Source organism: Alligator mississippiensis, chromosome 8 (assembly GCF_030867095.1).
Source record: "Alligator mississippiensis isolate rAllMis1 chromosome 8, rAllMis1, whole genome shotgun sequence".
NCBI classification, from domain to species: Eukaryota; Metazoa; Chordata; order Crocodylia; family Alligatoridae; genus Alligator; species Alligator mississippiensis.
Window position 1 is genome coordinate 79,761,014 of NC_081831.1, and position 70,757 is coordinate 79,831,770.

A 70,757-nucleotide genomic window follows, 5' to 3' on the forward strand; every position below is an offset into this window, starting at 1 on the left:
CAGCAGAGGACATTCAGGTTGGAGATTAGGAAGAACCTGGTGACCCTGCATTGAAACAGGCCAGCCAGAGAGGCCGTGACATCTTCATCCCTGAACATTTTCAAAAGCAGGTTAGACAAACGCTTGACTGGGATGGTTTCGCCAAGGATGACCCTGTCCTGAGCAGGGGGCTGGACTAGATGACCCGTCTAGCCTTACTTTCCTATGATCATAACAGGCCTGTTGCAGATGGGGGACGTGTTGGGGGAAACCTCGGCCCTTCCTGAAAAATGTAAAAGCGGGCGCAGCTTTGTCACTGCAGGATGGGAACCTTGAGTTTCTTAGTGGTGCTTCCTAGTCCTGGCTTTGGGCAGCACCTAAATAGCAGGGGGAAGTTGAGAACACTTTAGCTAATGACAGAGAAGGGAAATAGCCCAGTGCATCTGCTTGATGTCATCTGTATGTAAATGCCTGTTTAAACCCTTGAGCTGTAAGCATCCCCGTCTGACGATCAGCTTCTGCGTTCTCGCGGCCAACCCAGGAGGTACAGTACAACTTCCACGCATAAAACTGCTCATGTAACTGCCTCCACATTTTTGTGTAGGGTCCTCCGTTATTTTTCAGCCATGTCTGAATAGTTCCCCAGAGGTGATGATGTGAAAATACCCGTCTCCAGCTATAGGCCTACAGCTCCTAATCTGTAACCTAAAGCTATTTTTACAGAGGCCTGCTTCCTGAAGAGCAGGGTTACATACAACGTGGAGGGTCGAGTTACTGATTGGAAGGAGCCGAGTTCCCGGGCCCAACTATCTTGTGCAACTTTGCTGGCTCCTAGCCCCACTGCCCCAGATGTCTTATCAATCATCCGGAAGTCTGAGCTTGCTGCTGCAAGTAATTTAGGGTTTCAGCTCTGCCAAGATGGGTCAGTTTTGAACAGATTAGAAGAAAGGCCAGCTGCCTGCTTCTAAATTAGTGTCTTGGGTGATAACAGCTGCAGTTACACTGTTGGGCTCTTTGTACAGGCTAGGACAGAAATGACACACAAACCAGTATACGTGATTGGAAACCAATTCAGATGTGCAACAAACAGAAATTCAGTGCGTGTAAACCACTTTCAAAACGGCCAAAACCGGTTTAAGATGAACCCGGATGGGTGTAGCATCCGACTGAACTGATTTTGGTTAAACCGGTTCATTTAAATTCTGTCCCAGAACCAAATTAATTTACAGTCCCCCAGCATCCCAGGATGCTTTGCATCTCCCCCTCAACCCCCCACCTTGCAGGGTAGGCAGACTAGCCTTGGCCTGGCATCTGCTCCAGCCAAGCAGGAAGGCGTGCTCTAGCACCCCCCAGCTTCTGGCCTGGGCCAGTGCAGGCATGTGGGTGCAGTTCAGGAATCAAAAGTGCATGTCTGTTCACTTACTTATCAGTCCAGTCTATGCAGCTTAGACTAACCTGCAGCGGCTGCATCGATTCAGCCTCGGGCTTTCTAACTGTCTGCACTTGGCTTATAAGTGAGTGATTACACCGTACATCGTCATCCAGAACTGAGTGCAGTATCTCACACCCGTATGTCTTTATGGTTCATATAGCGGTGTCCTGAAGAGCTAGGTGAAACCTCTTGAACACCTGTCATGAGGCAGTTTTGTCTTATTAACTGTTGTACAATTTTTCCACAAAACATTTTTTTCCCCTTTATTCATGGTCAAATTTGAAAAAAATGATACAGGATCTGGAAAGGAAAAATCTTACAATGCGACTAAACTGATATCTATATAGCGAGAGATTATTTTGAAAATGAAAGTTTTAGTATTAAACTATATTAGAAATCTTTTTGTTACATTTTCAAAGTTGAAAAAGTAAAACAGTTTCAAGGATTTTTCCTTTTTCTGGTTTTTCTCCCTCTCAAGTGCCAGCAATAGCTCTGGTTGGTCGCAGACCTAAGCACGTGTCTAATTCTGTTCTGCTGCATTGGTATCAACTTGTGAGACTAGTCCCAGGGGTCGTTACATGCATCAGAGCTGCTCGCTTGCACGCTTTAGTAGGGTTGTGCTTCTCGAGCAGGGTGCTGCAGCACCTGGCGTGCCATGCGATCCTTTGGAGGGTGCCAGGGGATGCTGGACAATATTAGCACAGTTCGACACATCAAACATCCCTGCGTGATATACAAGATAAGCTCAGAGACTTCAAATAAGAATCCAGAGGGTCAAAAACCTGTCCTGTCACGGTCTTTCTGAGTTCTTTGCAGTGGCAGAATTGCCGTATTATTTTTCAATTAGTTAAAAAACAAGTGAAATTAGTTTCTGACATGGGGTGTTGCTAAATTCAGAGAAGGATATTGGAGAAATTAAGAACCACTGACTTAGATAATACATTGATGGGTGTGGTTGAAATACGTAAATAGAGCAAGATCGAACCTTTAGGCCTTGCCATGCTGCAAATGTGTAACGCAGAGATCTACTTTCGGTATATTTAAGCAAACTCACCAAGTACAAGAAACTATAAGACGCAGCATGTTTCTTTAACTGGGGTTAATCTGGTATGGAAGCCATGAAGTCAGTGGGTTTCCATGCAAAATAAAAAAAAAGTGTCAAGCCTTAGCTCTGCAAGCCCCAGAAGAGGCAGGAAGAGGCAATCACGGATGTGGGTTAGATTAGACCTCACTGCTGCACAAAAGATCGGCACTGGAGGCAGAATTGTCAGCAATGAACCCAGAAGAGCAAGCGGTGACATGGCTTATTTCCTTAGGAGTTTTGAATTCCCCCAAAAAGATCATCAGTGATCCAGAGGGATTCCTGAAAACTTCCCTGAAAGACGGGGTCGTGCTGTGCAAGTTGAGTAATCGGCTTCTTCCGGGATCTGTGGAAAAGGTAACCGACCTCGCTCATATAACCCCTTGCTCACTTCCTACTACAGCAGCGGCGCAGCGCAGCTGCAGGACCCGTCTTGGTGGACCCGGAGTGGTCTACTTTAGCAGGAGGTGCCGTGCATTTTGGCTTTTACTTTTCTGGGGTTGAAGGCCTGTTTCAGAGGGACTCGGGTATTTTATCTTGTGACCCAATGATCGTCTTTGATTGGCTGATAAGTTATTCTGTTGGGCAAAATCAGGCAACAATATTGTGCGTGTGACTTGCAGTTACGCTCGAGTCGGTTGCCTTATGTGGGCTCTTCCATTTTTAAAGTGGAAACGTTTAATCTACCAGAAGTCCATTTTAGCTTGATCGATCTTCCTAAAAAACTCCATTTATTACATCTGACGGTGCTAATATTGTCCAGCATCCCTTGGCACCCTCCAAAGGATCTTATGGCAGTCCGGGGTGCTGCAGCACCCTGCTCGAGAAGCACAATGTAAATAATGCAGACGATGAATACTTGAGCTTTAAATACAACTAGGTAAATACAGCTGTGCAACTACGTAAAGAAGCACAGTGGTGTTGTTTTCCTGTACCCCACCAGGTAAAAAACCAGACTCGAACAGAAATAAAAGCACTTGTCATCCCCGCCATTTTCAGCCAATTCAGTACATTGAGTTAATCCGTCTCAAATGTCTTGTTAATCAGTACATCCATTTCCTGGGTACATAAACAGGCAGTCTAAATCGGCAACAAATAATTGCAAGGGGGAAAAGAGGAAGGATCCCGATCAGAGCTAAAGAAATGGCCACGCAGAAAAAAGGCTGTTTAGTAAAAGGCTCAAAAACAATATGTTCCTTCCTCCTTACAAAACGGGAACTTTTTATTTCGAAAGCGGCCCTTGTGTTGGCTGATGTGCCCCTCTGATGGCATGCGTGGTGCTTTGGGGCAGCGTGCTCTGAAAGGTCATGAGCTTCTCGCTGTCACTTAGGGCACTGTCATATGTTGACATTCAAAAACAAGATGCCGACCATTTAGATTTATGCATCACTTCCTCCAGTGGCTCTTTCTTCCTGGTTCGACAGCTTGCCTGCCACCCCCATCCTCCCCCTAAATAAGCTTCCCTAATTCGGCGTAGATCACACACATGTCAAACATCCAGCATGCAGACCGCGCTGAAGGTACTACAGTAACCGTGGGGGGTTTTGCTTCTTTAGTATTGTCTGGAGCCCAAAAATGAAGAGGATTGCATCGGAAACATTCAGGAGTTCTTGAAAAGCTGTGCAGTCCTGCAAGTAGAGGTAAGTCATTCTATTAGTCTCCATTATATTTTTTTTTTCCCCACTCTACTAATTGTGTGATTTGTAATTATTCCTAAATGAGGCCAGGTGCCAGGAAACTGAAGTTACTGTCAATCTCTTACGTTAGCAACGTGCATAAAAGCCTGGATCATTTAATATTCTGGACAGGGACTCTGCACAAGGTTTTAGCGATGGGATATATAATGCCTCGGAGTTGAACATACTGCCCTTCAAGCCTCTGACACGAAGCAAAACGCTGAAGTAGGAACGTATAATAATATAACGACAGTCTTCCTAATGCATGCTAGTAAGCTGGTTGGACCGACCGGTGAATCATTTTTTTCAGTGTTGGGAGAGAGGTCACCCCGTTTTCAGCCCCGTGTTAACTAGTTGCATCGGATGATAACAGTCGGAGTGTTGTAGGTTGATACCGTGTCTTCCCTTGCAAAGGATCGTTTCACAAAGGGTGAGCCCAGTAGGGCAACTTTCTACATTTGCGTCTCTCACACATACTCTTACACAGAGCCCGAGTCCTGCCAAAGGACATAAGGAAGGGAGGAGGGACAGAAGAAAGAGGTCTTTGTATACCCCCAAGCCTTCCTGTCACCGAGCGAGGCCAGTCCCTGTGCCCAAACGCAGGCACACTGTGTGTTAGCGTGTGCTCTTACACAACAAGCTGCCGCAGGGTATGAAAATGAGTCAGGAGCTGTTCTGCGTGTGCTCGCTCCTGCTGCGCGGCCTCCCTCAAGTTAGTGTAAAATGCCATTAATGAAGAAAAGCCCTGTTGTGTTTCACATCGGCAACGTCCCACGGAAAGCAGCCGTCGTTTTTCAAAATCGTCACTGACTTCCTAATGGTTTGGTGGGGGGAAAAAATGCAATGCTCAATTCCTGTGCAGGCAATAACCGTCCACAGTTGTTACCGGGAACGAATCGTGGACTCCAGGGGGAAAGGAGAAGACCCAGCCGGTGCTGCTGCTTTTCACCTGAAGCTTTACATTGTGTAAGGAGAGTTGTTTGCTTGTCAAAGCCCTTACTCAGCTGACGAGCAGGCAGCTCTGTTATTTCCAAAACTGTCTCCTCAACCTGTTGTTTCCCAGCAATCTGGTGCCGGAAACCTGCTGCCGGCTGCAACAGCTTAGTTTTCAGAGCAAATATATTTGCTCGTTGAAGCCAAAAGAAACCTGATCGGGGCATGGAGGCAGCGTTTGCCAGTTCTGATTTTTTTTTTTATCCTGATTCTTGGTGACGGTCGATATTTTCTTTGAAATCCCCAGCTGCTGGAGTCGTGTGATGACCGGGGTGTTTCAGCTCTCATTTAAAAAAAATACAAATCAGAGTTTTAGCATGTGGGAGAAAAAAGCTCGAATAACATATGAATGCTGCAGGCTCAAAAGCATCCATCAAGCAAGGGGAAAGAACCCAGAAGGTGTTGTTTGGCTGAAAAATCATGAGGTTTTTGAAAGCAACTCGTGATCTTGAGAGGGTTTGGTAACACTGAAATCCAACCTCACACCGTGCCTTTTGCTCTGTCCCCAGCTGCTCTTTTTCCCTTTCTCCTCGTTACAGAATCCTTCATGTTCTGCACCTTACAGGTATCATTTATCCAGCCTTTGATCCTCAAAAGATGAAACTTTCCATTCCTTTCATAGAGCCAGTATGAAAGCCCCTCGCATGGCGGTCACACCAGAAAACGGAGGGCTCTCCGGGGCTAAAAGCCAGAGTCTCCATGGTATGTCCACTAGATATAGAGGGGCCCAAGGTATGCTGCCCCCAGGTTGCTCCAGCGCCCTGCCTTGTGCTTCATTCAGCAAACATTGCGCTAATAGAAATGCAAAAGATGCTTCCTGGTTTTCGTGCAGCACCAGAAGCAGTCGTACTGTCACAATATCCGAAAACAGGAACTTGGCTTCTTGAGTGTCCTCTGCAGGCTTTCACCCGTGGGGAGGCACTGGCCGATGCAGCTCATTTGGTGGGGTTACTTGTGCACCCCTGGCAAGTCCGCGCAATGCAGCGTGCAGAGGGCACAGGGCCGCGGCACCCTCTCGGTTTTCTTCCCGTCGCAGCAGCACGCTTTTTATCCCTGTCATCCATAGCAGTGGCTCAAGAAACACAGGGCCATACGCGACTGGGACAGTTAGCAGCGTCAGGATAGGAAGGATCATGGCAGACCGCATGCAGAAACCCCGTTTTAAGCAGCACGCATTGTGCTGGGGGTCTTCCCAGTGTCTTGGATGCTTGCATTCTCGTTTGGAGGTCATTGTCTTTTTGAGGCGGTCTGTTTGCACCGCGTTGTTCCCAAGGGTATGTGAGCCCAAAGAGCAGACTGCAAGCAGCCCGGGCAGCGAAGCTTCTCGGGTCTGGTGTCTCAAAGAACCAGAGCCCAAGATAAAGGGTGCTGTCTGCTCCGGGATGGCTAGCTTAAAGGAAGAGTACCCTGCAGGAACCTCCGATCCTGGCTTTGGGCCTGAGCTCCACACCTGCCTCACGTTTGCCTCCACAGACTTCGAATTTGACAGCAAAAAGAAGCCCAAAGCTGGATTTTGCAGCAGGCCTGAGAACATCAAACATCCACTGGATGCCTATGGGCACGGATGGAGTACCGGTCAGGGTCAATCCCTGATCTCCTAACAGACCTGCGGATTGTATCAGACCTGGCAAGGGTTTCTTCATCACGGATTAGCTCAGCTACAAGTTGCTGCTGCAGGTGAAATAGTATCTCGCAGATCCACAGTTGGATCGCAGCCCAGCTGTGCAAGCTTCAGTATCTAAAGAGAGCGTGCTCCCTCTCATTATCCTTCTCGGAGCTCTGCTCCTGAAACATAAGAGATCAGATGGACTGTCTCCGTTTTCTCTAGAGGCTTTTCTCCCTTGGAAACACTCTTTGGCACACCAAGTGAAGTTGTTGCACCTTTTGCTATGTTATACTTGCCAAGTCCTCTGGTTTTGATATTAGCTTCCAAATTGCATCCACAGTCCAAAGAGGAACAGGACCTGGAGGATAGGCTTCCTTCTTTAGATCTCACTTCTAGCATGCAGACCTCCTTGCTGGACACTGCACAGAACAGGACGGGAATATAGAGTGACTGCATATCCCACTCCTAGCCACCTGGTCATCTCAGCCACCGGCCAAGCAGCGTCGCAAGGATAAAGCATCTTCTCCCCAAGACGGGAGAAAGCTTGCTCAGTGAGCGTGTGCTGGGATCCAGGTTTTCAGGTCATGAGACTTCAGGGCAAGTGTCTCTTAATACACTTAAGGAAGATGGGGAGTGTGTGCCTCAGGGGGAAGACGGCACTTGGAGCCAGAAGAAGAAACAGGCTTGTCACCAAATGACAATCTTGAAGTAGGTGCTGCTGCTCCAGAGGATGCTTTACAATTCTGTATGCAAGTCAGCCACAAACTGATGGTAAAACTCCCACCTCTGACAACAGGGAAAACTCCCATTCCTACCCAACATGGCATGTGCCATCAAAGACAAAGTGAACTCTCTCACGCGGTCGGCACGTGGCCATAACATCAACTACGAAACGTAGCGCATTCTGGAGACGCTGGCAGCAAAATGTAGTCTGGGCGCCTTCCTCTCCCAGCCCCCTTGTCCTTCCCTAGTCAGGTCCATGTCTCACGATCAGAAATGTAGTTCCCGTTGCGAGCGGCAGCAACAGAGGAAGTTCCAAAGGAAACCAGAGGTGAGGATTGCTACTGGCGATGTTTCCCCATAGCAAAGAGAGGCCGCGCTGGGTGTGCATCTAAGGAAGTGCATCGTCTTTATCAAGAAATGTCGATTTTGGACATGAACACTAGAAACTGGCACTGCAGGAGACTCTCGAGGACATTCATTATGTGTTCCCTCTTTGAGAGGTCTGGAGCATCCATAAATACAAAAAAAAGTCCATTATGCTTTTTCGCAGTAACAGTTCTCAGCGCTCGGGAAGGCCAGGCGTTTCTGCTGTGTGAGGCTTCAGTTGGCTGTAAAGGCACTTCATCAATAATGCACCCAAAAGCAAGGATTTCCCTAGTGCTTCACCCAGCTGGAAAGGAAAACTCGGTCAGCCGACTAAATAGAGACTTGACAGGCAGCAGAAACGGGCAGTCGAGAAAGCAGGGATGGACGCTGACCTCTTCCACCTACGTGAGTTTGCAGACATAGACCTATTTGCCCCCTGTTACCATCCAAAGTGTCTTGGATTCGGCAGGAAAGCAGACAAGGACGATCTGCTCCCTCCTCCTCGAGACCTGCCACAGCCCATGCCCAGGCATCTTCCAGAAGTGCTGCAAGAGCTTCGTCCTACTTGGGCAGGTATTTAACAGGCCAGGCTGAGCTCGGGTATTGTTTAGAGGGGTTTAGCTCTATAGCTTATTTCACTACTCTATTGGCTTTTCTAAGTTATTTTATTTTTCCTGGTTTTTTTTCTCGTTTCCTGATTTTTCACAAGTTACTTTGCTGTCTTGTGTAAGCCACCCTGAGTCTTTGTAAAAAGAGGGTGGCATATAAATCCAATAGAAACAGAAGCATGTTTCAGTCGGAGACCTGCAGAGCTGCAACTCGGGAGCTCAGCACATATCTATACCAACCACTGCTTGCTTGGCTGGGCAACGCCGTCGGTCCCAGCTCTATTGCAATCCTGAATCCCACCTGCCGGTGCTAAGGCACTGCTTGCCAGTCTTCCCAGGAGTGCGAATACGTAGAGGACACGAGAAGGATTGAAGGTTATTTCCCATGTAGATGAGCTCTGCACTGTCACAGGACACGTGTCTCTCAGGAGATGGGAAAAGGAGCTGAAATGGCCAAGGTTGCCCTTTCACATCCCCTTTCACTGCCTCCCCCTCAAAAGCATGGAGGGAAAGAAGGAAAAGCTGTGAGCCCGCTGCTGGGACAAGCTGAGCAGCACCAGCCCACCCCAGCCTCTGTGTGCGACTGTGCAGAGCCCACCTCGGAGAGGAAAGGGTCCCAGTAACCGGCCCACGAGCCTTGACTTCCTTTTCCTTAACTTCTGCACAACTTCAGATCCTGTAACGCCTTGCTCAAGCGAACTCGAAGCATGGCAGGACAGGAGAATCAACCTGGCTTCTAAACAGGCTGGGTCTAGACATGGTCCAAAAAGTGCATTGCAACGTTCCTCAGCTTTTTTCCAGCTTTCAAAATGTCATCTAAATGCGAAGCATTTCCCCCAGCTCTGCTCTGCAGGATAGCACCTGAACCTGCCGCTGCCGGAGCTGTCTGCGAGCTTGGAGGGAGGTGCAGGAGCAGAACGGGCTGCACCGGGGCTAAAGCAGGAGGAATCCGGCCTTGGAGATACCTCGCGGTTTGTAAAATGTGCCACCTGGATGTTGCAGTTCTGGGCAAACTTTACAAACCTGGGCTAGGGTGTCTGAGGCCCCGATTCTGCAAATGCTTATGCACGTGTTGTAGAGTTAGTCCCATTGACTTGAATGCAACGATCCACGTACTTAAAACACGTACATCAGTGTGTGCAGGTTTGAGGCCCAAATTCCGGCTTAATATTTGATCTCTGTCCAATACTTCTATCATCCGTTTCCTTTCCAAAATGCAGCCAACTGCTTCGCTGAAGTGTACCGGGAATTTCACACTTCGAGGAAGGAGTGTTTTAACTGAACAGATGGACACAAAAAGCAGAGAGGCTTGGAGTTTGCTACGTGGCAAGGACATTTTATTTTTTTTAAATGTCACTTCCCTGATTAACTTGTGGCTCCTTCACAAGCCCCTTTCGCAGCAATTTGTCTCCACTTCAAGAGCACACAAGATGCTGACACTTTAGGTTCAGCAGTCTGTTGTCTTTTTTGCATTTGTTCTCTTCATCTTGGGCTTTCCATTCGATTTCCTGTGTCTTTGCCAGCGCTGAGCAGCCAGACCTGTACTGGGTCCTATCGTCTGCTCGTGCCATTTCAGACATTTCCATGGGCCGCACTGTTCGGCTCTTGTCCTGCTGGGACCCAGCCCCCAGATGTGACTGCTCTGCACAGCTTTAGAAGGACTTTTTTGAGGTTGGGGAGCACTTTCTGCCTCCTGCGCCAGTTGCTAGTGCAGGGATGATGCTTCTTTGTCCCAGGATCTGCAGCGTAAGGGCGATCTTGTAGCCGTGATGGTCCAGAAGTGACACTAGGAGCAAGGTTTCCTTAAGGCGAGATCTTTTCTTGGACCTCCTGGACCAGGAAGGAGGTTCTGGCTAGGGGATGCTGCGGGGCACGGCTTCTTGGAGCCTGAGCTCAGGTGACACCTCCCCAATGCAGCAGCAGGGCTGGGTCTCAGCAAGGCATCCCCCTGCCCTGCTCCTCTCTCCCTGCAGCCTCCAGCACTCATAAAATAAGGGTGGGGAAAGGGGGACCAGCCTTAAACCCCTCCAAGGATGCAGATTGCACCTCCCCACCCCCTCGGGGAGCTTGCTCCAATCTAGTAAGAAAGTTTTTTTGCTTGCTGCGACTGCAGCCCACTGCTCCTTGGTGCGAGCCCCGTGCAGGCGGGGGCGGTTGCAAGGCAAGCCCCTGCTGTGCCCGGCTCTGCTCCTCTCCTCCCCGGCCCGGCCCGGCGGCGTGTGCGCTGGGGGAGGCGCTCGCTGGCACTTCCCCTTCCTCGCTCCGCGATCCGGCTCCGGGTCAGAGCAGCCGCCGCCCGCCCGCAGCCCGGAGCCGCCTCGGCCGGTGAGTGCCCGGCGCCCGCGAGCGGAGCAGCAGGTGGCTGCGGGCCGGGGTGATGCCAGGGCGGTGGGCATCCTCCCCCAGGCGTGCATGCTCAGGTGTGTGCCAGCGCCTCGCTGCAGGGGCAGTACGGGATCTTGCATTACGGCTCTTTGGGTCAATACGGTATCTTGCATTAGACCCGGGAGGGGGGTGGGAAAATCTTTTGTCGGGTCTCCATCCCCTTTTCCCCCCAGGAACCAGCGGCTCGTGTGCAATAGAGGGGTGCTCTGCTTTTTGCACCCCGAAGGATGCTCCAGTCTGGTTTTAATCTGCTCCCTCCGGCAGGTTTTATGCGACTGTCCCCGGTGTGGCCGGAGCGGGGTGCGGGGGATGGCACGTCGTGGGCGCGTGTAAGACGGGGTAGGACCCCGATTGCAGCGGAGGAGCTGGCCTGCTCTTTTGTAGTCCGGGGAAAACATCAGGCAGGATTTTGCTCCTGGTTTTGCTGCTCTTCCTTGATGCAAAAAAAAAGGGAGATGGTGCATTGGGTTGGGATTGCAGGAGAGGCCGGGAGGAGATCATCGGGGAAAGCTCTGTTTGCTGTGCCAGAGGAACGGGCAGTGAGTTGCAGTTACTGCTCGGGACTGGCTCTTCACGTGGACGCTCTTATTCTGCATCCAGTCAGTGTCTCGGTCTAGATCGGCCCTAGAAGTTGTCTGATTTCCTTGTGCTGTCGGCCTGTTTGGGGCTGGTCCTGCTTTGAGCAGGGGTTGGACTAGATGTGACCCCCCCGGAGGGCCCTTCAACCCTCATTTCCTGTGATTTTTCAATATACACACATGCACGCGCACAGTCTGTGGCTAGATGCATGCACATTCATGCACGCACACGCGTCGTCTCTGAGTTAACTCAAGGTACGCGAGCCTCGCAGATTCATCCTGTGCATGGAGAGAGCATCGATCCCTTGCATCGTTTCTCTCATTCGCTCCTTTCTAAAATATCAATGCTGCTCATTCAAGTCCGGGCTTGTTTTCCTGGACTGCTGAACTGGAAGAAAAAAAAGGACATGACTGAGAAAATGACACACCCGGGGAAACGGCAGCAAACATCACAACCCCCGTGTTTACTTTGATCGTTGGCTTGGCAGGAGAGTGACGCCCTGCTACCGTCACATCACGCACAGTCGGCACTGCCGACGGCCGCCGTCCTGCCGGGCTTTCCTTGCCCATCTCTCCCGTCGGAGAGAGGATGGCATCTCCGTGGCCGTCATAGAAACAGACCTGAGAGTAAATGCAACGCAGATATTAGCCCATCTGCTTGGAGTAGCTGCAGGTATGTAAAAACCTCCCTGAGTTTTGTAAGCACAGGTTAATCTAGAGCAGTGCAGTAGAAACGGGGAGCTTCCTCGGGCATCGGGAAGCGTTCAGCTTACTGGAGCGTGAGCATTAGTGTGCGTGCTGCAGCTGTCTGCTTTTAATATTGCGGCTGGTTTTAATACCTCTTCTGATAGATAATGCTCTTCTAGAAAGCCTGACTGCAGGTAGCAAGTGCTTACATTGATTTCTTTTTTAAAGCCAAGAGCTCGTTTTACTGCCTTCATTGTCAACTGTGCAATGTGTCCGTACTGGGGTACTGTGCTGATATGTGTGGCAGATCTGCTGAGCAGAGGAGACTATGGGAGCCTGGAGCAGGGCACTTTTCCCTAATGCTTTATAAAGAATTTGTCAAATGCATCCACAGTTATATATGGGAAGCAAAAAAGATTGAGCCCCTATTCCAAGGGTAACTTTGAGGGAATGGATGTTCTGGCTGGAAGGGATGAAGCTCTTTCCAGGCTCGTTGGGTCTGCAGATCTGTAGCTTAAGTCCCGAGCCAAAGCATCTGTCTCGGTGAGCAGAGAGTGCCTTGTGTTGGAGCGTGTTTTGTGCGTGGCTAGGGTAAAGTTCACACCCAGAACATGCTCCGTGCATCACGTCAAGAAGGGCAAGGATTTGCGTAGGATCTACAATAAATTTCTCCTGTATTGAGGAGCGGGGTGGTGACTAGCGTTGTGAAAAACCAGACTGTCTCACCTCTGGGAAAAGGCCAGGGTCAGGTCCAGAAGATCCAGTGACCCCAGTAAAGCATTGGCATGGACATAAAAACCTTTAGCACCCCCGTCTAGATGTAGTTTTGCCAACTGGACTCTTCAGGACGGACTATCTTCTATACTGGACGACCAGTACAACCAGCGTGTGCCGCCTGTAGGAGTAATTTGTGAGTGTGCCGTGTTGTCCGCATAGAGCTTCTGGCGGGTTTGGGACCTTTGCTTTGCAGCTGTTCGCAGCTTTGGCCCCTTTGGCTTCGATGACTAACTTGGTAGTGGAAAGCTACCTCTTCTCAAAGCAAACAGCCTCATTTTCCGAGATCTGAACCTTGTTTGTTGCTACTGCGGAGGCATGTACCCCTTTTACGGTACCTGTTGCCAGCTGGACCCCAGAAACTCTCCAACTAGAAAGCAAGTTGAACAAATCAGCTCCAAACAAAGTTCCTATCCCTGCAGAGACACGCCAGCTGTACATAACTACTTGGTAATCGCCGTGGTTGACTGAAGGTAAGGTTGCGCTAGTAAGATATTTTGTGTTACACTGACAAAGTTCCTCTTTCACAGGTATTTGAGGCACATGATCTGTATGTGGGAGAGAATTTCTCCAGGGTCCTGAATACCTTATCAGCTGTAAACAAAGCCACGGAAGGTAAGAAAGGGGTAGCCAACATTTTATCCTCCTGTTCAAATCCTGCCTGTGGGTGTGACCTGGCCTTTCTGGTAATTCAGCATTTTAAATTTACTTTCAGAAGCTTGGCAAACAGGACTGTCTGTAGGGACCTCCTGGCTACTGTGGGCTCAACGTTACGGATTTAAATGCAGCATACATGTCTGGGGGGTGTGTTTGTGGGGCTGGATACTCATGCAAAGGCCCCTTTACACTCTTCCGACAGCATCAAGTGGGTTGTTGTAAAGGGCGCTTTGTAAAGGAGCTTCTAGTCCCCCAAATGGAAACATCCAGGTTTAAATAGTCCATGTGAAATCATGCTATCAGTGTTATGCATTCACTGAATGTCAGAACAAACCAGATGCTCCGTAAATTGTATTAGTGACCTTTTCTTTCCCTTCTTGAGATCCGTAGGCTGCGCAGCCGTGATCTGACATCAAATGCCCGGTGGGTGCTTTGTGCCACTGCCGTTAGTCTTTGCAGGGGTGGTAGCAGAGGAGCTAGGCATTGAGGCAAAGCAAATTGCTTTGCTTTATTTTTTTTCTGCCCAGCATTTAGCTGTTCACTAAAGACTTATTTTAATTCCTGCCCGATAGGATTGCAAGTCAGAAGGTTCAAAAGGAAATAGCTAAATACTCTGGAGCTGGAAAAACATATTGACTTTATTTTTGTGGGCAGAATTCCCTGCATCTGCGCTGACCATTGGAAATAATTACCGGCAGAGTGTCTCCTGGAGACGAGAGCAGCTAGGATGCTCTTGCTGGGTGGGCTGGGGGAAAGATCTACATGTCACCGATCTGAAAAGAGGCTGCAAGAGAAAACAGTTATGGCCCTGATCCTGCAGCTGGGTTGGCATGGGCAGATCCCTGGACCCAAGGGGATCCAGTGTCAGGATCAAGGCCCAGGGAGAAGTCTCTAAACTCACAAATGCCGCACTTTAAGGCCCCTCCTGCTTCCTTATTACATTGCAGATTATACATCTAGTTATTACAGTCCAGAAGAATACAAAAACCCCCGTTTACTATTCACCATTGCAACTCTGTTGACTTTCCGCATCTTCCTGGGCTTGGTTCTTGATTACAGCCTAACCAGTTTCACTTCTCTTTCTAGTTTCTTTTGCTGGGCTCTCTTGCAGCGGTGCAATGCCGCAGGGGAAAGCTGACAGCCAAGAGAAAACCTTCTCAGTGGGATTATAAAGCCATGGAAACAGTTTGGCTGATCTGAGGTTTTATAAAGCCCCGTTCATGCAAAACAACCACGGTAAAGATTTGGGGCCTGAATCGAGTAGGTGCATCCCTTTAAGATGACTTTCCTTCCTGAATGCCGCTCTAGGAAAATACAGGGCTTGAGGCTGCCTGCTCGGGCTCTGCAGCTCCCCTCTTCTGCTGCCCGAGAAGCCTGTGAATGGCATTTCAGCCTCCGTAGATTTTTAAAAGGCTCTTAATGGTTTGTTAAATGAAGAGAACCCACTGACCCAGTTCAGAAATCTCGTGAGTCAATGGGATGCTAGTATGAAATGCAGGTCACTTGGGAGGTGCAGGAGGCAAATCTGCATGCAAACAGGATCTGGTGGTTTCTCAGCATTGATTGTCTCTGATACCGGAGCTCGGGCTCTGTGCTATCGACTAACTGCTATGGAAATCATTAGTGAACTCATCAATCAAGGTTTGTTTCAGCCAGGGGATGAACTGTTGGAACAGGACAACCTCGAAGAAACACAAAGTCTGTTTTCAACCCGTTGAGACCCTCTCACATACCCGTTAACTTTATATTGCCTGTGGACATCCATTGAGTAAAATAGCTCCACAATAAGCATCTCAAAGCTGGAGAGGAGGAAGGGCAGTAATGTGGTAGCAGAAGTGTTACCAGTAAATAGAGCCCAAGGCGGCCTGTAGTGTCAGTGAACTCTTCAGGCAGTTTTAGATCATCAGTCCTTATAGCGTTTAGATGCTAATAAAAGTCATCTTATATTTTTTTATAAAGGATATACAGTGCCTTACAAGCTCTTTATATGTGGAATATCTGAGATGCATCCACCTCTGGGGTGGAAAGCACCCACTGATGGCAGCACAGTTGACTGCATAGCAGTGGACATATATTTTCCTTGGCAGATTTTAGTGTTCTTGTTTTTATGAGCAGTGGCAGCTGCTGGCCCTGCTGGAGGCAAGCTGCCTCTCTCCCTCCACATCTGTAGCAATGCAGCTGCATTGCCAAAGCACAGCTTTGCTTTGAGCTCATTTGATAAGCCAGGCCTCCCCTGCCAGCCCTGCAGCACAGCGGGCTTCAATCAGACAGTCGTCATAAAAGTCGAGGCTTCGTTTTGCTGCATAATAATCACCGTTGTTACTTTACCAAGGAGGGTGAGGAATGGGGCTCCCAGGCAGCTTTGTGATAAACGTGTGTTTGAACATCTGGTTTTTCCCCTTGTAAATGGTAACGTAACTGGATATCGTCCGCCATTCAGAGAGAGAGAAACTTTGGGGAAAATGGCAGAGGTAAAAAGCACATTCTAAATCTTCAAACCTTTTTTTGTGGTTTGGCCTTGTTCCCAAGGAAAAGGAGCCCCTAGACAACAAACCACTACCACAGATGGCCCAGACTGTGGCTCCCAGGTTGGCAGTTGCACCACAGAGCCCAAGGACTGCACGGCATGCCAGGACGAGACATCACCGCCTGCAGCCCTTCCAGCTCAAGGCTGAGTCACATCAGTAGAGCAGTGCAGGGGAGCTTGCCTCGATGCTCCCTGCCTGTCCATGAGCCCTTATTATTTGCTCTGCTTACACCCTTCCCAGCCTCCTCACTCTCAGCTGTGTCCTCAGGGAGTTCAGATGCCTACAGACATCGTCTGTATTCCTGGGCACGCTCCTAGACTGTTGTGGCTTCCTGGATGCCGTCACGCAGGATAACTCTATATCTGCAGAACGCAGCAGCTGTCTCCAGAACATTAGCAAGACCAACTGCTCTGCTTTTTAATTTTGGAAAAAACCTGGCTATAATGTTATAGTTCACCCAACGATGACGATGTGCTTCAAATAATATAAGACTCTGAACAGAAAACTCAGCTTAACCATATTTTAACAACATATGGCAAGCTGCACTCAGCAACGCTCCATTTTGGAGCAGGCAGAAAATAGGATGCTAACGTGATGCAACACAAATGATACGTTTTCCTGCCAAACCCTCGGAGTCGATGTTACATTTGTCCTGAGGTTGCTGCTGGTATTTATGAAAGTACAAACACAGGAATTGGAGGAGGGTAAAACTGTAACCCCTCCAGTAACCGAGTCATTTCCCCAAGCTGCTACTTGCTGCTCGGGTTGGTCGGGGAATACAGACTTGTGGTTGATGTCCTCTCTTTTCAGAACAGATCAGGGGAGGAACAGCTAAGGCTGGCAACAGGCCAGCCCAGCCAGTTTGCCAGCCCCAAGAAGACTGAAAGCAGCTGAAACTGCGGATCAAATGTCAGGGCATTTCAGGAAACAGCCCTGTGTTTGCAAAGCCGATTGCTTTGCACTGATTGCTGTTGCTTTCACCATCGCAATTCCAGGAGCCTTGAACTAGTTTCACTGCACGCGCATCAGGCCGTTGCGTTGTCTAGGGGTGGGAAAGAGTGTGGAGAGCCAACAACAGAGGCAGAAGGATGTGTCAGTGATGGGGACTGGGAATGAGCGTGCTAACCTCTGCACAAACACGATTCGTGACTTGTGTCACGGTGCTGTTCACGAGCTGCAAACCCGGACAAGGAGCCGGTCATGCAATGGGTTGTACAAGCACGGAGCAAAAGAGCAGTTCCTAGTCCAAGCAAGCCTGCAAGCAAAATCACTCCAAATTGCTACTAAAAGCTCCCGCTGACTCTGATCATTAGAGGGCCCTAGAAACAGTTGGTGTTTGTCTGACAGAAAATCCCTGAGGGAGGAAAAATCCCAATTGATTCATCATTCTCCCAGTCCTACCAGCTGAGAGCTGCTTTCGCTCCCTCTGAACTCAGTGGGTTTGAGTGGAACATCCGCCGTCACACTGGCAGCGAGCAGCAAGGGCAGCCTTGTTTTGCAGGAATTGGTCCTTTATTTTCTAATTGCAACAGGTGTTGGACAACAAACCTTCCTGACCATGTTCAAGACTGAGTGCCGCTCCCCGTCCTCTTCTTGAGATTTGAAAGGAATGAGAGAGCCGAGAGAGCAAGCCCTCCGGTCCCCCTGCTCTGCCAGAATTAGCACGCCTGCCTTCTCAGTCGCAGATGACAGCTTTGCCGAGTCTCACGATCTGACTGGTTTTCTGCAGTGGGACCCAGTAGCCAGGAAGCAGCGAGAGTTTTCCTTTCTGCTTTGAAAGTAACAGCGGTGGTTTGAATGCAAGCAGAAGCTCCCTCTCGGTGGGTGGGGGTGTCGGTCCGTGGGTTGCAGCGAGCCGCTTGAGGGCAAGAGCCTTAGACTTTATTCTCATAAGTATAGCACGTTGTAAGCTGTTTATTGACATGGTTAATGGCAGCCGTCCATTAACGATAATCAGAATAACGTAGGGCAGCATTCAGCTGCTCACGCTGAGCCAGTAAGAGCTTGTCTGCACAAGGAAACTATTGTGAAACAGCTGGGGCGTGAATTCACAGTGAAGGAGCTCTCTTCCAGCCTGGTTTTACAGAAGTGACCTCAGCGTCGATACCTGCGCGAGCTGCGGCACTCAAGCCATAGCAGCACGGAGCAGAGTTGGGGTTAGTGTGCCCAGCTCCTCACCCAGCTTGGTTTTCTCTCTGCTGCAGTGCAGTCGACTCTGTGCCTGCAGCAGAGACATCCTAGGAGTGGGTTAGCACGGTCCACTTCAGAAGCAGCTTAACTCGTGCCGCAGAAAGGCACTGCATGTCCCCCCACGGGAAGCCAGCGTGGGTCAGCGGATCGTCATTACTCCCCGTATGCACATGCTCTTTGTGTTCCTGGCCAGTCCAGTTCTCTGCATTTTTCCCTCTTCATTAGGATGCAAAGGAGATCGTTTTGCAGAGCACGGATTACAGTGCAGCTTTTGTTCTTGTTTCCGCAGATCGGCCACTGGCAGGGCCATGCTCAGGTGTGTCCTCTCCTAGCTCGGCAGCCGGCAGCTCCCAGGCCAGCTTCAACGGAACAGCTTCGAGAAAGTCCAGGGTGCTGCGGAGGCAGTCCAAACCCGTGGTAGGGTCTGTCACAGTCTGAGGGCTGCAGTCGTCGTCCTAGCCCAAAAAGAGATCGCAGCAACTAGAGCAGGGCACTGGGAAGCCATGTCTTCAGCTCTGCTCCCAGTCTTGCAGCTGGGTGGCTGTGTGATCTTGAGGAATTTACAGGCATACCTGTCTGTAAATGAGCAGCGCAATCCCGACCAGTCTTTCCTGGCGTGGGGGAGGCCAAGCAGTGCTTTCAGGGCACACTGACAGCCTCGCATGCAAGGCTTTGTACAAGGATAAGATATGGTGATTGCTATGGAGTTGCAGCCCCAACAAAGGCATAGCGTCCTTGTGGGCCATTGTCATCCACCTTCCCTCCTGAACTGTTTTTGATGTGTGTTTCATTAGGAGATGACCGAAAATGGCAGTCACCAGTTGGTGGTAAAGGCCCGGTTCAATTTTAAGCAGACCAACGAAGACGAGCTCTCGGTTAACAAAGGAGACATCATCTATGTCACCAGAGTTGAAGAAGGGGGCTGGTGGGAAGGCACCTTGAATGGCAAGACAGGCTGGTTCCCCAGTAACTATGTCAGAGAAATCAAGTCCACTGGTAAGCAGATTGTCTTCAACCGCCCTTACGTTGCTTTGAACCCTGGTGCCTTTGGGAGATTGCTGCTGTTTGTATAAGTACTCTTCATGTGCAATGAATGGGGTGAGACCGAGAGGGTTCAGCCCTTTGCATCGCTCGCTACTAGAGGGCTAGCAAAACATCCTTCCCAAGCTCTGCAGGTGGCCACGGTCCTGGGGGGAGGAACGAGCGGGCTGTGCTCCTTCGCAGTTGCCTTCATGTGTCATCAAGGGCAACCTAGTCTTCCCCGTTTCTAAGCACAAAGCCCTTTTGTTGTTGTTTTCCACTGATCCTGCCATTTCTGAGAGCAGCGTGATGAGTGCCCACAGTCTTGGTGGAGAAGCCAGCAATAACTATGTGGCCGTAGGGAATAATTCCCATTTTTTATGCGTATATGTGGCTGACTTCCCAGAGTCTGGTTACCCAGGCTGCATCTTGAGCTTCAAAGTTACAGGCAACATTAACAAGAGCCTTCTGTTTTCTCTTAAATTCTCTTAAAATTTTTCAGAAATGTAGTTTTTACCATGTAGGCAACAAGCACAAACCCAGGCAGGCCTGTTTCAGTACAACTCATCGTACCCGTTTGTAATGCTTTGGTGGGGCCATTGAATGATGGTCAGATTTTGTTCAAAAAACAACCTCAGTCTTTTCATTGTGAAGGTTTATTATCGTCATTACAGCAGTGCCTCGTGGCTGTCACCAAGACGGCGTGCCATGATCCTGGGCACTGTATTTATAGTAAATAAATGCAGTCCTAGGCATGACGAGCGTTCAGTCCAAAGGGGCAAAGAGTGGGTGGGGAAAGAGGCACGGAGAGAAGCTGGGACGTGCCCAGGATTAAATAACATGGCCAACCTGGAAACAAAACCCGTCCCCTCAATAGCACCCCAGTGTCCCAGCCACTAGCTCATGCTGCTTTCCAGGGTGCATGTATGTATTTTTTTATTACTGATGAGCATACTGATGTGCAGAGCATATCCCTGGAAGATACACATGCCTAGCCACAGCCAGGCCCATAAACAGGACAGATCAGTCCTGTAAGATCAGTCCTTCCACTCTTCCCCACCATACAAGAGAAAGATAGGGGCCGCTGCAAGACTTTACAGTGCAGTCTTTGTGCTTTCTTGTACAACCAAAGAGCAATTAATTATATTAGTGAAAGAAAGTGGACAGGAGAAAAAAGCCAATTCCACTCACCTAAAGCTGGCCAAACTCAGGCAATGATTTCATGAATTAATAGGAAGGCGCCTTACCAAGGTTCCCAGTGACCTGCAGGGAGTTCAGCAGACCTTCAGCCTTGTAGCTCCCTTATCCTCCCTCCGGCACCCACCTTGAGTAACAGGACGATGCCAGAGACCTCTGCTGAGCAGAGGAGGGAGGATCCTTCCTGCAGGGAGCAGGGTGAAGGAGCAGTCTCTCTTGGTGCCAGGCTGCAGACAGTTTTGCAGCGCGCACAAACAGGAGCTGCACAGAAATGGCCCGATTTGCTTTGCCTGTACCCTGTACCAGGATCCTGTTTGCTTCATGAGCTTGGAGCCTAAGGATGGGCTAAGCTTGGAAAAGGGCCCTGTGGCCTAGGTCAGTAGGTGCTTGTAAGTCAGCGGTGCAGGGTTAGAATGACACACGATCGCTAAATAACAGAACACGGCAGCCGACCTGAGAATACGAAGCGGTGGACCGGTGTCAGTCCTGTGACCATTTCAGCTCGGCTGCATCGGCACAGTCAAGCTGCTCTGGCTTTTTCCAGTGCTGCAGTCACATGACAGTATCTGCACTCCCACTCTCCCTCTCTCCTAAGTATACCTTTTGGGCCATAATGACTAGCTGTGTGGAGCAAAGCCTCATCGACTGCTTTAAGTGATGCGCACAGCCCCTCGGTGGAGGGCGGAGGAGACAGGAAATGCTATAAAGGCAATAATTAGAAAGCACAACAGGCTGCAGTCTCCAGTGTGCTAAATTTACTCACATCAGCTTCTCCCCTGTTATCTGTCTCAGAGGCTGCAGATGAAAAGCAGGACAAAATACCCCTGTCTGCTCTGCGTGGCAGATTTCAAGCTCTTCTTGGGTGCTCCCAGCTCCCATTGATGGAGATGGGAGCTGGGCCTCCAGAGGGACTGCAGTATTGGGCCTCAGTTCAGCACCTTTACTCTTTTCCCGGCATAGCTTTACCAGGGGTACTGTCAAACCTGTTCTTCTGGGCAGAGAGAACAAACAAGGCCTGAAATGACAGTGCCTCCCTGCAGATGCTGGGCATGCCACAGCCTTGAGGTGATTCCCGAGGAACTGGAAAATTAAGAGCAGCTTCCTTCTGGAAGGCTTGTTTCCTCCTTTGTGAACACACGATGATTTGTTATTGCACGTCGGCTGGCTTGCTGAGCTGCTTCTGGGGAAAAGAACAATAGGACAAGGACTTTGTGCATTCATGGCTGTGTGTGCTGGGAGGGTGGAAATTACATACAGAGAAGGAACTATTGTGTGTCAGCTTAGCAAAGGGTGAAAGCTGAAGAGGTATTTCATGTTGAACTGTGAGTCTTCCCATTTGTGAGCAAGGTAGGAGCGGAGCCCACATTCCCCTGAATTTCAGTGAGAGCTGTCACCTTTCAAAGGACTGACTGCAGTTTATTTTTAAAGTTGGTGTAATGTAAGTTGTGAATCAGCGATGAGCCCCAAGTAAAATCCTGCATCCGGCACTCCTTGCAGCTGGAAACGTGTGGAATCTACCTTTTTTTAGATTGACTGAGCCAAACCCAGCTCCAGTCCCCTCTTGCTCCCTGCAGCTTTGGGACACTTGCCAACTATTTCAGAACAAACTTAAAAGTATTCTAGAGTCGCTGCGTTGCAATTCTAAGGAGATTCGCACAGCTGTCAGCTTCATGCATGCATTCATTTTGCTTCAGGTTTCATTAGAAAAACTCCACAATAGGGCTCCTGGTTCTGTGGCATCTTTTTCAGTCTGTCGGACAAGATATAGGCAGGGCTTTATCCGACGGAATAATGGCAATTCTGCATTACAAGTTATTTATGGTGGGTTTTTTTTCTTGACAGATAAGCCCCTTTCTCCCAAAGCATTAAAAGGACTTGAAAGCGCACAGCTCACAAAGAATTATTATCCCGTGGTAAGTTTTTAAAGTGCCGAGCAAATGTTTTACTAAGCAGAACATTAATCTTCTAGCCCAGCTCTCTCCCAGGTGTCAGTCATTGTCACTCCACTGAAGCTAAGATAACTTACAACAGCTGAGGATTTGGCGCTTTTAGTATTTAAATGCGACTCTTGAGATTGTACTCGATTAAGACATTTACTTGGCTGTCAAAACTCAAATGCGAGATGCTACATACACGAGTGATTTAAAATGGGCAGCAAAGTTAAAATAGCAAAGATGGGGGTTTAGTATATCGCAAGGTTAGTATTTTAAAAAAACTTCATGCTGCTGTTCCAGTTCTTCTCTTCCAAAAGTAATTATCCACCTTCTGAAAGGTGGGGAGATAATCAAGTTTGCAAGAGAGCAAGGCAGATTAAATGTTGATCTAAAATGGGTACGTCTACATGTGTGCATTTACTGCACAGTAACCAAAATTACTGCGCAGTATGGGTGTGCATCTACATGTGCACACCTATACTGTGCAATAAATATGGAAACTTGTGCTGACTTGAGTGTAAATTTGATACCTGCAGCATGTAGGTATCAAATTTACACCCGATTACTTACTGCTCAGTAATGCACCTGTAGACACCTTCCTGTGCAGTAACACTGTGTGTGGACTTGGGACCAACTTTAGTCCCAGATCAGTCTACACACAGTGTTAATGCGCTTTAACGCCTGCATGCATAGATGCTGGCCTATTCCCGCTTATTGTGCAGTGACTTATTGCACAGTAAATTTAAGCTGATGTAAATGCGCGTGTAGACATGCCCAGTAAGCCCAAAAAGAGAGTTAAAATGTCTGTATGTAGACATCATCCTCATCCCTGGGTGCTGGAGGTTAAATGCATTTGTCAGCATGTCAGATTCTATTTTATACAAGTGGAAGCTGAAATAGGCCATGTTCAGACAGCAGAAATGTCTAGAATAGAAATAGTTTTGTCTGTCACTGACCCTTGATCTGCAGCGTGACGCCTCCTGCTTACTGACAAAGGGGAGGTTGCAACAGGTCCGGGTACACTGCTGCTACGGGAGGCAGGACCAGAGCACGTTCACCGCTGCTCCATGAAATGGGCACTGAGGCACTCTTTGGGCTGCAACAGTGCTGAAGCCAGCGGGGTCCTGCCTGCTCCTGCAGTTAAGCTGTGTGCTCATAAGCACATGCAGATACCTGACTTGTATGTTGTTACTGTGACAGCCTACCCATAACAGGAATGTGCATACATATGCAGATAGCCAATGAAGCAGGAAATCTGCCCCTCTGTGGGGGCATATACCTGACTTAAATGTGCCTTTACATGATACGCCAGCAGCACAGAAGAACACTTGAAAAGCAACTGTCCTTACAGGCTTATTTTTACAGCTTTCCTAAAGACACTTCAGATTTGCAAGATTAAGTCCCTATTTTGAATCCACGTGCCTGCATTGCACATCCTCGGTTTTGAATTTAGCATGGTCTTAAGACATGAATAAGTTAGAGGTGGGTTTAAAATCTGTTTCCAGGTTTCTCTGCTGCTGGAAGCTGACATTGTATTCATGTGGCTAGTTGCCAATGCTCAGATTGGCTCAATTTTCTGTTTCTCTCTAGGTCTTGCAAAATATCCTGGAAACAGAACGGGACTATGCTAAGGAGCTCCAGTCACTTCTTGGAACATACTTGAGACCCCTCCAGTCCTATGACAAGTAAGGTCCAAGTCCAGCTGCAGTGACCGAACACTGGAACTTTTAATGTACTTTATTATGTTTTCACTTGTGAATACGTAGGGATAGTTTCAGCTCTTTAGAAGTCTTTGTGCAGCATTTCATAAGTTTTCTGTGTGCTCAGGAGAACCAAGCTTCTGGCAGATCCTGCCCTTTCATTTTCCCCAAATTTCTGTTCATACCCGGGGTGACAAGGGATTCTAGCTTGGGCACAATGTCTGTTTCAACCAATCCAGAAACTCAGTTGTAGAATACTTCATGCTTGTTTATTCCCTTTCAATGCTCCTTCTCTTGGCTTTTCACCATCAACTGGGAACTCCTAGTCATCTCTTCACCAGACATGATCTCTTCACCAGGCTACGATCTAAGAAATGCATCAGCCGTGGTTAGCCTGGCTTTTGCTGATTCTGAACTTGCGAGCTAGAAAAGTCCAACCCAACATCTCTACGGTGATTTGCTTGAAGTATTTGCTTGTTTTACCTGAAATAAAACTCTACAGTCATGTGCAGCCAAAGAGAAGTCTGGAAGGTCCTTGTCAGCTGCAGAAGTAAGCCAGTAGGTTTTCATCCTGGGAAGAGCTGATGGGGATTAAAGTTCAGAGTCGATAAGTTTGAGGGCACACACTTAGGATTTTGGAAAGCCTTTGTTTGTGACTTGTCCGAACGGTGGTACACACAGGTAGCTGTGTGCTGTCTGCACATCAATGGACTCCATGTGCTCCAGCACCGTTCACTTGATCTTATGCTTCCTGCCTTGGTTTTGCAGTCATCTGTTCCAGAGAGCAACTTTGAAAGCAGCACAAAAGCTTGGATAATTCCACTTAGCAGAGTATCTCCATCCTGCCTCCTCTGTTGAGGTTGTGCAGTTGTGAACAAGGAGGTAGTGCATCACTGCTGGCCTGTAGAGTGAGAAAGATGGTGAAATCCCAGTGGGTCACAAGCGCCGAGGTCAACTGCTTAGACTTTCTTTTTTTCCAGTTCGGAGAGTTTTGAGGGCAGAATCTCAAGCCCTTTGTGAGAGAGGATTTCCTCTTTTTTTTCCCCAAGTATCTCCTAAACTTCCCCACAGCAGCCTGACTTCCTCAAACCTTTAGAAGAATCTGTGTGAGACAATGTATTTGGCTGTGACCAGGTCCTGGGATGCCATGGCTGATCTCCCTCCATGATACCCATTGGCTTGATGGTGTCATTCTTATCACAGAGTCCAGAGTGAGATTTTTCTCACATTATTCTCATGTATCAAATGTGGCAAGTAGTCTGATACGCTTGCAGGACTGTAAAGGGTACCAAGAGGAATGAGGCTGAAATGAGTGAGGGAGCAAAGGTGATGAGGGGGGTGAAGACTGGCAGAAGACCAAGGGTACTTAAATTTGACTGTTGTGAGTTGCACAGCAGCTTCCAGTGGCCATACTGGAGTCAGTCCTGTTTGTGCCATGCCTGGTATGCATGCATTGAAAGACAATCCATCCCCTGAAGAGGCTGCCATCTCTGGCTCTGCTTCTGCAAGGAGAGCTACAACCTAGGGCAGGCCTGCTACAGTCCAGAGCACATAGCTGCGCCGGCCTCCTCCCTGCCCCCAGAAGAATCCTGTCATTTAGGACAATTTAGCAATCTGAGATGATTCATGTGATTAAGTGATTAAAATCCAATTTGGGATAATTCCCGCAAGCAAATGTTTTCTCTGGGATGTTTTAATTGGATTTGCAAACTGTGAATTTTTGTACTTCATTACGTTAACGAGTTTGCCTGTTGGAACCAATACTTTAGATTGTCTGCACCCCTGAAAAGGTTATTTGCAGAGCTTGTTTTACAGAGACAGCACCATTTGTTATGAACGGTGGTGAAGCACCTCACCAGCGTTCTTCATTATCTTAATTCTTTCAGGCTCAGTGCTGCGGATACCGCATCCTTACTGGGAAATGTTGAGGAGATCTGCACGTTTCAGCAAACACTGAATCAAGCCTTGGAAGAATGTGCAAAGTAAGCTCCCACTGTTGCAACGGAGGGTGATAAATCATTAACCTGCCTCTTTATTAACTTTTTTCTTACTGCGTGATTGCTGTGTGGGCTACTCACATCTGAGGAAGGTGGCTTCTCGATTTTGCTGATGGTGCAGGCAGGATCTCAAAGTGAGATGTGGCTTCCTAGTAGCTGCGGGAGGTTGAGCCTCGGGGTAGTCTTTGACAGCAGGGGGAGGAGTGGAAGGCTTGCGATCTTGTGGGGAATTTGGTCCCTTTCTGAGGACATGCTCTAGTTCAGCTTGCAGAAGAGTCTAGCATTTGTCTGTATGAAGGAGGTCAGGCTGGGTCATTGTGACAATCCTTTCTGGGTCCCGTTTCCTTCTCTCATTCATCCTTCTTCCTCTTGAACTCCCCGTTTAACTACAGTATTTGCTGAGCTTGCATTTAATTAATTGGTTCACACTTCAGGGCTTCTGCTGGCTGCCTGGAGGGACCAGGAAATAATTTTTTGACCCCCTTGAACACAGCTTGACTTCTGTTATTTTTCCCTCCGCTTTCCTCTGAAGCATCAGTGTTTGACAGGGTGTCCTGGTACTCCAGGTGGGATTGTGAAACCTCCCGGGTGCCTGGCTGGGCGGGGGGTCCTGCTCACAAGGAGTTGGAGTCAGGAAGGAATTTTCCACCAGGTCAGATTGGCAAAGGCTGTTGCAGGGCAGAGGGGGAATTTCCCTTCCTCTGTAGGATGGGACACGGTCCAGTTCCTAGGATTATCTAGGTATGTTTTACCTAACAAACTCCCTGTCACTGCAGTGACCTTGGCATTGGCAGTACCCTTGGTCTCTCCTGCTTTCTTCCTTTGACACAGGGTAATTTTTGAGGCATTTGGTTTTTGTATGAAAGACTGGCTGTGATATGCAAGAGAGGCCAACAGGGTGTTCTTCTGGGTCTATGACATGGCTACCTGTGACTGCAAGGGCCGGTGACCCTGGTGGTCTCTATCAGTCCTACAATCCCAAGCTACTGCCATAAACTTGCTTCAAGAGAAGGTCAGTGCTTTGGGGGCTAGGAAAGGTAACAGAAATAGCAATGTATCTGCCCAGCTGCAGAGAAATAATGAGAAACTAAATTGGAAACTAAAAACCCACATATGCTGGTTTTCAAGGGGGCCTATGAGAGACAGTGCCCAAATCCCAATGTGAAGCCAGTAGGATTTTGATGTCCAACTCTCTTGGGTGCCTTAAAGCGCAACTACATCCTTTGCATCCATCCCAAATGCTCCTGTAGATGATGTGAGTGGTGCAGAGCCAGGACTCAAACTGAGGGAAATGGATTCCCTCACTGGTAAAGACAGAAAATAGAAGAAAAAAGGCACCAAACAGAGGGAGGGAGAAGTTGGAGGCTGGAAAAAGTACTGAGTCCTTTTGGGCTCCAGCTCTTCTTTCCTTTCCCCCCTCTCTCTCTTATTTCCTATTGGAGTCCTGCATAGAGCTGGTGCAAGAGCCATGCAGATCAGGTGCTCTGTTGTCCCAGGCTGCCGTGTGCTTTCCAAAGCACCAGGCAAGAGGGCTGCAGAGCTGGATCCCACACTTAGCTGTGCAGTTAAGCGATCCAAAGGCTACGTGCAAGTGTCATCTCAGCTAATGAGCATGTGCACAGCTAAGGTGGCTTAGCACATCCCAGCGAAACTGCTGAGTTGGAGCCAGCACCCATGGACCAATGTGTTTTGCGTGGGTGGGACAGGCACCCTGCAGAGTTGGGTTTGGACCGCATCCAGCACTGATAGCAGGTTACGATGCAGCGTTGCCCGTCCGCTACTGCTCTGTCATGTCTGAGGACCTGTCTTGTTACCTCATCTCCAAATAACAGGCTCTGAAAACATTCCCGTTTATGTTTACAGGCTTCCTGAGAACCAGCAGAGAGTGGGAGGCTGTTTTATGCACTTGATGCCACAGTTCAGAGCTCTGTACCTCACGTACTGCGCTAACCACCCTTCTGCTGTCAATGTCCTCACGCAACACAGGCGAGTAACATTTCGTGATGAGGGAGGAAGTCATTCCCTTTCCAATTTAAGTTGAAATTCAGTGGGAGCCCTCAACTGGGATCTTGGCAATGGGGTCCAGTGCTGCCCATGGGCTTGGAAGGTTCTGGGAACAGTCCTGACACTGGGAGAGGGGGGAGACTCTGGGATGGCTCTGGCTGGCTTCCCTGTCTGCCACCCAGGGCCAGCCGCTCATGGAGGGATTGTGGTGAGTGGTCAGTCGAGCATTTAGGGAGATGAGAGCTTCCCTCTGGCTTCGTGGGGCAACCCTGTGCAAGTGCAGAAGACCCCATTAACCCCTGTCCAGATCTTATGGACGTCTACCCCACCTATACACACTCACTCACAAGGGTCCCGGTCCTGTGAGATTCCTGATACATCTCCTTGCATTGATTTAATTGAAGTGCTCACCACCTTCCAGGACCAGACGTCTAGTGTAGGAAGGAAGGTACAGGCAGTTGCTTTGGAAAAGACGGCATCTATTGTTGTAACAGAGCTGTTGTCCTACAGAATGACTGCTCGGCTTGCTCTGTAAGCTATTGCAGAGATCATGGCAATGCCCTCCTTCAGGGAGCGTCTCCTGAGCGAGCTGTAGTTGTAGGGCATACGGGAGAGCTGTGGGGACTGCTCGCTTCACTGGCGTGAGAGCTGCTGCCTCCGCTCTGCTGTGTAATTCTAGTATGTTTGTAATGGGAGGCCAGCAAAGTGCTTATCTCCTGAAGTGTGGTTTTAATTTAGCCTGATGAAAATCGGGGCTTTTGTAAATGACTCTGTCTTTCACCTCATTAGCCAGAGCCCTTTTAAAACTATTTTAGCGAGCGTGCTGATTGAATCTCAAAGTGCGCTTCCCAGAGCATTACAAACCAAAGCTGTGCAAGCATTGCATGTTCTCTAAATACAGAAACCTCCTTCTCCCCCCAGTGTGTTATTCAGCAAGGTGATTAAGAGGCCCATTTCCCAAACTCCAGGAGAGCGCACCAACCAGCTGCTGGCCTCAGAGCTAGACAGAGCCGCAGCACAACTGGGCCTGCTGTCCCACTGCAGCTTGTAAGAACAGAGCCCAGGTGCCACATCATGTGAGCAAATACTGCTGCTTCTTATTGGGCCTGCTGTTATCTGGGCCCTAGCAGGGAGGAGAGTACTAGGATCTCTCTCCATGGCAATCAGGACTCGTGGTACAGATGATATCTTTTATTGTAGTAGAGATGATTTTATTGTAGTAGAGATATCTCCATGGCAGGCATCTCATACAGGGGCCAGCCACAGTAGGGAAGCAGCATGGGCACCACTTCCACTGCCTCCCTGCAGTGCCTCTAGGGCTCATATCACTCTTGAGCACCTTAGATCTCTCCCTCTGCAAAACAGGCTGTAGAGCTGACCACGTGCACCAGCCAGGGAGCCGGCTGCTTCTTCCTGGGGTGCAACTGCCCAGCCCAGCCCAGACAGGCCTGCGGTGCTCCAGAGATTCCTGAGGCACAGTCATCTCCAGGAGCTTGCTAGAGAGTTATGTCCTGGCTCCGTTGCGAAAGCCAGGCTGAGTCTCTGGCCCACCCTGTGTCCAGCAACTGGCAGATCTGGGAGAAGCTGGAGTTCTTTGGGAACAGAGTGCAGCTCAGATGCAAGCTGGAGTCGTGGCAGGAGCGTGGGAGTGAGTGACGCTCAGCCCTGAGCGGCTGGTGAAGTCTGCTGCTTGTTGTTGTCTCTTTTATAGCGATGAACTGGAGAAGTTTATGGAGAACCAAGGCGCACCCAACTCAGGGATTCTGATTTTGACCACAAGCCTCAGCAAGCCGTTCGTGAGGCTGGATAAATACGTTACCGTTCTCCAGGAGCTGGAACGTCACATGGAGGTACGTGAGACATGGGCCAGCCAGGCCCTGTGCACCCAGAACTACGCTGCTAGGCCAGGGAACTTAGAATAGTAGGGGCCTTGGACCTCTTCTGTCTGGACACTGGCAGCCCAATTTCTGTCTCCCCCAATCCTTCATATATTCCTTGTTGTGCACCCTGCTGAGGTAGGGGATCATTATGATGCCCGTGTGTCAGCTGCCTGCCCCGTAGGTGGGAAGGCATTGGAGGACTACCAGCCCGTGAGTGACTCTTGCCTGAGTCCTTTGTGCAAACTTGGGTTCCAGCCTGAGCTGCAGCTGAGCTCGGGTTGTAACATGCATCCCCTGCCAGGCAGCCAGCTGGAGCACGAGGACCTGTGAGTCCAGGCCAGAAGTTTCTGTGTAAGAGTACGGCAGGGAGCGGGGAGAGGGCTGGAGCCCAGGTTAACTTGCAGTGCATGGTTTAACCATTCTGCTTTTGATGTGCTTCAGATGTGAGGCAAGAGCAGTCTAGATCACAGCCCCTGCTCTGTAGCCCAAGTGGAGATTTAATGCATCAGCTGTTTCTTCCCCTCAAACAGCTGAAGTGCCCCCCTCCAGCTGCCTCCTGCTTGCTGCAAGACCTTGCAACAGAGGGAGGATGCTGTGGCAAGGGTGGTAGCTGCCCACAAGCCTGCAGGGGAAGGCAGCAGCTTTTTCATCACCCTGCTTTGTGCGGGCTAGTCCTGAGGTTAATAGTTGCCTTCCCTGGGTCCCTCTCGCATCCTGGACAGTGAAGAAAGGATGCTTTGATTGCAGTTGTTACTCATGGCCACCAGAGGCCACTGCTCCCAGTACCGCAGTCCAAGGCTGTATCTGACTTCTCCCACTTCTGCTGCCTGCTGGCAGGGACTGCGGGGGTGCGTGTGCACCTTGCAGCGTCCGGGCTGCAGGCCTCTTCTCAGGAGCCCTTCCCCATGTGGGGTGGGGAGGGCTCTGCCAGCTGTGCACCATTGCTGCTGTCCTATGTGGTGCAGCACTGTGTGGGTCCATAAAGTGCCAGAGGCTTTGCTGCAGTTTTGCAGCATCCTACATCTCAAGTTGCAGCAAAGGAAATTTAGGTTAGATATTAGGACAACTTTCTCCCTAGTGGAGGGTAGTAAAGCATTGGAAGAGGCTGCCCAGAGAGGTGGAATCTCCATTCTCAGAGATTTTTAAGACCTGGCTACACAAAGCCTTGGCTGGGATGATGCAGTTGGGGCCGGTCCTGCTTGGAGCAAGGGGTTGGACTAGATGTGACCTCCTGAGGTCCTTTCGCACCCTCATTGTCTGTGATTCTGTGTGGCCCAGAGCACAGGAGCTGGTGGAAGCCGGGTCCTGCTCACTGTGAAATCTGGCGTCTGAGAAAGGCCAAAAATGCACCTGGCTCTGAAGGCCTGCTAAGATACGCATGGGTGTGTTTGTCTAGCTCTGCATTCCCCGCACGTCCACTTGGAAAACCGTCCTCAGCAAAAACCAGCAGGTGTTATCAGAAGCAGAGGGGCAAGGGACTATGTTTTAGTCAAGACTCTGGGGGCAGATTAACTCCCAGGGAGGTCACATATTATACAGACATGATATCCAAAATTCAGCTCTCTACATGGGCATCTGGAGGTTTGTTTACAGGAGGAAAACACCCTAAAACCATCCCAAAGCACTTGAATGGGGTGGTATTCCTAGTACAGGGGACTGGGCTAAAGACAGCAAAAGAGAAATACTCCCCTAATCTCTGCTATCTGCTACCCATACCCCTCTCAGCTGTTGTGGCCAGTACCCTAACCACAGTGAGAAGAGCAGTGGGGATCAGTCATATGTGGGTCAGCTGTCTTTGCTGACTTCTATATGGTGAATGCGGTGGTGAGGCTTTTAATAAGACTCAGCTTCAGTGAGCATGTATGGTTGAAGTTATGGGCGAGTGTGGGTTTCTGGAGAGTGGGCACTGAGCAGCAGGGCTTTGCCCAGCAGGGTCCCCTGCACAGCAGCACAACAGAGGTCAAAGCATGGTCAGTGCCACTCACTTCTGGGAGGGATGGATGGCTTCAAGAATCTGGGATAAAACCTCCAGCAATATAAGTTATGGTGGTTTAGATGTTAACTGTCCATGTTCATTCCAAATTGGCTATTTTGCTAACACTAGATAGGCTATTAACTACCACCTGGTGGTGAGGTGCATTAATAGCCACTTAAGCATGTAGCATCCCTAGAATAGTTGCCTGTCTGCCCGTGCTGGATTCCAGTGTAACGTGCATCAGTATACAAAACTGGGGTATATAGTTGCATATCCAATTCTGCACTTCCAAATGCTGCTGCAGTTCATGACTAACTCGGTGATTTCTACCTTCACTAGGAGGCGCATCCAGATCACGAAGAGGTTTTGAAAACAGTCACATCCTTCAAGTCTCTTGTGGTAGGTGGCGATTCTCAAAATAGAGTGCTCCATTTCTGTGCTGCGTTTCACAAAGAATGAGTCAAGCCTGACATTTGTCTCCTTGTGAGAAGGTCTTTTGGAGTGGAAAACATGGGTTATGAAGATTTTTATTTTAAGTTCCAAGCCTGGCTTGCCCCCATCTGGTAGCATGTTCCAATGGCTGCGTGTGGCTCTCAAGATTTTGTGATCCCTGCAGTATCATAACTTAACTATATTAAGTAACTCTTATTTTAGTGGCATGCCACCTAAGGAAGCCACGTGTGGGTGGGGGGTTTCTTTCATCTCCTTTACTTTTATACAGTTATGTATATGAAGAGCAACTTAGGTACAATGCATTACTCATTAAAATGAACTATGAAAGGTTAAATGCTTGCATTTGACTCCTCTGCCAATGCTAACAGAGAGACGTGTTTGAATGGGAGTCTTTCCAGTGGCCTTTGGCTCAGACTCTGATACATCGCAATATTTATAACACTGTGTAAAAATGGCAATGAGTAGAGAAGCTACTAAACTGCTGTCTGTGGGTTTCTTATCTGTGCAATCAACAATAAACTGTTTGTTGCAGATGCAGTAGCAAACATTTTGATTAATTGTTTTCAATTACTCATATCCTTTAAAACCCTTTTGCAACAAGAGAAGGGGGAAAACCTTCCATGCAGTGACCGTTTAACAGGGGGAAGGTTTATTACTCAGTTCTGAAGAAAGTTATGTTCTGTCTCTTTTCAGCTACTGAATACCTTTTGCTATAATCACTCCAGATGTGGTCCAGCTTCCTTCCTTAACACAGGAGCTGTTAACTTTTAGTGCTTAACGTTGCAGTTGAAAGGCTGAGGAAGAAGAAAGTTCATAGAAAACAGGAAAGGGAGATGGTGTTACATTTACTTAGAAACTCATCTCAGTTTGTATTCACTCTGGTAGATAATTCAGGAATATTCAGTTAAACCAATTGCGAAGTGGCATGAATCTTTAGAACTGGTGCTAGCTGATGGAGATCAATAGTTGAGCTGCTTCTGTATTTGGTCAAGTCCCGTATCCTGTATCTCAGGACAGGGTCTTATTGATCAATATAATGTAATTCCTGTATGTCTGAAGTGGTTCACTGTGCAATTGAAATTAGATGGTCAAAGATGTCAATTGTGTCATCAGACATGCACGTTTAACTTCATGGTGTTGGGATCAGTAAAGCAGATGCTTCCAACCAAGCAGCGTGGACCTCAGAAAGCAATGCAAATGCTATCTGTAGCTTCCAAAGAGTAGAAGAGCTGTGTGATGCACAATGGTTTTATTTACAGAGACTGCAACAAACATAAGCAGGCCTACATGTGCTTGCTCCAGGGACCCAGAACCATAGGACATTTAGAATAAAATTTGCCAACCAAAAAGAAACTGCTGTGCTCTGCTTTAAAAACAGGGCATGTACCCGGGGTGCTGCCAAAATGCCTCCTGTCCAGCCACAGTGTCATGGTGTGTGAACAGCCTGTACAGAACTGGACCAAATCCCGAGTTCAAAACGGAGTAATAACTGGGCATGTCTACACGTGCTCCTGACTGTGCAGTTGATACTGTGCAGTCATTTAGTACTTGTTTTAAGTAGTATAGACGCACCCATTGAATAAGAATTCGGTCCAGCAGGAGGCCCGAATCGAGGTTTGGCGCTCTAGCGTTTTTCCCCTGCTTCAACTGAATTTGAATCCAGTTCCTAGTGAGCTTTTAGGGCAATAACCAGTAGTCCTTGCTCTCAGAACACCCCCAGTAACTTGCAGGGAAGTTTGTCTGTGTAAATACTAAAGAGAGACTTCAGGACTCAAGGCTTGATCCAAAACCTATGCCACGGTGCCTCTTTTCTTTTCCCTAGTTCCATTTTTGAATGGGCCTTGTTAAAATCACAGCACTTTGATAATTTACAAACCTAGCAGAATAAAACAAATTTTAGACATTTTGCTTGTGTGAATTTAATGATAATCTTGCCTAACTGTACAAAAGTGAATAATGCTATTGATCTTCTTGCTGAATTCTCCGGTTGTGGCCTGTTCTCTACTGGGATAAAAACTGAACAGCTAGAGCCAAATTTTTCTTGTGATGTGTTCATGCTTTAACTGTAGCCAACAAACTGATAAGAGCATTGCCAGAAAGGCTTTCTTAGCTAGGGCAGAACAGATTTGATTTTAGAGTTTTTCTGTTCTATTTTTAACCAAATCTTTTCTGTAATATTGGCTTTGCAGTCACAATGCCAGGAGCTGAGGAAGAGGAAACAGCTTGAATTACAGATCCTTTCAGAATCCATTCAGGGCTGGGAAGGAGAGGATATAAAGACTATGGGAAATGTAATCTATATGTCCCATGTCATGGTTCAGTGCGGGGGAAGCGAGGTAAGCCCTTCAAATGGCAATAGCCCTTTTTGCTGCATGCTGAAATGTTCAAAGAATTCCCAGGTCCCAAAATCTCTTTATTTCAGGCTTGACTGTGCAGGATATGGAGTAATCTGGCCTCGGTCCACCAGAGCACTAATGCAGCTGCTTAGCTTTAATCACACAAATCAATTGGGCTCCTCATGTACTTAAAGTCAAGCATGTGCTTAATTGTTCACTGGAGTCAGTCTTGAATGCTCAGTGCCATGTAGGATCAAGCTCTCTAGGAGTTGCTTTTCTTGTTCAACCAGAGATTCTAGCATCATTAAACAAGCAGCGTTTTTCATTACTTAATCGGAAAAACAAAAGTTTCTTAAATCCACCTATTTGAAAGGTTATATCTTTCAGCTCCTAGGCTGAAGGTTAAAGTAGCTTCATATGGTGTACAGAATTGCTGTGTGCTGTTTAATAGCTGGCAAGTGCCATTCCAGAGCTGGCTGAATTTGGAAAAGTTTAAAGCAATTCCTGTATTGTAGGACTAGACGTGGTCCTTGTACGTCTCTCACTACCGTGCGAAAGGAGTTTGCCAGTAGACTCACTAGGCGTGTACTTCTTATTACGCGAGCAGCCCCGTGACTGTGGGTGGAAGTGCTCACACATTATGGTACCTGACCCAGCCAAAACTCTGCACGAGGACTTTTAGTTTGTCGTGCTTTAGCATAATTTGGGTTGCCCCATGCGATAAACCGTTACAGGCATTCCAAACCATTGAAGCAATTCTTTTGCTGGATTATTTAGAAAAGGAAGTGTATTAATATTTTGGAGCCACAGGTACACAATGCCTATTGCAATGACTGGAAGTTGGATAGATTTTTTTTTTTACCCTTGCTTTTTAAATAAGAGAGCAAGAACTGATAGCCTCCTTTAATATGTTTATATTGCATATAATTATGCATGTGTATGGTTTGACATATTTGACAAATGTGTTATGAAAGCAACTCTTACAGGTTTTGATTGAGTATTTACTCGGAAAATGGGCATTCTTCACTGCCATCTAAATTAATGCTTAGGAGGATGCATGTATGAGGGTTTGCAACCTCCAAAGAATTAAAATTAGCTTTCAGATAAAAGGCTTGATTCTGGTCCCCTTAAAAATCAGTAGGAGCATTACCATTGATTTCTATTACATGTGTACTGGGCCCAAGGTACTCAGCCCTCTGAGGAAAGTGTCCTGCAATGTTAAGTGGGACTTAAGCAAATTCTTATCTTTTCACTTCAGGAGAAAGAAGAGCGGTATTTCTTGTTGTTTTCAAATGTTCTCCTAATGTTATCTGCAAGCCCTCGGATGAGTGGGTTCATTTATCAGGTAAAGTTATTTAATTTTAAGTCATCTGTAATCAGATTCAGTCCTCTTGCTTTCTGAAACCTCTCTGTTGTGGTGTTAATACCCCACAGCCAGGAAACAGAGAAGTCTAGCACACTGTGTGTGCCAGCGTGCTAACTACAAACATTTTTGTCCTTCAGAGTCATGAAACAGTTTCCACAAGGGTACAAGCTCTTGAGTTTAAAAAAAAAATCTAGCTTTCTTATGCTTGGATAGTCCTCAGCCAGTGTTTTAGTGTATGGGCAGTGAATTCTGACAGGCTCTGGAATTTTGCACTCAAATAGAAATTTCAAACTGACTGTCAGTGATGTTAGCCATCTCCATATCAATAAAGCCTGGCTAAAATAGGCTTTCAGCTGTGGGCTTTCTAATAATTTCCATTACATGAGATGCCTCAAACAATGCATGTACTGGCACTTGCTACATTTCTAAGTGGTTGAAGTAATTCTGTTTGGGTCCTATTCCCTTTAACTTCCTGGAAACATTAAGTAATTCCCAGGAAAGGAAGGATCTTGTGCTAAAATCACACCCAAAGCAGACATGTACAAGAGTAGTGTAACAGAGATTACAAAGGATTTGTCTTTGGCTTTGTTTTCCTAACTGAGATTTAGAATGAGATGAAGTGGACAGTTCTACGGCAAGATGGGCAGGATGCAGTAGTCTTCCCTAAGAAGCTAATGAAATTGGTGACACTTATCTCCTTTGTAGAAGTGCTTTTGTGAGGAAAAGTGCCATGCCCTGTAAAAAGAGCCAGGTAGTATTAAGTTAGCACGGGGGTCCCCTTTGGGGCTAGACCTTTTGGTCTGGTGTGCTAAGGACAGGGACATTTACATCCATTAAACTCAAGAGGAATCTGTTCCTGTTTTCTGAATCAGCCTTCAGGGATCATTGATGGCAATTCATGAGAGAGGTGGAATCAACCAGACTGATAGAACATGATTTTGGAGACACATGTAGACTCTGAATTGTTCTCAACCCCTTTTGTAGGGAAAACTGCCATTAACAGGAATGTCACTCACAAAGTTAGAAGAATGCGAAGGAAATGACCACGCCTTTGAAATCACAGGTGAATACATTTTCTACATTTCCTGCTGAGGGAAGAGGGTGTGCAATGCGTCATTAAGTTCTTTAGTGTAAGCAGCACCTGCTGCATAGTAAGTTCCCCACTGCTATTACTTGCATACATCCAGATGCTCTAAACTCTTGTCCTTATGCTATCCCAGTATCTTCTCCTGGTGCTTTCACTATCCATGTCTAAGCCCTTCAGGTGTTTTTCTGTCCTGGGTATGCATGGAAAGAATCTATTTGTTGGTTAATCTTCAATGACCAGGCTTTAGGGCTACTTCATGGAGTAGTACAGGCATGGAGGGTACAGCTGAGGTCTGCTCGCATTGGGGGAGCCCCTAAAAATATCAAGGACCACTTGCATGCAGAACCTGTGACGTGTGTTCAAGCCACCGTGTTTGTGTGTGTGGAGTTACAGAAGTCGGGGAAGAAAAAAAGCCCTAAGTAATTGAGTCCAATGCACAGTTGTTTCTTACTATACATTTCTTCGTGTTTTGTCCAGTCTAGCTGTAAATGTCTTATGTGCTGGAGACAAGACCCCTGGACAGACCACCCCACAGCCTAATATGTCTCACTGCTGGGGAGCTTTTCTTAATGTTCAGCCTAAAATTTTCTCTTTCCAAAGTATTCTTCCTTAGCCTAGCTTTGTGTGACGCTCGCAGTTTTCTCTCTAAGCACTGATGTTTGCAGACTGCCATCATCATCAATTCATCAGCTCTTGCTTAGCACTTTCAGTAATTTCCCGTAGGTTCACTGCTCCTGGTTCTGATCCTTTCTGTTGCTTTTCTCTGAACTCCTTCCTGTTTGCTAATATCTTTCTGGTAACCAAGGGCCCAAAATGGAATATACCACTCCAGGTGTGGTCAAACCACTGTATACCCAATCCCCCAAACCCACTGAAGCTAGTCGAGAAACCCCCTCTGACTTTAGCTGAGCCTGTCCCAAAACCTGTTTAAAAGACTGTTCCTTTTCTCCTCTCTCATGCCGTGCCTTTGTACTGGCCTTTTCTTGCAGCTACATCACATTACAAACTCAGGAAGTTCTTGCTGTCAGAATGAGTTTGGCTTGGCTATTTTCTCTCTCTTTACTGTTATAAAGAATGTCATTTAATCCTACAATGCAGGGAACATGATCGAAAGAATCGTGGTGTCCTGTAACAGCAGCCAGGATTTGCACGAATGGCTTGACCATTTGCAAAGGCTGACCAAAGGGACATGCAACACGATATCAAAAACACATCCGTGGAGTGCTCATTCGGTGAGTGTGGTAGAACATCCCAATCCTTTCTGCATTTCACTGTGCCACATTATCGACCAGGTTTTCTTGTAGAGTATGACTGTAACTAAGCCTCTTACACAGCCTTGCAGTTTTTCATAGAGGTTGTGGTTATGACCCCTCATCGTGCTTCTGAGTATATAGCTGACAACTAACACTATAGCTACAGAAGTCATTTGTCTTATCTCCATTTCCAATTTTGTTGCAAGGTGAGCTTCTATCGGTAGTTTAGATGGAGAGAGCTCCCATTTTCCCTGCTCTTGTGCATGTGTTATATTCAATGCCAAACAGCCTTCATTGTCTCATCATCTTTTTTCTCAGTCTTTTAGTTCCACTGGACAGATTCGTGGCCCACTGGAACCACCCAAAATTCTTAAACCCTGGACCTTAAGTTGCCTCCGACCTGCTCCTCCACTCAGGCCATCAGCAGCTCTGAGTTACAAAGAGGTAATCCTTCGTGCAGACAGTAGATTGTGGGGTTTGTGCACAGAATTGCTTTGCATGATAATTCAGGAGAGGGGTTGATTTAATGCCCCTGAATGAATACTGATGTTAAAAAGAACTGCACAGCAAAGACCCCAGTCCTACGAACACTGAGGCAGGTGGATGAAACCAGGCAATAAAACCAGTTATGTGCTTTAAATTAAGACTGGGGCCAGGTGTTTGCAGGATCGGAGACTCAGTTGCACTGCTTCCACTGAGCCCACTCTTGCAGTCTTCGTTTAGTCCCTGCTCTCACTGGGAGCCATGCCTCTGTACTGCGAGGAGCTCTTATGTAATGCGACTATGTAGCTTAGTAGCTAGAAACATTTGCCGAGGGAAGGACTACAGGCTGGTGTCCAACATAGAAAGCTGTGGGATGGAAAACCACCGTGCATTTCGATCACATTCCTCCATGCCATATTTTTGGTGACTAGATTACAGATCTGTTAGTCACCCGATGACAGCAGTAAATGCTGCTGCAGCAATCCCCTCAAAATGCTTCACAAATGTTTAATCTTTTTAGTATCGCAGAATGTCTGTGAGCCTTATCTCTGGCAAGAAACTTACATTTGGGGTTTAGGTGATACCTGGGAAGTCTGTGGGTGCAACCTGCAACAGAGACTGCTTCTCAGATAGCTCTGGTTCTCAGTCCCTGGCTTTAACCACAGGACCATCCTCCCGTATCTCAAAGCAAACATTTTGAATTACTCACTTTAAACATGGGTAATGTTCTCATTAGCAGTAGATGACTCCAGTTCTGAATCACTGATTATTCTTGTGAAAAGGTGCAAACATTACTGTGTAGTGCTCAGCATTGTGACCCGAAGGCCCCCCCTAGATAACCATTCAGTTAGTTACAAACCCCTCCTTTTCTGAGGTTGCAATATTCATCAGAACTGAAGCCTAACAAGAAAGGGAGATGGGTGCTTCCAGATTGACCTGGTTATGATGAGACATTTGGCATCACTGTGGCAGCTTAGTTGAGAAACTTGTATTTATAAAATGCAAAAGAAATGTTCTTTTGAAGACTAAATTGTTGGTTTTTTAAAATAAATAATAAAACCCCCTTAATCTTTGCATGTTCCCAGCCCCTCACTTAGACTAAACAGTTTCTTTCTTGCATGACAAATGAAAGGCCCTGTTTAGATTTTAACCAAGGAGCAATCGCTCCTCTACAACAATAAAATATATTTTTTAAAAGGCTGAAAACATACAGATTAACTAATGTAGTCAATGACATCACGGCCTTCCATGCCTCTTTCTCAGGTATGGTTATCCCTGGATACCTCTGAACTCTGAGCATAAGTTAGAATATTGGCTTAGAAAACCAATCCAGGCTTCTCCAGAATAGACTTTACCAATGGTGATGCCACAGGAATGCAATACAAGAATGACTTTGGTTGTGCTGGTCCTCCGGGCTTGTATGCTATGGAGGCTTCCCACCAAGCAGGAGGTCAGGCTGCAGTGATATTACAGTGCACAAAGTGGGCATCAGCAGCCCTCTGCCTGCTGAGGGCAACTTTCTGGTTGCAATTCCCACCTACACCCAGCACACCTCAATTGAAAAGGTGCAAGGGAAGCATGTGCTCACTGAAAATGGCCAGGTTAACGGCAAAACTTGATTAAATGCTGAGGGAGCAGGCACAGCAAAGCTGCCCATCAGTATGCCTCAAGCTTATTCTGGCAGGACTAGGCCTAGGACCGTGAGACGTTAAATCTTTGTGTCTTTTCAGCACAGGCCTGGTGCAAACACGGCTGGCAACAGCGTCAGGTGTAGAGGCAGCGCTTGTGAAGTGCACCCTTATTCTCTGGCAACTGGTCATCCTCCCCCGTCCCAGCATACAGCTTTAAAAAAATCTTGGTGTCACCTATGTTTTGCTAATTGAAATCCAATTACAAGCAAAAGCTAAACCAGGTGTGACTCAGATCTGTAATGTGCTAACTGGTCAGGTTCTTTTGACTGAGGCTGAAGGAAGGCAGGAGGCATGAAAGAGGAGGAGAGGAGTAAGGTTAGGGAATACAAAATGTTGCCCGTCTTTGAAGTGATTGGTTACACCTATCTAAATCCAAATGAATTTGTATGATGACAGTGCCAGATGGAGATGTTCACACATGCACATGCACATGCACTGGAACCCAGAATTTGGCTCTGTTTTTGAATGCCTAACATTTTAAAACACGGGATACCGGACTCAGAGTCTATGACTCTAGTTCTTAGCTCCTGCACTTGCCTGGCAGATGACAATATAGCTTTTAAATTATAGGCACAAGCATGTGATGGCCGAATACAAATAGGAGATGAATTCAGTTATTTAAACAAGCCACACTTCAGCCACCCTCCCTTTCCCTCTTCTCTCAAGTCCAGTCAGTTCAGTCACAAAGTTAAGCAGAACTGCTATTTCTCTGAAGTTTTTTTAAAACTCAAATAATGCCAAGCAGAGTAAATCAAGTATGAAACTAGGATAACAGCTCAGACTAGGTTAGGTTTCTATTCAAAGATGCATTGCATGAATTAAAATTTCTCTCAAGAGCATGAGTTTGCCATTGAAAGAAATCAGTTATTTTCCAGGTAGGGTGGGGTATGGGTTTGATGAAAAGACCGGAGATTTTGAGACATCCAGTGATATATCAATTGGCTTCTGGTAGCAAAGGATGTAATTTCACAGGTTTGTGTGTTTTTTCTCGTATCTAACTATATTCAGGAAACCCCAGAACACTGCTTACGTGCTGTGTACCTCTGTTGTCATTTCCATTCAAATTGGGTCATTTTTCCTGTTCAGTTTCTAGTCATCATTTGAAATTACAGAGAAGGTGCCCCTTGGTAAAATTGTATGTCTGGATTGGGGTTACTGGGGTGTGAGGACTGGCATACTTTTCCTAGTTCAAAAAATTACCTGCCTTGAATCACTTGTAAGATTAATTACATCAGTATGTTTCTGAGCAAAAATTGTACCTCTCTGCATACAACCGGGGAAAGAATCTGGGCTGGAATAAAACCTGTCACACAAGTTCTCAGGACCTTACCTTACAAAACCATTAGTAATGGGACCCATTTGTGTAAATGCAGCCCCCAGGACTTCCTCCATGAAACCGACTGAGCTATCAGGGAACACCTTCAAGCAGGTTACCAGGCCAGGAAACCAACTTGCTAATCCTCAAAATCCAACTAACCAATGAGGCATGATCTCTTTTTTGCTCTCTTAGGCATACAGTCCTGCTTGCCACCTTTTTCACAATTAATTTTTTTTTTTAACATTCACAGTTTTGCATGTAATTCTGCTCTTTTTGGGTCTCTTGCATGTTGATATTGCTCTAAAACTGGTATAGAGGGGGTTCCCATCCTTGTAGCACATATCTTGCAATGCTAACATTAAAATGTGTTTTAGAATGATAGATTTAAATGGATTTGGTCAATAAAACTATCAACTTCTCACCACTCATCTTCTCTTTCTTTACATATTGATTGTAGAGGATGTCTTATATCTTAAAGGTAAGGGTAGATACATGTCTTTGGCTTATCGTGACATAAAATACTTGTCCTGTGTCTCTTAGCTAATTTTTTCTTTCCCTGCTTGCTTTTTCCTGACTGCTAGTAATCTTTAGCGTAAGTCCCTTCTGATGGCTAAATGGCTTTAAAAAAACCTCACAAAAATATTTAATCCTATGACACTAACACTGTACTGCATGAAAAGCATGACACTCCTACTTTACCTCGTAATATTTACATTGCATGTAATCTTTTAATACAAGTGCTTTCACACTTTGTAAGAATAATTTAGCTTAGTAAAAAAAGTAAAACCTGTTTTTTACTTTTACAATGTTAGGCACTAACTCTGTGTGTTTATATGTTCTGTGTATATGTACGTGGGGGGGGTCAATATGCTCAGACACACCCATGAGTAGTGTGTGTGCGCATTAAAAACAACGTGTCATTGATAATACATTCTAATTGAAGAAGAATGAAATTGCATATCACTCGTTTAGTTGTGTAGAGAATGCTTACAGCAGTGAACTTAAAAGGTGATCTCACTGATCTTCTCTTGTGAATGTTTTTCCCTTGGAAAAAGCCTATATTTTAGCACAGTGGTTTTCAACCATTTTTCATTTGTGAACCCTCCAACAATTTGAATGGAAATTTCAGATGGAAGTGCCAGACCCCTTTGAATTGTAAGTTTAGGTATTCACATACCTTTGACTGATCATAGTCATTGTTCATGGACCCCTAGGCACAGTCTGCAGATCCCCAGTTCTGTGGACCACAGGTTGAAAACCACTGTTTTAGCAGATTGTGCTTCTCTGCAAAGTGTTTTGTCATGCCGTGTTTTAGTTGCTATGACCAGGTGCAGCGCATCCAGACATAATGCAGGGATAGATCTGAATGTTGTGAGGTTTCCCTGATGTTGACTGTGTGCCTGCTAGCCTTCTGTGTGCAGCATTAACATAATGAGCTGTGTTCAGAGAAGCTCTGTCATTTCAGCCACCGTTGGCTCTTACCTAAAAGAAACGTCTGTTTTTTATAGGATTCCAGCAAGAGTCCAAAGACAATGAAGAAGTTTCTCCCAAAAAGGAAAACTGAGAGAAAAGCATCTGATGAGGAGTTTGTCATCAGAAAAAGTACGTTTTTCTTCTCTGGCACTGCTTTCTGTCTGCCCAATAAGCCACCCAAAAGTCAGTAATCAGAGCAGAGTGACTGAATAAATCATTATCGTTGGGAGGCTCCCCACCATGCCAAACACAGCTGCCATGCAGCTTAGTTTGGTGCGCCTTTCTGGGAATTCTGAGTATTTAACTCAATGAAGTTAAGAGTGATTTAATATCAAAAAAGTATTGTGAGGTAGCTGGGCAAGTTGTTTTAATTATTCAGGGAGGGATATGGTGCAGAAAGCATAATCCTCAAAACTATCTTAAAGCCTAATTTCAGTCTATGAACCTATGTGATATATGTGTGCTTGCCTGAGATATTGTGGATCCATACGGTCCAAGGCAAGACAAATCTTTCTCTGTCAATGGGTCCAACTGTGGAGTTAACCTCCAGAGTTCTCACACGTGCACACACCCAAAACCGTACCTTGCAACTCAGGGAAGTCCAGTTAGGACGCTGTTATTGATTTTCATATGGAAGGGACCCAGTGACTGGTGATGGGCAACAGTGTAAAACTTTGCAATAGATAAGTGATTTGTCCAGGGAGAGGCAGTGTCTGAGTTGGGGTTAGAGACTTCCTGACTCCACTACTGTCCTGAAGCTGCTGCATCACCCTTCTTTCTAAGAAGCTAGCAGTGGGGTATTACGCCTGCACTTTCTTAGCAAGTATATTTATTTTCCCTTCAAATCCATCATATCATAAGTAAGTTCCTACCTGCCTATTCTTACTACCTTCTCTCCAGTTGGTTTTTGCTGTTCGACTTCCCCATCCTTCCTTAGTCAGACCCGTGCTGTGATAGTACCTCTCAGTTAGGACCATACCCCTTAACCAGCCAGTCTCCATGATGCAGTACAAAGCTCTCCCTCCCCAATATCTCCTCTGCACCCTTGCCAGACAGACATTTGTCATAAAAGCAAGGTTCTGGTCTTAGTTAATTTGTCTCAGTGGGGTTGAGAGAGGAAGATGCCAAAGTATCCTGCTGTTAATAATGGCCAATGTTTGCAATGGTTTGCAGGTACAGCTGCATTGGAAGAAGATGCACAGATTCTGAAAGTCATTGAGGCATACTGCACTGGTGCAGGCTTTCAGCAAACTCTCAGTTCAGGTGGGCACACAGATGTAGTGTTTAATTCATGATGTATTCAAAATGATGATAACCTCTCAGGAGAAACAGATTGTTTCATAGAGCAATAAGAATGGGGCTAAGAAGCCGCGTCGTGTTTATCTTTAAGATAAAGAAGCTGCAGATACCTAGTGGTTTATTTTGCCATTGTTTTTCTTCTAAACACAGAGAATGAGCAAGTAGGAGGTTAGATGAGACCCAGTTACTTCACCAGCAAGGTGAAGTTGTTAGGAATTGAACAAACCTAGTTATTGCATTGCCTGTGGCTGTGAGCATAAAACATTGATGCTAATCTCAGACTGCAGATAGCTTTAGAAAGGAAGCATGAATATTATCTCTTGATCAGCTGCATATTTAAAAACGAGCTGCTTCATAAGAACCCAACTATCTAACATCTTCTTAAACTCTGGAAATATTTACCAGTGCTGGTGAGATATAGCCTAGGGTGATAGTTCACTGATTTAATTTCATATTAAAAAATGAGGGACCATAGAACATGTATTTTCTAATAGGTCTTAACCCTTAACAAATGACTTAATTTATCAAGTAGCTTCAGATAGCTGACGGCGATCTGTGTATTTGCTGTCTTAGTATTTTAGCCCTGTTCAGCAAAGCTCATAAGCTTCCACTTAAGCATGCATTCTAAGTTATGTCCATCCCTACCATGGAAAACACGCATAACACATCTTAAATCAATGGGACTTAAGTGCTTCAATGTAAGCACTTGTTTTGGTGCTTTGTTAAGTCAGAGTAGTGTTGGTATTTCCTGTACTTAGAAGCACTCAAACAATGCAAGTTTTAAGGGTGCTGTTAATGCATGGTAGTACAGATGTGGGCAACATGATGTTGGAGAGGATGAGGATGGCAATCTAGCAGAGACCCTTCTGCTACAATAATAATGAATGGAGGCCTGGCTCTGTACCCTCTCTCTGAAGTTATGCTCCTGTATTCACAGTGGTCATGCTGGAACCAGGCCACCACTAAGGCTTAAATTCCTAGATAGGTTGAGGGAGACTTGTAATTAATGGCATTTGAAAGACCCTCCAGGTAGGGCCCATGCGCATTCTATTAGGACTCTGCCTGGAGCTTCTGTGTGCTGCTATAATATAAAGACTAATGCAGAGCTGTTCAACTTTTAAGTGGCCAAGGGCCACACACCCCCAGGCCACATTCACGGGGGTAACATGTTATACAGGCCAAATTAGCAGAAGCCACAGGCCCCCCGGGCAGCACACTGCATGGGTGCCCCATCTCACCCTTCAGCTCCCCCACTGCAACCTATCACACAGGGGTCCCAGGTGTGGTCTGTGCTGTGCCACACTGCATTGCCCCCTGAAGTAGGGGTAGAAAGTGGAGCCAAGAGATCCTGGCTGCTACCGTGCAGCCAGAGCAATGTGGGGAACAGTGGCTGGGTGGGAGCCTGGGACCACAAATGAACCCCTTTGGGGGCCACTCCAAGCTGCCAGTTGGGCAGCCCTGGACTTACGCAACAACAATGAGGATGATGATGATTGCCAGGAAGTAACACAAGGGGAGCCCACTTCTGGTCCCTGCCACAGAGGTATGCTTGACACAGAGTAGGGTGCATCAGACCAGAATTTGACTCATTATTTCTAAATGGGGTCAGTTGCTGAAGAAAGTTCCCGTTTCCTTCTGTAATTGGTACCTGTTGTTGTAGGGTCCCGTAAGAACTCCATCCCCCAAGTATTACTTCCCGAGGAAGAGAAAATTATTGTGGAGGAAACAAGAAGCAATGGTCAGACTGTCACTGAAGAAAAGTAAGTAGGCAGATCATCTGCGTTGTGGCTTTCCCTTTTGTGCCTTTATGCTTCAGAATTTTTCAGTGAACTCTATAGTGTGTTTGTGGTCAGATCTTAAAAAGCAACAAGACTTTTCTTCTCTGCATGGGTATGAATGGAAGGACATAGATGGTCAACATGTCCCTGCCATGGGTTTCTCCACTCGTTGGGAGTTTGGGGTGTACAAGGAATGCAAGGGTGCATTTTAATTTGTATTTAGCATCTTTTCATTCCAAAATTGGAGGCAAGATTCCCAGATGGTGTAAGCTGGGCCTTCTTTTGCTGCAGTCAGCTGGAGCCAGGTCCTCTGATAGTGTAAGTCAGCACTGCTGTACTGGCGACTATACTGGTTTATACCAGCTTGAGTCCTGGACTTGGATTTTTAACTGCACCAGGTAAAATAAACCGTTCTTAAACTGTAGGTTGTTGATATGTACAGTCCTTACTGTTCCTTCCAAGCCTTCATTCTTGTCACGCATGCACGCTCTGCGCATCTGTATCAGACCAACTGCAGATGCTTCCTCAGCCTGATGAAGGGTGTTTGTGCCCGAAAGCTTGCAAAGAAGAATTTTTTTTCAACTATTTGAGTTGGTCTCATAAAAGATCAGATTTACACACAGAACCTTGTCTGCCTGTGCATCCTACAAATTTAAATGTCTGACATGTCTGAGACCCAGAGCAGGATACACAGCATCTTTCCACTAGTGTAATCTGCCTTTATGCCAATGTAAACAAAGAGCAGACCCGGGGCATAAGCCGCTACACCAGAATAACTTAATGGAAACTGGGGCTGTGTTATCTGAGGAAGAACCTGTAAAGCTATGCCAGTATAGGTGTCATATGTCCTCTTCTGTCCTGGCAGAGACATTTCTTCAATGCAAGCAAGCTCTTTACTGCCTTTCCCTCCACTTAGTCACAAGATACCGTAGTATTGCCTACTGCAGCAACTAACCCAGGAGAGCTGTCTTTCCATCTGCTCTGGTCACCAGTGTAATTTACATTACTATACAAAAGTGATCTGTGTTTGATCAATGTTACCACATCCGGCACCCAGGTCCCTAGATGAATACATGTTCTGGTAACTTTCTAATCCAGCCGGTGCATTCTTTATACAGTTTGTTTTTAACCATGTAACCACAAGGTATAAAGTTTGCATTATGAACATGACCTGGATGCTTAATTTTTAAACCACCTATAATTTTTAGTTACAGTGGCATAAACAAAGCCATCACAGCCACTTAATGTTGAAAAATGGGACTTTCGTATGCTCGTCAGCTGAAATTCCAGAGCACGATCTTATGTGCTCAAGTTAGTAGCACCTTACAATGGAGCCTCAGCACTGAAGCATTGGCAAAAACGTAACCTAAACAGCATTAATGGCACTGCTAGAGTGATCAGCATGAGATAAATTGCAAACTGAAAGCACGTGCCCACCTCATTTCTGTCTGCACTTAAAACAAACAAAGCAAACTCTCACGCTATACTGAGATAAAGAGCTGCACAGTAGCAAATCAATTATCTGCTTTATTTTCTAGGAGCCTCGTAGACACTGTTTACGCACTGAAGGATGAGGTCAAAGAGTTAAAGCAGGTAACTAACACACTTCTGCATGAGCTGTCAGTAAGTTAAGCTGAAGTCGGTAAAGAGGAGTGGTTAAGTAGGGCATCTTGCTGCATGAGCATTTTATGCTCTGACTTATCCTTGTTCAAGATGAATGTCATGCAAATCAAGGGTTTGAGACTACAGCTGCTCAAGGGGTGAAATTCCCAGCAAAGTAAGTGGGATTATAGTGGAGTTGCATGTGCACTTCCCTATTTTGCAACATTAAATGGAGAATATATACAAAGCCAAAGGCTCAGTTTAACTGTGCTGGCTTTTTAACAGTACTTTTTAACCTCTAGGGATGTCACTCATCCTTTTGTAGGAACATGATAAACAAATGTAAAAATTAATTTTTGCTGAGAGTGAAAGGAAAAGCTTCCCTTCTTCCCACCCCTGATCCCAATTCTGGATCTTGGAGATCCCCCTGCAGAACAGTGGGTTCCTTAAGACCAGTGATGAAATAGGATTTCCGCAAGGCCCTGCCTGAAGTCCCATTGTCAACTAACACTGAGGTTAGAACCTGTCTGGTTCAAGGCCTTCATTTATTCCATACCACAAGAGTGCTGGTATCTTTGAAAACCAACGCCCATCTCCTCCTTCCCACACTGCAGGAAAACAAAAGGATGAAACAGTGTTTGGAAGAAGAGCTGAAGTCCAGGAAAGATTTAGAGAAGCTGGTTCTAAGGCTCCTGAAACAAGCAGATGAATGTGCCAGGGAAGAGGTGGGGCGCAAGTCATCTATCCTGGCCTGAACACTGAGCAAAACTGTTGGTTGTTTTTTGTGACCTCAGGTGTTCTTTGGAAGCAGAACTGGATGCTTTGCCTCTTCTTGCTACTTATTTTGGGGTATTTTTGTTATGAAGAAAGGAGGCGGGAGTGAAAAACAGGTTGTTTTTTTTGTCCCATTCAATAAGGAAATCATACATACCACAAACAAGTAAACAGTCACAGATAAAATGGTCAGCAAGTGGTCTATGAGACACAAGTCATCTGCAGCAACTAATACCTCATTGCACCTGCTACTGGGAGCGAATGCAAACTCTGTTAATGATTGCCAGTCCAAAGAGGGTTGGCAGTAGTTTCCTACTGAGGAAATTCAAGCACTTTTTTATGCTTTCATTTTTATTCTTTTTAAAGCACCCGGTACCTAATTTATTGAATAGAAGGGTTACTGAGTTGGGTAAAAATCAAAAAAAGCTATGAGCATTTCTGAGAGTCAAAAATGGAAGCTTTTCCCATCCAAATATTTTCCCTCCATTAGTTGTTTGTAGTGAGCTCGAGCCCAGTAGTACTGTGGTTCCCACGTGGCCTTTATAGAGATTAAAATGTGCAATTAACATTATGACATTTCTAATTCAACTCCTTGGCACAGTACGATCTGGAGTGTCTGTCATCAGTGCATTCAGAAGTTGCACTGGACAGTACTGCCTCCTAGCAGGCAACAGTTAGCACAGGGGTTATCCACTGTGTTGCCCATACTCCTTTTTCTGATGCATGCCTTCTAATTCTTTTATTCTGTTACATTTTTGCTTCCTTAATGTCCATGTATTGTATAAGTTTCCCAGTGCTTTTACCTTGCAGTACATGCCTCTCTGTATGCAATGCAAACTCTGCTTGACAATGATTTGCTTGAGGTTTTTTTTACATTAGGAATAGTTCCTTCTCCTTAGTTAGGAAAGCAAGCAGTGGCCACATGGACAAGAGCTTGGACAAGAGCTGGAATGGTCACCCATCTCCTTGCGTGAAAAAAAATCTGAAGTTCTTACAAATAACTGTTAGAGACGCAAGCTAAATGCAGTGGATGTACACAGCATGTGTGTACCAAAAGTCTATGCCCTGCATTTCCATCTGGCCCTGGGTTACCTTACTCTTGTTACATATGCTCTTCCTTTTTCTTAGTCATATACCATTTAAACTTTTTAACAGAGAGTCTGGACTATGGTTACTTTTATTAATATCAGGTGACGGAGAGCTCCCAAGATATGCAGATGTATCACGGACCATTATGTAGCCATGCTGATAAGTTCTTCATGCAAGAAATATCCCTGGCAATAACTGTAAGTCCCCCTATTGCCATTAGAGTTCAGCCAGGGAGGGGCAGATCAGGCGAGAGAGCTGGATTCTGGGAACATGGCAAAGCCTATGCAAATGAGATTGTGTTTAATTCTAGCTACATGGACTTGGACCTTGCTTGCCCTGGCTAGCACTCCCTGTCTCTATCCTAAGTCCGTGGTAGTAGCCAGTCTCCAAAGCTACCTGCTAAATGGCTGTTCTCTGAATTTGTGCACGTGGAGCAAAGCCCTACTTCAGCTGACCACTGGCCATGGCAACCTGTCCAACACGCGCTTACTTGCAAAGGGCAGAGATTTGAAATTTGGCATGTGGCTGCATGCCATGGAGCTGGCGCAGCCAGTTTTCCAGCATCGTCCTTCTACCAAGCCAGTGATCTTGCGGGGAAGGCAGTAGTCTCACCTTTGTTCCTGCAGTAGCCGCGCAGTGTATGCTGTTTTGCTGGCATGCACGTATGCATATGCCCAAGCGATGTTTGGCTCATGACATGTAGCCAGTAAAAGAAATCAATGTCAGCAATTTATAGTCCTGCACCAAGGGTAGAAGTATATCCATCAGGTTAGCGAGTTGATTTGAAACCCATGCTGTGTACATATGCATGTTTATAAGACTTTTAATACAATGGGAGACACGCTGGTACATTTTGGAACAGGCGCATGTACGGAGCGTTACAAGCCAAAAAAAAGTCAATGAATAAAGGAAAAGAAGCCATGTCAAACTGATAGCAGTGTTTCCATATTTACTTTGTTTACCGTACTCTGTAAATATGTTCCAGTTTGTCTGTTGTTAGATGGATGCTCTGTGTCCACTGCCTTCCAGTTTATCTTTTGTCATGTTGGTTTATTTACTGTTCCTACTTATGCAAGGTCAATTTTTCTAACATGTTTTTATTTTGAACAGTTTTTTAAGTGACATTTTCAACAAATAAAGGAAGATGAAAATTGCTTCTTAGCTACATCTACTGATTCCTTTTGTCTCCAGCTCACAGCTCCACCGGGAGTCAAATCCTCAAAGCGTATCGTGTGCCTGGGGACCTTTTAAGTGATGGCACTTGGCTCAGGGGCCACACTGGTCCTGAACAAGTTCCCAAGGCAGCACCAAAGTCAGAATAAGGCAAAACTTTGCTATTTGGAATAGCAGCATAGCATACAGGCTCTTCGTATCCCTCAATACAAGTGGATTTAAAAAAAATTCTGCCATAGTGTCATCCAGAGGGGGTCAATATGTTTCCCTCAGCCAGTCAAATCTTCTCAAGGCTCTATGGGGACTATAGACTAATTTCTTTCCTACATCCAGTTTTTGGTGGGTTCAGTGCATGTAGGGGTAGAGTGCTGTCAGGGAGCGGGCTACAACTCCCTGATCCAGGTTGGAGGCTCTGTGGTCTCTGGCAGTGAGCCCCCTCCCTCCTCCCTGTACTGGAGATACAGGGCAAGAGCCTGTTCAGGTAATTGTATGCTCATGGTAGAAGGGAGGTGAAATGTCCTAGCGGCCAGGGCTGAGCTTCCCATTTTACAGATCAGGAATTATGGTGCAGCAAAGCTAAATAACTGGCCCGAGGTCACAAGGGCGGTCCGTGACAGAACAGGTACTTGAATCCAGGTCTCTGAGTCCTACACTTGTGCCCTAGTCCCTGGACTAGCCTTCCTCTCCATTACTTTGTTCACAAATTATTTGACACAAATCTGTTGTCACTTATTTATGCAAACCTTTGCAATGTATACCTATTATTAAGCCTTCAACCCAGAACACTTCCCAGTGAAGAGGGAAGCCTTCTCACGATAAATTAAATCTGTGGTGAAACTTTCATTCTCCAAATATTGCCTGTTCTGCATATTAATGATCATTAAGTGTTTCTAATTAAAGCATTTTATGAAGAAATATACATACATTTCTCATGCAGTCAATTACCTATGTTATGGTAACTTACTTCCTGCCCTTTGAGGATTTTTTTTTTTTGCTTTTTTAGGTGTGGCAACAGGATTTCCTTTGGTCTACCACTTGGACAAGACCTCTTGTACATGCCTGAATTCTCACTGTATTAGTAAAAGGCATATTGCACTCTTTTAAGTAAATCAACCATCATTAAGAAACTAATGATGTTTCCAAGTGTTTTACTGGCAGAGTTCAGGTCTAAAGCCAACCAAGTGTCAGCATAGCTATGGAAAGGCAGGAGCTCTTACCTAGTGATAGCAAGAACGTATATATGTCTATTCTTTGATAACGCACATCAAGTTTACTCCGAAATCAATGGATGGTTTCCCACTGACTGCAATGAGCTTTTGATCAGCACGGTGCAGTGGAGCAATAATTAAGGAGCTGTGAACCACTCTTCCCTGCAGGGAATGCACAACTTACACTGGCAATAGAACAAACTTTTAGGAAACGAGAAATATCAGTCTTGTTTGTGGGGGGTGGGGAGGAAACATGTAAGGTATTGGGATGTGGGTTATATTTGTTATTGAGCATTCTAAAAAATTGTTGGTTACAGTCACAGCCAGTCCTTTTTCTCATGTCTCCTAATGAAAACACTTGGAAACAAACCCATTTTGGCTTAATAACCTAATTTGGCAAAATGTCCAGCTCGGAGTTCCATTCTCCCTGCACTGCGTGTGCCCAAGCTACAGGGATAACTACCTCCTCCTATGTGCCCGGTATTTTGGGAACATTTCCTGTGGGATGCATTATGCTGGTTTAATATCAAAATCGGGCTTCCCTGCTTCAGTGACTGGGGTGTGTAAAACAAAAAATCCCCAAGCTGAAACAGGATCCCCCCAGTTCACATACACTGGGCCCAGTTTTCTTTTCTGTTGTCGTAAGTCCTGTGCACTTTTTTACATGGGTGCAAGATAGGTGTAAAGGACTGCCATTCTGATCTGCCAGCATTTTAAACCCACAGTGTTAATTTCTACATGACACATTAACTGCGCAGTAGCCTGATAAGACTTCTCAGAAGTGCGTCGCAGCATGGACAGTGCTAATACGCTACTGTGCGGTATTATTAGGCTACTGCGTAGTAGCATCACTGAAAAGGTGTTCACCAGCGCTACTGTGCAATGACTCTGGTTACTGCACATTTATTTAGCACTTGATTATACAAGTACTAAATTAAATGTGCAGTAACCACTGCACATTAATGAACATGTAGATGTGCCCAATGACTGCTTGAAGGGCAGAAAAAAAGGAGGATCAGGCCCTTTGTTCTACATTGTCAGGGGCTCTCTTGGAATAGGAATATGGCAGAAATCATTATGAGCCCTTCTATGTGAAAAATAATCTCCAGGAAATCCCTTCCCCCCCCAGGCCAGGCAATCCCTTCAGGGTTAAAGGGAGGAGTGAGAACCAAACCAATACAGGAAACACTGCAAGTATCAAGGTGCTGTGCCCTCAAACCCACTGCAACCACAGCTAGGGTGGGAGGCTAGAGCTGAGAGGAACTACTGCAACACATGACTTGGAAGAGTAGAAGGCATGTGTAGTGGCTGGTACCACCCAGAGACCAGAGGCAGAAGGATGTCAAGATAAGGTGCAACGAGAACAGATTACCAATTTGGATGTTCGCAGCGGACAACGGTACCATAGCACAAGCAAAATAATATCTCGGCAAACACATTTGCACAGAGGTCTCAAGCCATGGCGGATGATTTGTAAAGTGGGAAGAGCAGAGAATCCATATAACCTGTCCACCTGCAGCTGATGGTGCAGATGCACAGGACAATTCCTCCTACGGTTTCTCCGAAGTAGTTCAGATTTTACTCTGTAATAAATACAGTAAATTCCTTAGTAAGGATCAGGCATACAACCAACTCTACCATGCTTGTTGCCCACCGAAAAGGCTCTTACAGTGTTTAGTCGCACGATAGTCTAGTTTATATTGAGCAAATAGCTATCCTAGTGTAAGGAAGCGACATATAATTTTTCCATGTGATATTTTTCACATGTAGTGAAAGTCCTATACATTTTTCAAGGAGTGTAACTACCCTGGATTTGAGTGACCCCTATGTAGTAGGGCTGTCTGTGCGCTGTATGTCCATCTACTTTGACTGTACAGATGCTGTGTGTGATGTCCATCTACTTTGACTGTATAGATGCAGTACAGATGCTGTGTGTTCGTGCTGTTAGGCTGCTTGCGTGGGAGGTAGACCTCCAGCCATTAGCTTCCTGCTCTGTGCAAGGTGGTTATACTGTACACATGTAAGAGAAAGTTTTCTCAGTCTGTCTCTGGTTTTTGAGTCCTGCAACCATCTCCACTGCTGTTTACCCATAAAATCAAAGCAAAAAACCTGCAGTGAAACAAATCACAGAAAGAGCCCACGGTGAGGGGAAAGCAAAGTTTTAGCAACCTTCAAACTTTCCACGGGTAGAGTGAAAACGAGCCTGCCACAATGTGAAGGGATGAGAAACGTACAGAATCACTCAAGCAAAGGCCGCCGTGACTGAATAGCACAGCTGGATGGTAGCAAATGTCTCTCCTAACCACCTACGCGTTATCTCAGACTTGAATTCCACGGGCTATTTTTGGTGAGCCAAACGCACACAATCGAGAAGCAAAAGCCCCGGGAAATCTAGTGAAACGTTTCAGTAGGTAGTTACTACATGGATTTCTGGTTTTCTGGTCATTAATACAGGAACTGTAGAGAGACAAATCTGTGAACCGTGTTTGCATTTCTCTTTGCAAAAGTAAGTCCGAGCTTGAGGATGTTTTTTTCTATGTCTTGCTTACGCTAAGGCAAAATTGAAAACCTGTCCTGCGGAAAATGGGCTTTCCCTGTTGTCAACCCACAGGAAGCCAGAGAAAAATGGGGAGATTACACTCAGAGACTCACAGTAACTAGAGAGACGTAGTTAATAGCCATGTTAGTCCGAAGTCAGGTAGAAGACAGGACAGTAGTACCTTAGAGACTAGCTGGTTCAGAGAAGCATAAGCTTTCCCAGGTGACAGCTTACTTCTTCAGATGCCCTAACTGTGGTAGGAGATGCTCTCTATTTCCAGCTGAAATAGCTCTGCTGCAGTGGTTTAAACATCTTGATAAGATAATTGCTCCTTCCAAGCAACCATTACAAATACTGGTCTGCCACCTGATTGACTGGGTCTTCTCCTACTCTGGTTTTATCACCCGTGTTGCAGTAAAGCTTGAGGAGCCCAGGCAGGGAGCTCAGCCTGATTGCCAAGTGCTAACAAACAAGCCATCCCTGCACCTGGATCCGCAGTTTAATGCTATCTTATCAACCCCAGCCACATCTGGCAAATTTGACCCATCAGACGACGTTCTCTCCATTCACCGATGCTAGCTGGCTTGTGGGGTTTTCCTATGTTTTGCATGCCATAGATCAATAATGTTTTCCTTTACCTATGACTAACCGCTTCTCTGCTCCCTAAGGTGTGCTATATCTGAGAATGGCTACTCCTCACAATCTCCTCCTCCTCTTTCCACTCCTATTTTTCTATTTCAGAGTGTTTCCTGTTTTCTCAGGTGGTTTTAGTTTCCAAGCATCTTAATAGATCAATAGGCATCTTCTTATGGCTAAAGCAATGCCAAATTCGAGACCTGGCTCTGCCACTGACCTGCTGCGTGACCTTAGTCAAGTCACTTCAACTTGCAAAGGGCAGAGGTTTGAAATTTGGCATGTGGCTGCATGCCACGGAGCTGGCGCAGCCAGTTTTCCAGCATCGTCCTTCTACCAAGCCAGCAATGTTGGGTGGGAGAAGGCAGTCGTCTCACCTTTGTTCCTGCAGCAACCGCGCAGCGTCTGCTGTTTTGCTGGCATGCACGTATGCAGATGCCCAAGCAATGTTTGGCTCGTGACATATAGCTAGTAAAAGAAATCAATGTCAGCCATTTTTTATAGTCCTGCACCAAGGGTAGAAGTATGTCCATCAGGTTAGCGAGTTGATTTGAAACCCACGCTGTGTACGTATGCCTGTTTGTGAGACTTTTAATACAATGGGAGACACGCTGGGACATTTTGGAACAGGCGCGTGTATGGACCCCGCAGTCACGTCACTTTACACCCCTGCTGTCAAACAGGGGTCGTGATGCTGACATCCTTTGAGACCCGATGCCAGGTAGAAGAGCCAGGTGAAGACGGATAACATTCAGATCCGGGGGCAGAGTTACAGCGCTTGAGAAAACGAGTGACTTTGCCAATATCTGCCTGTGAAGAACATTATTTCCTGCCCCAGGCCCACAAGATCAATATTAAATGGCTTGAGGAGAAAGGCAGGTCAGGAACAACCATGCATAGGAAACAGAAGCAGAGGGGTTATCCTCCCAAGCGGAGGGAAGTCACAGCTCCTCCCTGTGCTGTCAACCACAGTCCCCGTCACCGTGACCACCTTCAAAACAGCTCTCAGTTTGCAAAAGTAGAAGCCATCGGGGTGCAGCGCCGCTGAGACGCTTGCCCCCGGGGAAGGCGTTCACACTAGCCGCCGAAACCGCCTGGTAGCCCGCCGGGCGCCATTAGGAGTAGGGGAAGGCAGCAGTGGGCAGTGTGGCGGCATAGGGATCGCTGCTGGATGTGTGGAGAGGCCAGGGCTACGGGCTGAGGGTGGCGTGCGTTTGTCTGACCCCGCTGATACTCCCCGGTGAAAAACTGAGCCACGTCTCTCCTCACACCTGACTCGTTTATTCTCCTAATATTACTCCTGTGTCTCTCCAACCCTATCAAAAACCCACTAAAATAACATTTCCGCCAAGGAAACGCTTCCAGGCCACCAGCACTTGGCTTAGCTGGAGTCGCCGCTTTACCCCAGACACCCAGGACAAAATGGTTTCCTCAGCGAGGCCCTGGCTCCTGCCTGAGGGAAGAGCCAGTAGCATCCCCGGCGGCATTGCTCTGAAGAAAGCAGCAGGTTTCTGGAGCTGCCGGCATGGCGTTCAGCACTGACCAGCCATGGCTTTCCCCATCAAGTAAAAAGAAAAGCTCCTTCAAAAGAGTGGTGTGCAGCATGAAGGAGGCCACCTCTGAGGCCTCTGCAAAGTCCCGGGTCCCTCACACGTGGCGGGGCTGTGGTGAATTTCCCTCAGGCATGGCTGCCACGTTGAGTTAGATGGCAGACAAAGACTTCACTGAGCCCACGGGGTGGGGTGGCCATCATCTGGTAGCCCTGAAAACTCCCCCTTATCTTCCTTCCCCCATTTGGCTTTTGCTCCGTATCACTAGTGCGCTGCCGGTGTGGATGGCCTCATCCTCTTCTCTCCCGCTCTCCTCACGGGGCTCCTGGCTGAGGGGAAAGTGCTGCCTGTGGGACCGGTGTCATCCATCTTGCCCCTCTGTGGGGCAGGGGCACCCACCCCACCAGACGGGCACAGAAAAGTGATATTTTATGTAAAACAGAGAAAATATTCTCAAATAAATGTGGGGCGGGAGCGAACATGTATGTTTGTGGGGGAAGAGGGAGGGCTCCTTCTGATTTTTGAAGCTTTCCTCATGCCCCAAATTTATGTGAGAGGGTCGACATCCAGCCTTAAATCCACAGGCAAAATCCTCCTACCCACGCCCCTCTACCCCATATTGCTTCTGGGAAGGCATTGGCATCCCCTGCCCCCTCCTCCCTCACAGCCACCTCAGGGTGTGGAGCTGTCCCACCATCTTTCCCCTCATGTCTACTGTCTGCAGCCCATCAGTCCCCCTCGAAACTCCCCATCGCTCTGCGTCTCTCCCCAGCTTCAGCCGCCTGGAAGTCTGCCTCATACCTCCCTCATTCTCCACACGCCCTTTCTCATGGGGCCTCCATGTTTCCTCACAGTCCCTGTGGCCCGCTCCACCTGGGCCCTGAGCCTGCCGACTGCTTGGGCTACGAGTGTGCGACTCTCCAGTGTATCTGCCCAGGAGCCGAGTTAAAAAAAAATCTACCAAATCACCCCAAAAAACCCCACCAGATTTGGTAGCACCCCTTGGGATTTGTGCCGCTGGAAAAAGGAACCGGGCCAAATACCCAAAAGAGCCGTGAGGTGATGAGCACTGATGCATGCATTTTAATTTGGTTTGGATTTGGATTAGTTTTAGTTTTGATTTCAGGTTTAAATGCATACATTATTCGCGATATAATGAAGAGGGTGACTGTTTTTTATCGATCTATTCATTTAGTCAGGAAATTCATATTTAACATGGTGTTGTATCAATACGATCAATACTTTGTGCTACATCTTTAGAATACACAACAATAAATGCATTGCTCTAATATAACTATTCTCCAACTATTTGGGTTGGTCTAATAAAAGATATCAAATTCACCCAAGGAACCTTGTCTGCCTTGCTCTAATATAATACATTAATGGATGTGTAGTATGAGATGAAGCAAGACTCGGATGCGCAAAAATAGGCTATGCCCTCGATCCTATTTAGGTGCCTAAATCTCATTGATTTGAACCTTGATGGATCTTGTTATCAAGTTGTTAAAAGGGCCCAAATATTGAATTGTTCCCTTACAACATCAAGCAAGAGACATTGTGGAATAAGCCTGATGCTGTAGGTGGTTTTGGCACCCAGTTAAACCACAGAACGACGTCTCTGCGGCTGACAACAAATCCAAGCTAGCCAAAGGAAAAATAATTGTAGTAGGAAAAGAACATTTTGCACAAAAAAAGGAGAAAAGGCTATATAGCTGCACAAGTTATATATTATGCATATATGTACAGTTACACAGGACAGGACAAATCCTCCTCATATTTCAAGAGCATTTTGCAGATAGGAAAATGTATATAGTAATCCATCATATGTTATAGGATACTGCAGCGACAAGCAACAGAATAGACCCTGTGATAGATCCCGCCAGAGTGACAAACTCAGACCTCATATTTGAAAAGAAAAATATACAGCCAGTATTAAAACTGTATAAAATGACATTTTATTTGTTAATTTATATAGGGCATGTTATTTGTAGCACTACAGTGTACAGATTTCTAGACCAACTGTTGTAGCCAGGCTGCAAAATACCTCCGTGTTGCACCGTGGTACGTAAGCAACACAGCACATCCTCCTTAACACTTCAGATTTAAACATTCAATCATGCGCAACGAGTATTATTGCAGAAGTACAACCACGTTTAGTCTTTTCACACCTTTTCATAGTTTTCAATGCAATTTTTTCCTAGTTTTCAATGCAACTTTCAGTTATTCCCTCCCTTTTGTTCATCAATATAATACAGTTTTAGTTAAATAAATAATTTTTTATACAATGCATCAAACAAGAACATTTCTCTGACTCCGTTCTCTAATAAAGTTATGCATTTCAGATAACAGCCAACAAACTACACATTAAATTACTGTAAGATTAGACGGGCAAAGTCTGAGCACAGCTCCCCTTGATTTCAGTAGGTGAAGAATCAGGTCTTATATTTTCAGGATGGTGGTATTTATACAGTCCATGTTTACTGCTTTCCACCTCAGAGAAGACACTTTGGAATTGGACCAGCAACCCAAGTATAATACAGAGATTAATCCCATATAGTCTTTACTCAGTGAAAGCTCTCATGCCCTGTCCTACAACCCTTGCTTGAACAAGCCTATAGACTTCCCCAAAACTACTTCCATGACTATATACTACTCAAGCAAATACCCCAGAAAATCTCTCAAACAGTTGGGATCTCTGGATAAAGGTGCTATGTAAATGTCCTTATACCCTGGAGTTCCCTGAGTCAAGCCCATGGGACTAAGGGTCCGGAGTAGAAAATTTCAGCGGGGACTTTCCTATATATTTTCCACATCCAAAACGCTATGGGGCCTGGTTGCAGAGTCCCTCGCTCTGCACACCTGTTTTATAGCTTTAGCGATGCTATTCTACCATTCTCCCTGGCTGTGGTAGCTCCAGGACACCAAGTGCATGCTCCACATAACAAAGGAGACAACTGGGATTTTTTCATAGGACTGGAAAAGGCATAAATGTGCCTGATTCCTGTCCTCTGCCTTTTCACTCTTCTTCCTAGCATGGAACCAGGAGTCACGGAGGAGGGTCCTTCACGGGGCATGGAGAAGAAGGATAAAAGTAAGAGACTTCCTTTTCTGCACAGGAGTAGCGGGAGGACAGTCTAGGCTAGTGGGTGAGGTTCACTGGGCAGATGGCTGCATAGGTCTCAAGAAATCCCTGTCCTGAGAGGTCTGTACTACCCCTCCACTACAGCCTGCATTTCACCCAGCGTGAGCATGCCTGAGCAAATGCCATGTTATGTTCAAAGGTGCGAGAGACTCTGCTGATTGGGTATTATACACGCCTATGGGTGGAAAAGAGGAATACTTCTGACGAAATACCCAGCTTATATGGCAAACATGCATCATCATCATCAGCTACCACATAAGGAACACATTTTGCTGACTGCGTGCTTTACAGAGAAGATGTTCCTAAGCCTCTTAAGGTTTTTCCATTCTCATTTTATATGCAGATGGAGACAAAAATACATCTTGATAAGAGTCCCTTGAGACATGTAACATTATTTGGGAAGAAACACCAGTATTACTGTCCACTAAGTAAGCTTATATGACATTAATCGAGACATCCACCCTGTCAGACAAATGGTAACACACACACGGTGTGGAAAGCTTAAATACATATGATACAGACACGTACAGATCTTCCCCAGTGAAAAGGTGAGAACAAAGTGCACAGAATAACAGCTCCAAACTTTGTTCCATTTTTCTTCTAAGGGCTTGTTCTGTCCCATTAATAAATAACAAAATATACAAATCTAGAAACAAGAAAACTAAAGATGCAGAGGAATATAAATACTGGAAACCAGGAGAAGCCACTTTGTTCAACAAAGTCGGGTTAGGACTTCCTGTGCAGTGACAACTGCAGATCTGTTCTTCACGGCAGATCTCCTTTCAGTTAAGATTAAACATACCAAAGTATGTGCTTCCATGATTGTAGTTCACGAGAGTTGAATCTGTCACGTTAACAAATACCACGTCACCTTGCCGGAGTTCAAATACACCTCCCACGTGAGTGGACTGGAGGCCACAGTACAAGTCTGATGAGCTGTGTGTATTTAGTCCGTTTAACAAGAGCCGATCTGATTCCAAAGGCAGGTGCAAATAAATATACACGGTAAATGGTGCCTGAGGTACTGGCTTGGTGCAGAAGCTGACTTGGGCATAGATGTAATAAACCCCTGCTTTCTTCACCTTCAGCTTCCCTTCTTTGTAGGATATCAAGTCGTTCGTAGGGGCATACCCAGTTGTCTTCCACTCTAAAACTGCGGAGGGAAAAATATCACCATTGAGCCTGGCAAGTCAGGAATTGCATTAAAAGGAAAAACACTAGTTGGAAGTTTAACCTCAATGGGATTATTCCCACCCTGTGTCCCTCTCATCCATTTAGATTGTCATCTTATTGAAGCAGAGGTTGTCTGCAGCCCCTCAGTCCCTGCTCTGCAGGGAAAGGGAAGAAAGGGCTTTTTTGTGGGGTTTCTAATCCTGGACTGCTCCCTCTAATTGACCAGGTGGCATTGTATTTCACCACCATCACACGGGCTATAATATCCTTGCAAATAGTAAATACAAAAAACCAGGTTAGCATAAGTAGGCATGGGTTCTTTGAAGCCCACACAGTCCAAGGTGTATTGCAGATACTGAAACACAACTCTCACTGCCTTGTACAGGAGCTGCATACTGGTCTGACTCAGGGACATCAGGACCTCTCTGTAATGAATGATGATTTCATATTAAAAATGTGGGTTCTTCAACCCAGTACTTTTATCTGTTTCTGGCACGCGAGCGGTGCTCGCTATCGTGCTCCTCCTGCACTTGTTCTCCTCCAGTCGCCAAAGGAGGTGAGAATGAAGTGAGGATGTATAAAAATAAAGTGGCTGGAAGTTTCAATCTATATTTGCAGCGAGTGCCTCAGAGCTTGACAACACACAAAACAAAAATGGTCTTGTGGCAAAACACAAACCTCCACTACCAATCTCTGCCGCATGCCAGGCTGGGTTGTTTTGTGTGTGCTATATGTCAAACGGCAGGTGCTGAAGCTAGATGGGCGAGGCAGAGCATTAAATACTCAAGGGAATGAACTCTGGGCTCTGACAGTAATACACAATTATCCAACCCTACCCTCACTGAAATCCTATTCATTTCAATGGTAGCTGGCTGGGGACATCATCACTTCCTAAGAAGATCCACTAGTGAAGGAATAGTTAAGCATACCACCTATGTATTTCTAGGACAGTGGATGGTTTTCTTTTCTCCCCCACTGTCCAGGATACCATTTAATTTACGTGAGTTTTCGCTTTGCATTCTAATCTCAACAAAATATCTCCTAAGGAGCACGTTCATTCAGTGACTTTCTTACTTCTGCGATTTTATCTAAGTTTTCCACATGTGCTGCTGAGCTCTGAGGTAAGCTGAAACCTGAGAAAGTTGCAGCATCACAGATGGAAAGAGCAATGCTATTTACTGGTATTTGCTCCAGAGTCAATTAAAATAGGCCCAAGTGGGGAGATCTTTACAAGATTGAAGGTATCATCTTCAAGCTCTTACTCATTTGAGTAATTCCTTTTATTTTTCCATTTGCAGGGTGTCACCTTGGTCAGGGACACACTAGGAAATTAACTTATGGCTAGTGTGAAAGCAGCTAAAATGGCAATGAAAATGGTCCCAGCTGAGTGGTTTCAAAAGACAGTTGAGCCCTGCCCCAAGCAATTATGATTTATATGGTGATCTATAGGTATAGTGAGGACAAAAAGTCACCAGCCAACACAGCTTGGTCTAATCAATACTCTAACTGTTGCTACCACTACTGGGAAATTTTAGGAGACAAGGGTAGCATAAAGATACCTCTTGAGGCCATTCAGGGTCTGCAAGAGCCGACCTGTGACTAAGGGTTTGCAGGATATTAATATTTTTCTCTTGCACTTCAGTATAAGCTCCTTTGAAGTCTGCATATGATGATTCATATTACCCATCCCCCTTTACTTAAGCAGTTTTGAACCTTTTCTCCCACAGCTAAGAGAGGCAATTCTACAGTAATGCCACACTGCCCATGGCAGGTTTTCTTCTAAAAAGGGAAACAAAAATAGCTTTAGGAAAATTACACCCACAGCTCTCTCTCACACACTCCTCTACAGCCAGTCCATCCTGCATCCCTTTAAAGTATGGACTGCAACAGGACCCCTGAGTGTTATAGGATTGCAAGATTCAATTTATCTTCCTTTGACTTTAGCTGGGAGATGAAAGATTGGTTCCATTAGGGGGAAAAAACTAAACCATTTTCATTTCACTAAAAATATACCTTAAAAATCAGGCACTGTTTTTTTATTTCTAGGAAATATATGCTTAAGAATAGAACACTAGCCTTGAGAAAAGAAAAAAATGTTTGTTATCAGGTTTGGTTTTTGGTGTTACTAAACTCCATGATGGCATTATTCATATAATACATGGCCCCATTTGTGAATGTGATCTGAGAAGGAAGCTTTCTTACCTGGTACTGATTTGTTGCCCTTCTTAATTCCTGCCAGGTGAGCTGCAACTGGGTGCCTCCTGACATCTGCAACTAAACAAAACCAGTGATTAATTGATGTTTTAATTCTTGTTCTCTACCTGAGACCACACTAGATGCTGTATTGCACTATAATTATGTTAACGGATGCAAGGACCAGAACTGATTTAAAAATCTCTTATCCCTGACATTGCCCTGATAAATCCAACACAAGCCAAGTCTCGTATGCTGCAGTAAGCAGATCCCTGCAGGACCAGAGCTAATCTGATGGAGCAGCATGCATTTGAATGCAAACTCATGCTCCAACAGGCACACAAAAATGGGGACTTTTAACAGAGAATGTCCTGCTGCAGGCATCTGAAGGATGTCTTCTAGACATCGGCAGTGGAGAGGTCTCAGCAAATTTCAAATGCAAGGTAGGACAAAAGGTCTTAAATAACAATGTTCCTGACTTCAGAGAGCCATGAAGATTAAGGCTGAGGAAGATAAATTGCCAGATTGATCCCAGGTGGATGACAGCAGAGGAATTGAAACTGATCCCACTCAAAGGTGGGGTGCTGTCTTCTGCTGTGGCTAGGCTGGAATATGTTCATCCCAAGATGAGGGTGGCTGGATATGTCTTCACTGCAGAGTTAGCCCAGGATTTTTCTTGGATATTAGCCCTAGCTGCATTCTCAACTACACATAAAACCCCTTCTCTCCTGAGTTTATGAGTACTTTCATTCAAAGCTAGTTAACTCTGCTTAGGACATGGGTTAGAGGTTCTACTTTCCCTGAGGGTCAAATCCCACCCCTTTGCAGTGAGGGCATAAATTAAATCCACTCATTTGTGGATAATCCCACACTACTCCTCTCTTGTGTGACCAGAAGGACAAACACATTCTCCCATGTTTCACTAGACGAGGATCACAGCCCAGCTCAGCTTACTGCAACACAAAGAACTGTGAGACTTGCTGCCAGAAGTTTTAGTGTCACAGGCAGGGGTAGCACCGGTGGAGAAACTAGCTCGAACATGCCTTTACATGTGGCTGTTCACACCTGTGCTGACTTAACCTGTCTGCTCAGACCTAGATGCCAGTCACTCAGGCAAACACTACAGTGTTCATTACTGGCTTATATGATAGTAGACCTAGCAATTCCCCACTTGGCAGGTTTCTGTACATGCTCTTTTATTCCTCTGATATTTTATCCTTCTCCAGACTATTGCCAGATATTCTTCTACCTCCTGTCATCATGCCACAATAGCTCTGAAAAACCTAGGCAATAAGCAAAGCAAAACCTCTAACCTTGTTTCAAATGACACGTGAAAGCTAACAGTTGACAAAGGCATTAAGATATGGACTCTGGACCTTTAAAATACCATTAGAAACCAAAGGCTGATCAATGTGCTTTTTGCCAAGGTCAGGCCCCAAATGCAGCATATCTCATTATGTAGTTCCCTGTGCAACCCCCTTGGTTTGCAATGATGCAAAGAAAAATATGTCTCCAGACTGATTTAATTCCCCAGTAGCAAAAAGTTTGCCCCAAACATCTAGAACATACCTTTCAGCTTTTCATATGTTTCAGTGTCTTTTTTGGTGTTGTCCTCCTAAAACAAGGATAGTAGAAAAGATGTTATACAGAGATTCACTGATTGAAAACTCAATGTTTAAGTAATGTTCTGTACCTCACAGGTGTCATCGTGCACTGCCTGTATCATAATCACAGGTATCATAATGCCAGCCTTAGAGTTATCAGTTACCATGTAAGGAAAGTCATAATACACGGAGATGTAGTGCAATGCCTGTGATTCCAATATCGATCCATTGAAAGTGACTGACATTATAAAAGCCTATTATAGCTTGACAAGCTCTAAATAAAAGGATTTGATAAACATTTTTACTGCACATAATCCTCTCTGCTCATTCTGGTACCTACATACACCTTCAGTGTTTCTGTGGTACAGGTAGAAGTTAAATATTTGAGAGAGAAGAAAGAAAATGAGTGCGTTCCCATTTTCATATCTCATATGCTGAAATCTTTTCTTTCCTGCAATGCAGGAACTCATCTTCATTGCTTTGGTAGAGCAGTTATTTAAGATCTAATTCTGCCTGCCCTCATTTCTTCCAGTGCAGACACACACAACTCAGCAGGTATAAATGAAGGCACAATTTGGCCCCAAGCTCTTAGTTACAGGGCACGTATAACTACATAACTTGTGAAAATAGCTTTGATAATATCATACGCACAGCAGAGTTTTGACTTTCCATTTGTAGCTTGCAGTTTAAAGAGTCTTTGATGTCACGTTTTCCACAATTAAGATGCTCTGACTGAAAAAGTTTATTTGCAAACCAAAAAGAAATATATATATATGAAAAGAGTATTCAGGGCAATTAAAAAATGTGCATCATCAGACCAAAGCTCTTCTGGAAGGCCAGTGCACATTGTTGCAATGCCAGACTCCATCATTTCTTACACGCCTAGAGGGTATTAGGAACTTGTAGAGGCTGGCCAAGTTCAGTAACAATAGACCTCATCAGCTAGACTCTGATCCAAAGCTTTAAGAATGACTCCCACTGACTTTGATGGAGGTTAGGTCAGGTCCTCGGGGGTGCATACCCCAAGGATTTTCACTTAAGGCAGACAAGAATATCAAAACACCAGATATCTTGAGTACAGTAAACATCATGATAACCATGATTCCAAGGGACACAGAGATTGAGGGCTCCTTCTCCCAGGTTTGACACCAATTTAGGTTTGGCTGTCTTCAGTCACAGAGAATACTGAGATTGAACTCACTGGCGAACTTGAGTTCATGATCTTTGCATAAGAGCTCATGTAAGTCCCTTTTTTTAAAAAACCCAACAAACTACTATCTGATGAAGCACATCCTTGCAGCCATTATGAGCCATTTGGTGCCACAAGATAGCTCAAACCTGTCTGTGGAACGCTGATTAGAAGTAATGGTGCTACACTTTCTGATGCAAGTCTAGGACTATGTGAAACCAAGAGCCTATGTCAGATTGTATTTTCTCATGCAGCTTGTGCTCTGTTTCCTTGCACCTGGAGGAGCTGCTGCCTTCTGTTCCTCCTGTATTTGCAGAGCACATTGTCTTTTCAAGCTGTCAAGAGATGCTGCACCTCTGCCCTCACTATGACCACAGCATCCAGGCCTGACTCTACCCTGCCTTACAACCCACATACTCTTTGACATTTGGGCAAAGTGGGTGTAAAAATCCTATCTAATATCAAACCAGTTAGCATTTGACACCCACTGTGTAGAGGTGTCAGATTTTGCAAGGTGGCATACATCAGAGAATCAGCCTTTTGGGGTTACTGATTAGTCACAGGGCCAGATCCTGCCATCAGTCCACACAGGGAGCTTGCTCTCCAGTTTGGTGTACAAACTGCAAGTCAGCTTCATTTCTCTCTATTGCTCTCCCCAGAAGCCAATGGAAGTTGTCATCAAAGCCCTGTGTACTCTTTGAAGAACTCAGGCCTTGTTTGTTAAACAAAGAGATTTTTGTTATATGATATAACTTGTTTTAATCTTTGAAAAGAGAAAATGTTGTGAAAATGGGTTCACAGTGACCTAGAATCTTATCATCTATGCTTTTTAGGATGATGCATTATAGATATCGTAATAGATAACTTATCTTGCTGCATGATGACAATTATGATGCGTTAGGTGTTTTGGCTTTCTGTGCATGATATTTAATATCAGAGACACGGAGTCCGGCCTTCTGGAGCTTCGGTTCTAAAGAGAAAGTGCCTGAGCTCAGACACTGGGCAGCACCAGCTCCCGTTGTGCTGAATGCAGCTGCGCAATCACACACTGCTGCGGCAACTGCTGCTTTTGCACCCCCTTACAAAAGCGGCACCCAGGGCTGCTGCCCTGCTTGCTTCCCCTCAGTTATGCTAATTCCTGAGCGCCAGTGCAAACAAGGATTTCCTTATACCTTTGTTTCCACCGTGTGATTGGTAGCGGTTGTGCTGGCAGGATCAGGCTTCCAGATTCTAGCGACAGTTGCAAAAGAGCAATTCCATTGACTTCAGAGGAGTTAGTCTCCATTTAACTTCCATTTAACTAAGACTGAAATCTGGCCTAGGATGTAAAAGCACACCAAAGTTGCTTTTTAAATAAAGCTTGTAAGACTGTGTACGGGTGTGTGCACCTGTGTAGACCCAGCCTCTTACCTTCATTAGCAGATGCTTCAACCTGTCTGTAATCTTCTTACAGTCCAGTAATGAAGATTCCACACCTTCTGGTTTCTGACATTCGTGTAATCTTCTCAGGAATAAGAAATCTTCATTTAAGCTCATCCCATCTTTCAGCTGCAAGCGAGATGACAGAAAGGGTAAAAGGAATGCTAGTGGGAGAGTGGCCAGGTGACAAAGGAAAACAGGCAAACCTTATTCTGAAATGATAATTCACAAATGGGTAAGCCCCCCATCCCACATCTCTTGATGACTTGACGTCCAGACCCAGACAAAATTCTCTTGCACTTCAATGGGAATTTTGCTCACATCGCATCTGGGAGGCTAAACCTCACAACATATTTCTACCTGAACTGTGCAACAACAAGTGAAACCTACTGTCAGGTCTTTAGTATTAATTCACATTACATTCCACTCCTCCCCCCTTTGAAAAGGTAGGACATGCATCACCTTGACAACAGATATCGGCTCAGAAATCTGGACCAGTCATTAAAGGCTTGATCTCTGGCCGGTACTCACGTGGATCTGTACCTGCTCTAATTAGTTTGTCCCAGTGAAATCAAAGATGCTGCTCATAACCAGGACAGGGCAAATTCTTTTTAGTGGAGAGTTTATTTGCCAAAAAATATGGTTTTGAGGAGACTGAAATTAGTTGTGAACTGCGGTCAAATTCGGTAATAGCTTCAGACAGAAAATGTGAAAAAATGGAAGCTCTATCATTTCTTTAGAATGTTTAGAAACTAAACTTTAATGAGTTGTCATTTTGAAACTTTTTTGTCCCAAAAAAATCACAAAATTTAATTTAAAAAAATGGGGTTAAAACTGTTGAAAACCAAGCAGGTTCCCTAAGGTCTGCATCAGTGGAGAGTCTACAGGTCAGGCTGTTCACAGTAAAATGGTAGAGTCAGATTTTTAAAAAGCCAAAAACTTCCTACAACCTCTAATTATCATCTTCTTTAAAACCAAACCAGTTGATGCTGTTAATTTTGGGAAAGTGACATTTTCTATTGCTGCAGCAGTAACCAGTCATTCCATCCACTGGACAGACTTTGACTCCTGCTCTCACTTTGAATCGTGTCTGCAGGTGTAATGGCTATTTAGTGCCCTATAGATGGTGATGGCACATGGAGTTGCCAACAGTGAGGCCAGAAGCACAATAGTTGCTCTTTTTTTGTCCCTCACCCCTCCAGTCAGCACCCAGGGATGGTGACCTGGACACCCCCATAGATATACTACTGGTAGCGCCAAATGGCAGAAAGGTGCAACTGGAGGAGAACAAGGATTTTGCAAACCAGTATGAATGTTGTACCACTGTGATTCTCACAGACTAATTCCCCAGTTGCACTTAGGCAGACAAGGTTCTTTGGGCAAATGTGATATCTTCTAACACCAACTATTGGTCTAATAAAAGATATAATATAAAAGATGTCACATTTATCCAAATAACCTGTTTGCCTATATCCTTAGACCAACACAGCTATAGCTAACACCCCATTCGCACTTACACTTTTGAAGCCCAGTTCTACACTTCATATATATGCAAACTGAATACTCCACACTCATTAACATTTCAATTATGAATGTGAACCTAAAATGATTATTTTTTTACATTTCACTAAGAAAAACATTCTTTTGCACTGTTTAAGTTGAACACATTTGATTCTATATATATTTTAATTGGCTTTCCTGCTATATCTCTTCGCTGCTGTTTGAGTAAAACTTAGTTTTAAATAAGGTGGCGTTAGATGGCTTATCCACCACTGGAGCAACAGCAACATTGAAAACAGCTTTTACATTTCAAATTCTTTAATAAACATTCTCAGAAGCATAAGGCAAAACCATTTGGATTGTGTCTATTTAAAAATAAGTCTACTCTTTTTTTCTTAATGTATAAAGATTTGTAAAGTGAAACTGACTCTAAAACTTTTACATAAAAATTCGCTTTTGGCATTACTCTCTCTTTCTAAGTGTCACTATAAATCATAATACAACTGGGTCTTAAATACTATCACAAATTAAAAGGTATCCATTTACTCCCAAAGAGCATGGAATCATCATTCACGGTGTTCACACTGACTTGAACGCAATACTTTCTGTCATCTCTGAATTTAACCTGATCAAATACACTTGTTTTGATATAATTTACACTTCGCTTTGCTGATCCAGAATTCTTTTATTAATTGCATGATTCATTAGCAAAATATATCTTCTGTACAAATATTCAAGTCTGTGAACTTTATATAATTTAAACATATCTTTTTTCTTCAGCAAGTGGCAGATTAAGACCCAAACAAGAAAATGTATGCAATACATGCCACTTCTATATAAGAAAATTATTAACAGCTTTTGCATCATTATTCATCTTTGTTCAACAGTTTTCTCTGTGCTGAAAGTAAATCATTTTAGTACTGGTCCAGTTAACACAGTCCTACTACTAATCTTACCTTGTCCAACTGCATGTGAAAATATAAGCAAAACAGTGCAGTCCCAATAGTCTGTGCTACAATAAATACACTAAGAAAGCATATCAAAATTTTCATGCTGATTGATGAGCGGGTACTCGTAGGTCTAGGTGTCGTTGGGGCATAAGGTTCATTCATTCTGTATTCACGTTGCTGAGGCTTCCTCTTCAAAAGTTGTAGTCATGAGCAGCATAAGAACTGTCCCTGGTAACACGCGACTCAAGATAGTTAAAGCATGCAAGATTGTCACAGCCCACACTTCCTGGAAAAAACCCTTCGTAGTGGGGAGGTTTGTTCACTACCATCTCCCACAACAAAAACGTTGCTTAAACTTTCTTCGGCTGCTCACTTCCAGGCTTTTTCCTATTGTTCTGTCAGAGTCAGTTGAATATTCTTATTCCATGTATTCATATTTGCCCCGAAACACTCTAGAGCATTACCCCTTTTTTTTCCTTTCGCGGACAAACATTTCACGGCTGATGACTTCA

At 45.7% G+C, this 70,757-nt stretch overlaps 2 protein-coding genes across 7 annotated transcripts; one reads left to right on the forward strand and one right to left on the reverse strand.

Moving 5' to 3' along the window:
- Positions 1-2,619: 2,619 nt before the first annotated feature.
- On the forward strand, positions 2,620-52,276 carry ARHGEF6 (Rac/Cdc42 guanine nucleotide exchange factor 6). 6 transcript variants are annotated; one of them, XM_019492828.2, is made up of 22 exons: positions 2,620-2,849; positions 4,049-4,132; positions 13,419-13,503; positions 18,553-18,680; positions 19,058-19,259; positions 22,323-22,393; positions 24,005-24,099; positions 26,001-26,096; positions 27,975-28,097; positions 29,827-29,965; positions 32,310-32,369; positions 34,613-34,759; positions 36,018-36,104; positions 37,110-37,188; positions 38,311-38,444; positions 38,784-38,909; positions 42,415-42,435; positions 43,466-43,559; positions 44,604-44,693; positions 46,390-46,489; positions 48,046-48,100; positions 52,149-52,276. In XM_019492828.2, exons 1-22 carry the CDS (start codon positions 2,685-2,687, stop codon positions 52,206-52,208), a joined length of 2,241 nt encoding a protein of 746 aa, XP_019348373.1. In that variant the 5' UTR covers positions 2,620-2,684; the 3' UTR covers positions 52,209-52,276. The 6 variants fall into 6 exon arrangements, with proteins under 6 accessions (XP_019348373.1, XP_014456796.1, XP_019348371.1 ...); XM_014601310.3 differs by lacking the exon at positions 52,149-52,276 and adding an exon at positions 48,724-51,133; XM_019492826.2 differs by lacking the exon at positions 52,149-52,276 and adding an exon at positions 48,724-51,133 and having other exon boundaries at positions 18,553-18,677.
- Positions 52,277-58,890: 6,614 nt separating this feature from the next.
- CD40LG (CD40 ligand) lies at positions 58,891-70,450 on the reverse strand. The gene is made up of 7 exons (XM_059733127.1): positions 70,252-70,450; positions 67,787-67,924; positions 65,153-65,198; positions 64,833-64,866; positions 64,538-64,626; positions 63,593-63,664; positions 58,891-61,370 (listed from the first exon to the last, which is right to left on the reverse strand). Exons 1-7 carry the CDS (start codon positions 70,405-70,407, stop codon positions 61,000-61,002), a joined length of 906 nt encoding a protein of 301 aa, XP_059589110.1. The 5' UTR covers positions 70,408-70,450; the 3' UTR covers positions 58,891-60,999.
- Between the last annotated feature and the right edge of the window lie 307 nt (positions 70,451-70,757).

Bases quoted from the DNA above. Each gene is read 5' to 3' on its own strand.
- ARHGEF6 (XM_014601310.3), top strand. From the start codon at position 2,685: ATGAACCCAGAAGAGCAAGCGGTGACATGGCTTATTTCCTTAGGAGTT. The intron at 22,394-24,004 runs GTAAGTTTTTAA...GTTTCTCTCTAG, and splicing joins CAAAGAATTATTATCCCGTG to GTCTTGCAAAATATCCTGGA. The intron at 44,694-46,389 runs GTGGGCACACAG...CTGTTGTTGTAG, and splicing joins TCAGCAAACTCTCAGTTCAG to GGTCCCGTAAGAACTCCATC.
- CD40LG (XM_059733127.1), bottom strand. From the start codon at position 70,407: ATGAATGAACCTTATGCCCCAACGACACCTAGACCTACGAGTACCCGC. The intron at 64,627-64,832 runs GTAGAAGAATAT...CCACATGTAAAG, and splicing joins TTGTGGCATGATGACAGGAG to GCATGTTCGAGCTAGTTTCT. The intron at 63,665-64,537 runs GTAAGCTGAGCT...GGTTTTGTTTAG, and splicing joins TCACAGTTCTTTGTGTTGCA to TTGCAGATGTCAGGAGGCAC.